Source organism: Malania oleifera, chromosome 3 (genome assembly GCF_029873635.1).
Source record: "Malania oleifera isolate guangnan ecotype guangnan chromosome 3, ASM2987363v1, whole genome shotgun sequence".
Taxonomy (NCBI): Eukaryota; Viridiplantae; Streptophyta; class Magnoliopsida; order Santalales; family Ximeniaceae; genus Malania; species Malania oleifera.
Window position 1 is genome coordinate 82,556,750 of NC_080419.1, and position 72,089 is coordinate 82,628,838.

At 34.6% G+C, this 72,089-nt stretch overlaps 1 protein-coding gene across 1 annotated transcript; it reads left to right on the forward strand.

Annotated features, from left to right (window-relative positions):
- The first annotated feature begins 4,251 nt into the window (after positions 1 to 4,251).
- LOC131150896 (beta-adaptin-like protein A) lies at positions 4,252 to 24,683 on the forward strand. Its single transcript, XM_058101961.1, has 11 exons — positions 4,252 to 4,497; positions 4,919 to 5,435; positions 5,864 to 5,988; positions 8,217 to 8,415; positions 10,189 to 10,417; positions 10,510 to 10,676; positions 10,905 to 11,114; positions 17,952 to 18,062; positions 18,244 to 18,420; positions 21,094 to 21,525; positions 24,002 to 24,683. The coding sequence occupies exons 1-11, from the start codon at positions 4,445 to 4,447 to the stop codon at positions 24,290 to 24,292; spliced, it is 2,511 nt and encodes an 836-aa protein (XP_057957944.1). The 5' UTR covers positions 4,252 to 4,444; the 3' UTR covers positions 24,293 to 24,683.
- The last annotated feature ends 47,406 nt before the right edge of the window (positions 24,684 to 72,089 follow it).

The following is a 72,089-nucleotide window of genomic DNA, read 5'->3' on the forward strand; positions in this document are numbered from 1 at the left end:
TCCTGCCTACGGGCTACAATACCCAATCATGTGGGGGGTAATACATGATATCAGTTAGTTATCCATCCTGGGAATGATTTCAGTATTATACAAATATAACATACAATTTATATGCATACAGAATTTAAGTATTATGCAAATATAGCATACGATTTATATGCACGTAGAAATTTCAGTATTATACAGATAGAGCAGACAATTTATACAATTTCAGTATTATACAGAAATAGCTAACGATTTATATGCATACAGAAATATCAGTATTATGCAGATATAACATATGATTTATATGCATACAAAAATTTATTATGACATAGTATGTCTATGTTGAAATATGAATTCTTCAGATTTATACATATTATATTTACTTGATTTATCAGATGTAGATAATTATGTACAATATATGTTTACAACACAACTCATGTGCCATACACTGATTGTGACGACCTGCTTAATTTTTCTCATCATTTTTCATTTTTTTTATAATACAATTAAATCAATATCACAAAACTCAGTAGATCATAATCCACCTGGATCCGTGGGTACCAGGGATACATCAGAAACACATCACAAAAGCCTATGCAGCAGGAAACATAAATCATAAACACCTCATTATACTATACATCACAATACCAGAGTTATTGCAATTACTGTATATATATGTACACAATACACAACCCAAAAGATATCTAGGGCCATCCCACAAAATACATCCAACCCTATGAAAACATCTACCCTTCTGGAAGGGCAGACCAACCGTACTAGATCAGCGGGATTTTACCCGCTCTCCTATTAGGGGCTCCTGAAATGTTTATAAAATTCAAGGTGAGACACCTCTCAGTAAGGGAAATAAACTAATACTAGTGTGTGACAACATGAGTATTCCGTGTTATACATATACCATATAGAATATATTCAGTAAACTATTATGTCAAATCTGGGAAAACATATATATCATCAAAACATGGCAAAACATATTGCATTTTCATAAACATATATCATCTCATATAATAATAATACAAAAACAATCCTGGTAGATTAGCTGACTGTTGTCATGTATTACCCCCACATGACTGGGTTGTGTGGCCCGAAGGCAGGACCTGACAATGGTTGGCTGACCACTGCCAAGTCAAAAGTACAGTCTATAAGTCTGATGGGTCTGCCAGACCTTGTCCGTACACCAGGGGCGCTCACACATTTCTTAAAAACCACATCGACCATCCAATCTCACACCACTCCATACAGCGGTGTTAACACAAATATCATGATCATGATGACCATGGACACATAGCAATGGTATCGTGCAAGTACTAGCCTAGACCAAACCAATCAGGTTCTGATATCATATAACATATACTGAAACTGTGATACATGGATATTTCATATCATTATTTATCAAATCAATCATATCATTTTGCATATATACGTATATCATGAAAATCATCGGCCCGTACGCCGGTATTTCACATTCTACCATAGCTCGGCCTGTACGTCGGCAAATCATATCCATAGCATAGCCCGTAAGCTAGCAAATCATATCCATAGCTCGGCTCGTACGCCAACAAATCATACATATAGCACAGCCTGTACGCTAGCAAAATCATTTCCATAGCTCGACCCGTACGCCGGCAAACATATATAAAAATCTCGGCCCGTACGCCGATTTTTCATTATAAAAATCCGTATCATAATCACATTCCCAAAAAACAGTATTTCATAACAATTTCTACTCATGACACACTAAACAAGTTTTTCATATATTTAACATACCATCATTTTCAGTAGTATTTTCCAAATATAAATCATATATAAATATATTTATTTCCTTGAAATAAAATGCTATAATATTATACATACTTTCCATAAAAATACTAGCTTAGTTTACTGATTCTTGAAAAGCCCCTAAATCAAACACTCCTGCACCCGTAGGGTTCCCCGTTCAACACCTTAAAAATAACATTCCCCATAACTAAAGTTTAGTATTTCTATGCGTACTACGCTTTCTACAACTGTCAAAAAGCCAAATATTGAGTAGAAAGCCTTACCCTAAATTTGGGATGGTTTCCAACTCAGCCCCACCGACGATCCGCTCTGGTAGACTTGTAGAGAATTTTCCTAGGTGCGTCGTGGTGGCTTCAGATCATCGAACCGGCAGAAAATCAGCCCGAGATCTTAAAGAGAAGGGTAGGGAACCGCAGGGTAAGAGAGAGAGAAGTTCTGCGCAGGAAATTGACTGAAAAATCACATTTAACCCTACTTATACTGCGGGATTCGTCGACGAGCCACGTCACCTCGTCAACGGGTCCTATAGAAAGTTCGTTGACGAGCTTCAACCCTCGTCAACAAATTTCAGGCTTCCAAAAATCCTCCCTCGGTATCTTCTCGTCGACGAGATCCTGAAAAACCCTCGTTGACGAAACCCCTGTGTTCGTCGACGAAGCCTGGAAAATTTCTCAGGATTATCCCATCCAAAATGCAATGTCATCGACTACCTCCTTCTGTTCCTGTTTCCATTTCCCTTTCTTTTTATTATTTAAATACCATTATACTTCGGGTCGTTACACTGATGCTAATCTATCCCACTTACTGAGAGGTGTCTCACCCCATAATTCAAACACTTTAGAAAACCCAAACAGACGAGCGGAGTGAGCTCCGAGATAGAGGAAGTTTAGTATTGCCCTAGCTGCGGGGTAAGTGTTTGAGTTGAAAGAGGGATTTTGTGTGAGTCCTTATAATATTTCTATGGATTTTTGGGGATGTATATGTATAATTATGAAGTTAGTAGGACTCTGGTATTGTGTATAAGGTTCAGGTATATCATATTTTCCCGCTGCACAGTTGATATGTATTTATGAACAGGTGTATCCCAGGTACCCCACTTTGGGTTCGGGTTGACTTTGTTTATAGTTCGAGGTATCAGAGTTTATTAAGTAAAATGGAAAAAATAAAATATTCGTGAAAATATAGCCAAAATTTTTGGGGCACTACACACTAGGAGATCTTTCACCCTTTGTTGCCAAAACCCAAAATTACCAATTCTGTCGAACTTCTTCACATCGAACTTAATCAAAGAGACCCCAACAATTGTAGAACCAATAGCTCTGATACCACTTGCTAATTCGTTTCCTATGCAAGCAACAAGTATCCGATTCATATACCAATTGTTATAGCCAACAACCTAGCTCTGATACCACTTGTTGATTCGATTCCCACCCAAGCAACAAGTATTCGATTCATATACCAGTTGTTGTAACCAACAAAAGCTCTAATACCACTTGTTGACATTCATTTAACTTAAACACGCGTAGCGGAAGCACACAATCAAACACGAAACAATCAACAACCACTAATGCAATCACTCAACGATGAAATATACTCATGAAGCAATCAAACAATAATAAGAAGAATAAAAAACACAACTAGAATGCACAAGATTTACGTGGTTTGACAATAGCCTACATCCACGAGAGCAGCAACCTCGGTTTCATTATGAAAAATGTCAAAGCTACAATCTTTGGGTTATAATATTGTTTAAGTATGAACCCAATGCACACAGAAGTGTTCTAGTATATCTAAACTACATTTGTGTCAATCCCTTAAGGAAATCCCTCCATTTTAGTACAATTAACAAGCCCCTGATTTGAAATTACGCAATTTGCGTCGACAGTAACCTTTTGCGTACTACATGAAATTATTGATGGTTAGGACCCAATTCGTCGACGATTTGCCCTTAATCCTGCAGACTCCTCTTATGCAATTGTCCCTCGCTTCACGTAACTTTTTCTGATACATGTGATCCGCTCTAAATATAAGTCATATCTCCAACACATAAGAACGCCACGATGGCAATTGTTCGGATCCCCTATAATGCTATAGTGGCATGCAAACATATCCTATGGTATCTACATAACTAAATCAATACTAGCCAATGTTTTATCCATGAAAAAAATAATAGACTAAAGACATCTATCACATTTACAAAAATTGTAATACCATAACACCTACTATTCACTATTCACTATTCATAAAACTTATAACTTAACATTATTATAATCAATTTTTAAAATTAGCATGAATTGTTGCTGATCTTACATGAAATCATATAGGAGAAGTGAAAGGAGTGATTACTAGAAAGATCAATGCAAGGTCAGCTTTTTTAAAAATAAATTCTGAAAACAAGAAAATTATTTTCTAAAAAATCTAAACAAGAAAATCTCAAATTTATATAATTTTTTTTTTCTGTGATTTTAGTTAATATGGGCACGCACCGCTAGCAGACAACACGTGAAGTCCGTGGCAGGCTTATCGCCAATTCTGAAGCTTCGTCTCTCACAGATCCGCGGTCCGACGGGCGACGACTCTTCGTCCTCGAATGATCTTCTCGGCGAGGACGATCCTACCGACAAGATACTCGAAGCCCTAAGACCCCACCCTCCCGGTGTCCATGGCTCCTCCTTCTCACTCTCAGCGCTCCTCCTCCCCTTCTCAGCCTTCCGGGTATGCTAATCCTCCCTCTAATCCTAAATATAGCCTTTAGTCTTTGTATGGTTAGTGAGAAAACTCGGGGGAAAGAAAATATAGTGTCAATTTGAAAATGTCCTTTTGAACTTCGTGTTTAGTAATCGGGGAAATTGGGAACTCAAATCGACTTAGTTTGGATCTGAAGCGAGGAGTTCATGGCGAAAAAATTTATTTTTGATATTTTCATCGTTTCTTGCATTCCCGAGCAACCGAACAAAAAGCGTTTATGTAGTTGAATCCCGAGTCATGAAGAATCAGTGGCTGAAAAATTTAGTTTATTTATCATCTCATACGTTTTCTGAACGTCCTATGATTTAATTATTCTGTTGTCCCAATAGTATTCGGTGTATTTCACTTGATGTTCTAATTGTGATTTTGTAATTTTGTATTTTATTAGGAAAGGTGAAGTCTCGGATCTGAAATTGCAGCTCCGGCAGCTTGCGGGCAGCCGAGCTCCGGGCACTGATGACTCAAAGAGGGAGCTTTTCAAGAAGGTGATCTCCTACATGACTGTTGGCATTGATGTGTCGTCACTGTTTGGTGAGATGGTCATGTGCTCCGCGACGTCAGATATTGTGCTGAAGAAAATGTGTTATTTATATGTTGGGAATTATGCCAAGGGCAATCCTGATCTTGCCCTTCTGACGATCAATTTTCTTCAGAAGGATTGCAAGGACGAGGACCCAATGATCAGGGGGCTTGCTTTGAGGAGTTTGTGTTCATTAAGAGTGGCGAACTTGGTGGAGTATCTGGTGGGTCCTCTGGGATCGGGGTTGAAAGATAGTAGTAGTTATGTGAGGACAGTGGCAGCAGTTGGGGTTTTGAAGTTGTATCATATATCAGCTGTGACATGTGTTGATGCAGATTTCCCGGCTATGCTTAAGCATTTACTGCTCAATGACCCAGATACTCAGGTAATGTTATTTGTTTGGTTTGTCGGTCAATATATCAGATGGTGAGCAGAAAAGCTGAGTAATAGGGGCATGAAGAAAAATACAAAGTTCTTACTTGTTAAAATGATAGTAAAATTGTTGAAAAAGCACAAAAAACTGGGAAGATCTTAGACCTTAGAGAGATATTCATTGTTGTTTCAAAGAAGAAAAAAACATTTGGGGAACTTCATGAAGTTGATTTTGGGATTTGGATTCAGAAGAGGCTTTTGTTTAATTGTTTATTGTCCATCTTAACATAAGTATGTTAAAGCTATGTTACAAACAAAATCAGTTACTTCTGTTTCCCTCTGCTAGATAAGTATGGTTGCATAATTATTTCCTTAGTCTCTCATTTTAGATGGTTTGAAAATGTTGCTTTGAACTGTGGATTGTATTTCATCATTTATCAGGTAGTTGCAAATTGTTTGTCTGCCTTACAAGAAATTTGGACTTTGGAAGCAAGTACCTCTGAGGAAGCATCTAGAGAGAGAGAAGCACTGCTTAGCAAGCCAGTAATATATTACCTTTTGAATCGGTACCATTTTGCTACGGGCTTTAATACATATTTTATCAATTATCTCTGGAAACCATGACTTTATGATGTATATTTCAGCATTTAATTGCATTGAACTACATGGTTAGGAGTTTATTGTGCTTTGCGCATAATAAATTCTCAGTTCATCATGATATTGAGACATTCTATTAACTAAGGAGTACACAAGCCATATTGAAAAAGAACAAAATTGAAGGAATAGTTTATACTTTATATCTGGAGTTCTAGCATCAGAATAACAACCCTAGTCATGGAGATGTGAAGCATGACACCTAGTGGACCCCGCCCCCCTCTGAAAAAGCAAAGTGAAAATCTTTAGAACACTGATACTAAAGTCAGCTGGTAAAAGACCATTTTTTGGCACCACATTCTTAAAATGGCTGGCCTCTAGCGAGCATGTAGTTCTCTCAATGCGTTTTCAAACTTAGTTTCTCTTTGAGTTCAACTCTTATGCTGTGAGGGCAGACATCTCTCAGAGAAAGAGTGAGCACTTAAGATGCCCCAGCTGGGTCTGCGTGAGCATGTGTACTCCAAATATTTCAAATGGCCAATGCAGTGGGCAGTATGTACTGAGTGATTCACTGAATCTGGTTTCTACAAGAAATGACATGCGTATCATAAAGATCTTGAATTTGGGAAGCTGAATAAGTAGGTAACTGCATACAAGCTCTTAACATTTGAGCTAAAAGCTTAAGTCAATATTTGCACTTATAAACTACATCATATTCTTATCGATGGTGGATGTGGGACATTGGTTCACCCACTTCACAGTTCACACATGGGCACCTGCTTGACTATTGGTTTCAAGGTGTTTCACATACTCCATTGATCTCTTTGATCAATTCTTACACCTTCAGAAAGGCAACCTACGGACAAAAGTTGAAAAATTTGCTCCAAATATTCATTCATTTTTTGTTTAAAAACATGCCACTTATGACACAGTTAGAATTTGGATGCAAATTATTTTAATATTTTTCATAAGCAAGTCTGATCTTGATATATTGTTTAATTGAGCACCAAAAAACAAAAAAAACAAAGATTTTCCATTTGCTGGAAATAAGTGGTTTCCTGTCTTTGCCCCAGAAAGCAAATTATGGTTCTGACAACTTTTAACTGATAAATCCTTAAAAAAATTGTGCAGGTTTGCCTTTTGGTAGAAACATATTTATACAGTGATATCTTTTTTTGAATAGAATCTGATGATAAATGCGACATATTTCCCTAGTTCTTCATTTGACAAGAGATGATTTCCCCTTTAAGAAAGAGAGATATTCAGTGGATGTTCGTATTAAAATATGAATAGAAAACCTGATTGAAAACATATGAATAGAAAATCTGATTGAAAACATGGTTGTTTATCATAAAATCAGATCCCAGAATGCCCACAAAATCATTTGTACATAGGCTTATATCTGCTGCTTCGGCCATTACATTAGAACCATTGGAATGCATTCTCATCATCTCATGTCTCTTTAGGTGCATTTTGTTTTGGTGGCTAAGGTTTACAAAGCTGGACATGACTGGACTGGGCTGATTGTTATCCTATCCCATGTTTGGATTGCCATCTATGGACAATAGGCTAATTGTTCAGAAGACCAAAATACCCTTAACAAAAAGCACAACATAACCAAAAGAAAAAAGGACAAAGAAAAAACAGAGGGCGTTCTAGTCCTTTTGGTTACCAAGATTGCTTAGCCACTGCTAGCCTGTGGGGGAGCTGGCTACCCTTATACCATGTATGTGGTATGAGGCCTCCCCTTGGCTAGTCCTATCCCACACTTAGTTGAACCAAAGGCTAATGGTGCGTAGTCTAGGCTAGCTAGCCACGCCAGCCACTAAAGCAAACACAACCTTTCTTCTGTAGTAGGTCCCCAAATTAGCTGTTTTCCTCATCTAGTTATTATTTGCTACGGAGAATAGTGAAATATTAGTTGGTGGAGGAATGCATTTTGTAAAGGGTGGGGGAGCTGAAATTAGCAGAAAGTAAAGGAGGCGCATTCATTCTTCATTCCACTGGAAAACAACATCAGATGTATAAAGCAGATGTTATTTTCAGCCCTTTTCTTTTGATATCAATGAAATACTTAATTCTATTTGATTTTCTCATGCGAATGGGCAGGAAATCATATTTTATAGGAATTTTTTGCTCCCTTGAAATCTTCTGTGAAAAAAGGACACAAATGCTAAATTTTGCTACAACTCTGATGCAGAATCAAGGAATTTAGTGAATGGGCACAGTGTCTTGTACTTGAGTGGGTGGCTAAATACGTACCGTCAGATAGCAATGAGATATTTGACATCATGAATCTTCTTGAAGATAGATTACAGCATGCAAATGGTGCTGTTGTCTTGGCAACCACCAAGGTGTTTCTTCAATTGACTTTATCCATGACTGATGTTCATCAGCAGGTGCTTTTCGAAAATTCTCTTTATTTAATTAGTCATGTTAAGACATCACTACTGTCATAGTTAAAATGCACATAGAGGGTTTTTTTCAAAAATGTATATTTTTAATATACTTCTGAAATTCGGGCAGTGGTGAAAATTTCTAGTTATTGTAATCATAATTTAATTGATATCTCTTCGTTGGTCTTTAAATTTTGCTCCTACACTGGCTGTCAACAACGTCTCTGATTTTATAATTCATTAGTATTTGAATGCTCGAGTTTCTCATTTTAAGCCTTGGCTAAAGAATATTTTGTTTATTGTGAGTTTTCAAGAATCCTAATCTACTGATTTGGAGAACTGGTCTTTTGATTAAAGGAACAACACTACTTGACTAAGACGCTGAAAGGACAAAAATGGTCATCTTTTTTTTTTTGCAGTAAACACCATAGTTTTTGGAAATGCAAGCATTTTTAAGTTTATTTTTTTTATCCTTTAGGAGTTGTAAATATGACTATTACTGGTTTGCTTGAGAGGGATGCACCAATTCTTCTTTATAAAAATATGTGAAAAAAGAAATCAATAAACTCAACCTCATTGAAAATAAGAAAAGGTGAAAAGAGAAATCAACTTCTTCTTCTTCTGTGAAAAAGGAAATCAATAAATTCAATCTCATTGAAATAAGAAAAGGTGAAAAAAGAAATCAATAAACTCAATCTCATTGAAAATAAGAAAAGGCATCCAAATATATATTTTTTTCCTCTTCATCTTCTTCTTCTTCTTAGGAAAGTGGAACCCTTAGGGACTATGCATTATCTGACTCTAGGACTGCTTAGACATACTTTTTCATACCTGCTTCTTCTTCTATTCTCTTCCGAAGCTGTGGAGAAAAACATGCATAACACATCTTTAGAGCATTTTCCTGAGCCAGCAAGAATTGCAAAGTGGAACCCGTAGGGACTATGCATTTTCTGACACTAGGACTGCTTGGGCATACTTCTTCTTCTTCTTCTTCTTCTTCTTCTTCTTTTATTTAGCTATTCTCCTCCAAAGTAATGAAGAAAAGCATGCATAGCTCTTCTTTAGAAACTTCCAAATTATTATAAATATTAATTTTGAGATGATCTTGCATATCAATAACACTTTAATGCAATTACTTTACACAGATTAATTAATTATTTTTTTTTAAAAAAAGGTCAAGAATGTAATTTAGCATAAAATGAAATGCTTGTATTAACTTCCCTCAAACACCTGCTTTTGTTGGTTTACTACCCTCATCACAAGTTGCCATGTGTCCAGGGAAAAGAAATTCAAAAACAGGAGCACACAGCTAGTCATTTAGAGTGATAATGTTTAGAAGTTTGAATTGTAGGAATATTACTTATTATTTAAGCAGTATAGACTATTGTTGGATTTAATCTCATTGCTCAGTTGCTTCACATAGGGTATAACATATATGATGTCTGTGTCTTGCATGGTAAAACAATCTTTCTGTTGGTATCAAAGGTAGGGTCTGATTTGTTGCATTACTTGTATTAGTTCAGATTTTGATGGGGATTTTAACTTTCCTTCTCTGTTTTTGGACATCCGTGTCATTTTATTTAGAAAATTTTCTGAAATATTGTAATTTTTGTTACTTGTTTGGACTTAGGGATATACTATCATGATTATATATTTATTTTTACCCTTTTTATTTGTTTCTCCCTGTGGTATCTTGTGTTTGTTAGACCAACAGTTCGTGACTTTGGTATTATTGATAGGATTGACATTTTCTCATCTTATTTTTTCCTTGTTTAGGTATATGAACGTATTAAAGCCCCTCTACTCACCCTAGCGAGATTGGGAAGCCCAGAGCAATCTTATGCAGTGTTAAGCCACCTGCATCTGTTGGTGATGCGTGCACCTGTTCTATTTTCCTCAGACTACAAACACTTCTATTGCCAATACAATGAGCCATTTTACGTTAAAAAGTTGAAACTTGAAATGTTGACTGCAGTGGCAAATGAGAGCAATACTTACGAAATTGGTAAGCAATACTTATCCTCTGGTCATGGGTGCTCTTCTTCCTTGTGAATTTTTCAACTAATTGATGTGTGATCTTTTTTGTATTTGTTTCAGTAACGGAATTGTGTGAATATGCTGCAAATGTTGATATTCCGATTGCAAGAGAGTCAATTCGGGCTGTTGGGAAAATAGCATTGCAGCAGTATGATGTGAATGCGATTGTTGATAGGCTCCTACAGTTTCTTGAGATGGAAAAGGACTACGTGACTGCTGAAACTCTGGTAAATATTTATCCTTGTGCCTTGTAGTCATAGGTACTTGACTTTCTCCATCTGACTCATTCTAATGAATTTGTGCTCAACTCTTTTTAAGAAGCACGTTTTAGATGCATAATAATAGTGGGGTTGCATGGTTTTACTTTTTCTTTGGTTGCCTTTTGCACAGGGTGTTACATTTTTTTATTTATTTACTATATTAAATTGATTCAAGAATTGAGTACCTTCATGCAGGTTCTTGTCAAAGATCTTCTCAGGAAATATCCTCAATGGAGTCATGATTGCATTGCAGTTGTTGGGAACATTAGCAGTAAAAATGTTCAAGAACCCAAGGCAAAGGCAGCTCTAATATGGATGTTGGGTGAATATTCTCAGGACATGCCTGATGCCCCTTATATTTTGGAAAATTTAATTGATAATTGGGATGACGAGCATTCTGCTGAGGTAACCTAGCTTTTGCTGCTGTGGAGTTCTGTTGCTTGAGATTCCCAATACACATGCATGCACACATATCCCGCCACCCACATGCATACAATCGTTTGGGTTTTTTGATTTACTTTGTGGCAACTTGAACCCAAATGTGAATGTGTTCCATTCAAATATTGATATGGGAAATGGTTGAATGGTCATGCTTTAACTTTCTATTTTGCTGGAATATTGATTCTGTAGCTTTCTAATGAATTAGCAGCTTTCTTTTGCCAACATCATTCAAAGTTGGCATGCTTTTGCATCTTCCTTACCGATATTACTAGCTAGGTTTCATATCCTTCCTTCTAGCATTATTTGCTATATTCATGTTGCTAGTATTAATCTACACGGTTTTTACTTTGTTGTTTTTTTTTTTTCCTTTTTGCCTGTTGGTGGATTTCTTGTCCTTTGTCTTGTCTATTCTTTCTTTCTTTCTTAAGAATATCCTTTTTTGCTTATAGAAAGTACATGTCCATCTTAATTAATAGTGAATTGTTTAGTCTATAGATTTATATTTGTGAAATAATATATGATTGCTTCCTTTGGTTACCCCGTTTTTTTTTTGTTTGGGTTAGAGATGATTCAATGTTATGAAAGTTGGATATTCTTCTTTGTATATCTTGAATAATTGGGTAAAATGGAAAACCTAATCACAACAATAGGACTCTCCCTTTATTTATAAATTATAACATATGTTAAACCAATCACCACAATACTCTTACTAACTAACACTTACTGACATATTGCTATCACATGCTAATAAAGCTAAATGAACAAAATAACCATTAGCACTCCCATTCAAGCTAGAGCATATATATCATATGCTCCTAGCTTGTTACCAATGAATTTAACATGAGCACCCCCCAAATAAATAAAAAAGCTGCAAATTAGACTTCATAAGTGGTGGTAATGAGCTTATGCACAAGTTTCTGTTGAAGAAAGTGGCAATTAGTGTCAATGAGTTTTGTCTACTTATGGAAGATCGAGTTGGAGCCAATATGAATGGTAGCTTGATTAGCACGCATCAACCCCATAGACTGAGAATGTGGAAAACCCAAATCTTCCAACATATTCTTCAACTGAACAAGTTCATAGGTAGTGTGAGCCATGACCCTATGCCTTGACTCAACACTTGACTTGACCATCATAGTTTGTTTCTTAATATTCTAAGAAACCAAATTACCAACACAAATATAGTACTCAGTTGTAGATCTTCTATTGTAATATGACCTGACCCAATCTGCATTAGTATATCCCTGAATATATAAGTGTGACCTCAATCCTGGTGTAAAAGACTCCTCCTAGGTGCACCTTTGAGATATCTCAATATGCAAATTACTACATCCTAGTGACTTGTTATATTTGGTTGTGTGACCATGGCATAATTCAACTTTCCAACAAGTCTTTGGTAATGTGTTAGGCTAAGCAACAAATCACCCATATTTGGCACTAGCTTCCTATTAGGATCCATAGATGTATTAATAGGTTTGGATTTCGACAGTCCAGTCTCATATGAAAGATCAAGAATATATTTCCTTTGCGACAATATGGTTCATGCATGAAATCTCGATACTTCTATACCCAAGAAGTACTTCAATGATCCCAAATTCTTGGTCTGAAGCGTAGTTTGTAGGAAATCTTTAGGCCCTATATACCTTGATCATTGTCACAAGTAATCACAATTCATCCGCATACACAATATATGGAAATATAGTAGAATCTTGTTGACTAGAGTCTTACGATAAAATGCAAAGTCTAATGCACATCATCGAAGGCCAAACTCAAGTACTACAATATTGAATTGACCAAACCATGCTTTGGGAGACTGTTATAAACCATACAATGATTTCTTAAGCTGACACACTATGACTGGTTCACCTTGAGCAACAAACCCAAGTGGTTGCTTAAGATAGACCTCCTCATGAAGATCACCATGTTGGAAAGCATTCTTCACATCTAATTGATTTAGAGGCCAATGACAGGTGGTGGCTAAGGAGATAAACAATTGTATTGAAGCAAGTTTGGCGACATCGTAGAATGTGTTTGAATTATCCAAACCATATGCTTGAGCAACAAGGCGGGCCTTCAATTGAGCGATGGAATTGTTTGGATTGACCTTTGCAGTGTATACTAGGGGTGTTCATAGTTCGGAGACCTGAATTGAAGTTCGAAAAATTGAGCCGATTAAGTTTGATGTTTTTGTAAAATCGAAACCGATCCAAACTCATTGGCTAATTGATAGTCCATTTTACCGAGGGTTTGTCTTAATTGTCCGAACTAAATCAATTCTCACAACATTTATTTATTTATTTTTAATAAAAAATATATCTTTTCATTGGGTTTTGATTTAGTCTGTCCAAGTACACTTTTTCTATATAAACCAATCACCCAAAAATATTATATGTACTATTTTCTAACTTTAGGATATACTATATCTATTGTTACATAATAATATATAATATAAGGGAAAAGCTTGGAGGGGTGGTAGAGGGCTTGTCTTTTGCTAGGGGGTACAATCACTCTTATTAGTGCTTCTTTAGCTAATATTCCTAATTATTTTCTATCTTTTCAAAATCCCCTCTAGGGTGGCTGGGAAGTTGGAGAACATTATGAGAGATTTCTTGTTGTCGGATATTGGTGAGAACAAGAGGGACCATTTAGTTTTTTGGTGTGTTGCTAAGAGGCCTAAATTAGAGGGATTTGGGGGCTTGGTAATGTGGTTTCTAAGAACATATCCTTAATATGGAAATGGTTATGGTGGTTTCCCTTAGAATATAATTCCCTATAGCACAAGGTAATAGATAATTAATTTGGAATACATAAGAATAGATGGGACCAAAAGCAGTGGTAATGCCACTCATGCGAGTCCTTGGAAGTTTATTTCCTAGGTTTCTAGTCTTTTCTTTCCACTCAACCCATTTTAAAGCAGATATTGGGGATTAAATTCAATTTTGGGGGAAAATTTGGGTTGTCAAGTCTTTGTTGGAGCTGTTGGTGCTGCATCTATTTTAACTTTCCACTCTCAAAATGCCCCAGTTTCAGCTTTTTATTCTTTTGAGAGGGGCTTTCTTTCTTAGGATTTTCATTTTTTCAAAAGTCTCAATGAAAGAAAGGTTGGTGAGTTAATTCTTCTATTGGGCGTGCTGGATTCTTCGTGCCAAATGGGGACACAAGGCTTTGGATTAGGGACTTCAGGGTCTTTCTCTTCAAAGTCTTTCTTTTCCAATCTCATAAAATCCACATATCCTAGCCCTTTCCTCTTGCATAAAGTTGTTTGGAAAGCAAAGATTCCTTTGAAAATCTAGGCCGTCATTTGGACTTTAATTCTTAGCAAGATCAACACAAATGGTATGCTACAGAAAAGGTGGCCTTACAAAGCCATTAGTGTAGATATTTGTATGCTGTGTAATGAGTCTAATGAGACTATTAGTCATTTGTTCATTCATTGTAAGGTAGCAAGATGCATGTGGAACAATTTGTTTTTGTACTTTGGTGAGGTTTGGGTGGCTCCAGCTACAATTTAGGATTTTTTGAAGGTGAAGTTCTGGGATTTTCGGAAGAAGGAGAGAGAGAGGGTATTTTGGGACTGCTGTTTTCACAATCTTGTGGGTTGCCTTGGTTGGAAAGGAATGCTAGAGTTTTTAAGTATCAAAATACTTCTCCAAGATTGCCTTGGGAGAAAGTTATTTTTCTTTCTTCTTTTTGGACTCATTCTTTTGGGGGTTTCAGGCTTATTTTGCTGTCTGATATTCATGAGGGTTGGAAGCCAGCTTCGATGTAATTTTTTTCTTTTGTGCTTTTTTTTTGGAGGGGATTTCTTATCCTCATTTTATTGTAATTATGTTTTCTTTCTAATAGACTCGTTTTATCATCTAAAAAAAGTAATATATATTGTAAATAAATGCATATATTGGTTAGGTTCATGTAATCATTAGTTCATGAACATTAAAAACCAAAAATTGTGGAAAAGATGAATTGAAAATCAAATAAATTGGATAACCGAATCTTTGATTTGATTCTGTCAGATTTTTAGATTGGTTTGGGTTTCAAATATCATTGAATGAGCCCAAGTGTACACCTAATGCCACTGACTTTTAGGAGGAAGAGGTACCAACTCCTAACCTATGGCACATGCATCTCTTCAATCATTACATTTCTCCACCCAGAATGGCATAGTGCTTCAGAAATAGACTTTGGAAGATCAACAGACGATAGAGTACTAGCAAAATAGTAATATGAGGTTGAGAAGAAATCACAACAAACAAAACTAGAGATTGGATGTTGGGTACAAGTGCTTCCACCTTTTCGAACAGTAATAGGAGGATCAACCACTTGGGAAATAGGATCATCTAACAAGGGAACTAAAGGCATAAAAGTGGAAGCTAGAGGTGACTCTCTTCCTTTGAGTCGTCTTGTACACTTACAATATTGGGATGATCCAAGCGACAAGAAGGAATCAAACTAGATGAAGATGTAGGAGGATTGGGTAGAGATAATAGGTTAGGATCTGGAAGGCTGGGCAGAGGAAGGGAATCATTATGATCAATAGAGCTCAAGGAAGTAGAATAGTATGGTGTAGAGTTGAAAAAGGTGACATTAGTAGAGACAAAGAATCGATGTAAAGTAGGGGTATAAGAATGATACCTTTTGAGTATAGGAATAGCTTAGAAAAATACATTTGATATCACAAGTATCCAACTTTTCCTTCATGGATTTACTTGATGGACAAAATACGTAAACTTGAATATATCAGGATTTAGGAGGAAGGGAGAATAAAGGAGCCTTAAGGGAGATAACTAAATATGAGATTTTACCACCAATGATATAGAAGGGCATTTTATTGATGAGAGAGCAAGTAGTGAGTTTGGGGACATTTATTTGATACACAATAGGGTTCAAGTGACTTTGAGGATATGTCTGTTTTTTTGTCATTTTATTGATGAGAGAGCAACTAGTGAGTTTGGGGACATTTATTTGATACAATATGGTTCAAGTGACTTTTAGAATATGTCTGTTTTTTTTTGTCATTTTATTGATGAGAGAGCAAGTAGTGAGTTTGGGGACATTCATTTTATACAATATGGTTCAAGTGACTTTGAGAATGTCTGTTTATCTTTATTTTTTATTTTTTATTTTTTTTTGTAACTCCATTTTGTTATGGAGTGTGGGCACAAGATGATCGATGGACCATACCAGAGTTAGTCACATAAGTAGTGGATTGAGAATTGAAGTAATCCATAGCAGTATGACTGTGAAGTATTTGGACTAGCATATCAAGCTGGGTCCATATTTGAGAATAGAAGGCACAAAAGATACTAAACAACTTAAAACAATCTTTCATTAAATACAACCAAGTCATTTTGGAGTAGTCATAGAAAAATGTAACAAAGTACTGAAACCCCAACTTTGACATGACATGATTAAGACCCTAAAGATTGGAATGGACTAACATGAAAGGGCTAACTGCCTTTTTATTGACTTGGGAAGAGCTGTTTTAACTTGCCTAATGATGGATGACTAAGGCGACAATGGATTTGATGTATTGTAGCAGCGGCACTGCATCAATAGGAGGAGAGAGTGACTGAGAGTAGTATAGTCCCCCACTTCATGTTCTGTGCATATCGTCTTTCTCATCATTAGATCTTGAATAACAATAGAATCAGGAGAGAAGGTCTCAAAGCAATTTAGTAATTTTGCTAACAAACATGAGATTGAGGGGGATTTAAGAATGTAAAAAATGGAAGAAAGAGAGATGGAGGGAGTAGGAGTTACTATTCCTATTTCCTTAATTGCAGTAGTGGACCCAGCAGCAAGGATAACTTGAGGTAGTTTTTTAGAATACTGGAGGGTAGAAAAGAAGTTGGTGACACTTGTCCTATGTTCATTAGCTGTAGAGTTGATAACCCAGGACTAGTGAAAGGGAGATACCAGATGACATATAGTTGGTATGATTACCTTTCAAAGCAAAAGATGCAATGTGATGAGATGCTTGTTGGATGCCAAATACTGTAGGGACCTTGAATACTCCTCTGATATAGTTATATTATGTTGTTTGCACGTACAAGTGACTGACAAGGGAAACACACTCTTGGGATTTGGGGACTCCATCCCAACACACACAATCTTGATACAGCAGAAAATCAAAAACACACAGCAAACAACATGATTTTGGACTTTCAATTGGAAAAGGGGGGGGGGAGGGTTGCATGTTGGCAATGTCTATGGGTGGCTATGGTGTTGGTTTTGCAAAATTTATAGGGGTTTTTGTGTTCTTGAGCTGGTGGTGTCATCTAGGAAATTTCCAGAGCGGATTTAGGGTTTTAGGCTTTGATTTTGACAATGGCTGTGGTAATTAGGGTTTAGGTCTCAGAATCATGCTTCAATACCATGTTGAATAATTGGATTAAATGGAAGACCTAATCACAGCGATAGGTCTCCCCCTCTATTTTTGAAATATGTCAAGTGCATACTAATGACCATATTACCCTCTGAGCCTATGTATACCAACTGAAAGTTGGCATTCCAATGGCCTAATCACGACTTTCAGTTGATTGCAGGATGTTCATTATAGAGCCTTGTTCTACTACAGGCTTTTGCAAGACAATGTATCTGTGGCAGAACGTGTGGTGGCCATAATAATAATAATGCTATTGTCTCATCAGATGAATAGTGAAAATGAGCCAAACTTAAAGCCAAACCCTCTTCCTTTTTGTGTTGGAACTAGAATTCATGCTAGACAGTCTGGAATTGTCAAATTAAAATTAAAATTTTGTGTTGTTTATGACTTTCTTAGAGGAATGTAATCATGTGCAGGTTCGTTTACACCTTCTTACAGCAATACTGAAATGCTTCTTAAGAAGGCCTCCTGAGAGTCAAAAGGCACTGGGAGCTGCATTGGTGGCAGGTCTGGCCGATTTCCACCAGGTATTGGTCGATCTTATTATTTATTTATTTATTAATTTTTTTTGGTTGAGTAATGTCTAATTATATTTTGTAAGTGATGTCTAGTGAAAGAGCCTACCCCTTCCATCTGCCTGATTTCAACCCTTTTGACTGCGGAGTAGTTTGTGTAAGAATGTTCTATTAAACTTTCAGTTGATTGCAGGATGTTCATGATAGAGCCTTGTTCTACTACAGGCTTTTGCAATACAATATATCTGTGGCAGAATGTGTGGTGAACCCTCCAAAGCAAGCTGTTTCAGTCTTTGCTGATACTCAGAGCAGTGAAATCAAAGATCGTATATTTGACGAATTCAACAGCCTCTCTGTTGTGTACCAGCAGGTATCTCAATTTGTCTTCTGTGACAAGTGTTTTTAGATTAACATAATTCTATGAGAAAAACATAATAAGGATATTCAGGCACTGGAGGGTTTAAACCTTGATTTTCAGTTTACAGTATCCCGAATATGCAGTATGCTATTTACACGACAACATAAGCTGAATTAATCTCAATAAAATTCATTCCACTTAAAAATAAACATATATTATACTGATAATAGTGAATTCTTGTTTGTGCCCCCGAAATTTCCATTCCATCAAAGTTAGACATACCTTGTCTCGAATCTCTGCATGAGCATAGGGCCATTTTCATTTGCTTGCCTAGCTAAAATATATTAAAATGATAAAAGAATTTGTTTCTTGGTCTTATGGGGAAGTGATTATGGCATTTTCCACTGGAAGCTATTTCTATTTATGTGTGAGGTGATCAAGAGTAAATTTGGTTTGTAGGTGAATGGGTGGGATGCGAATATTGGCATTAGAGTTCACCCATGAAAGCCTGTTGTAATTCACTTCAGAGATCTCATTCCTGTTATTTTCTTTTATGAAGCACAGAAGGGGAATGGTTCTCTGGTTTGGTTTTGGGAGGATTTAGGGTTAGGGGTGCAACCCTTTTCTGTTGCTTTTCCTTCTCTTTTTCACCGTATGACTATTAATAATGCTTGACTCATAATGGAGGATGTGTTTCTTGAGATTTTTGTTTTCGCAGAAACCTAAATGATGTGGAGGCAGGTGAATTCTCTTTATAACTCACTGTCACCGGCCTTCAAGGAGGGATTCTTAGATCTGGATTTTGGATGGTTCTAGGATGTTTTCTTGTAAATATTTTTATTCCCAACAGATTTGTTATTCTTCCTCTCTGCCAAGTTTGTTCCTCCACAGTAAAAGGCCTTCGTTTGACTAACCATCCTCAATAGTGTCACCACTAGCAATCTACTACACATTTTAAAAGACCTCAAAAGGCTACATCTATTGTTCAGTGGCTTGGAGCTCATGCAGCAAGTTGTTTGGCTTCTTTGGTGAGTGTTGGGTGTGCTCGAGCTCAGATTTTTGTTGACTTTTATAGATTTTGGACAGTGTAAAGATCCATGCTGGCTGTGGAGAGGAATGCTTGTATTTGTAATAGTTGCCTTATGCGCGTTCACATTTGTTTGGGACAAAATTGTTTTCCTTGCCTCTCTGGGTTTATTCATCTGGTTGCTTTGATGGGATTTGCAGATGGTTTTATTAGTGTGATTATGTTGTTATATCCATCTCCTTCTCTTTCTTTTCTTTCGTTTTTCTGAGGAGGACAGGGATACCTTATCCCCTTCTTTGTAGTCAAGACTCTCTTTTCTCTTTAGATTTTCTATTTCTTTAAGAAGACTTGTTTCTCTTGTGGCTATTCATGTTTATTTGCTTAAACATAGTACAGCTCTTTTGTAATATTAGTTTCAAAACCAGTGTTTGTTATTATTATTATGTGAACAGTTTTCCTTTTTACTCGTTTTATAGCTTGTTTACTTAATATCTTTTTGAGATGGTCTTAGAATTTCAGGATAGACACACACCTTCTCTGGGAAATTCACCAATAATTTCGCTTTTAAATTTTTCAAAATTTCTTGTTGACTACCTTATGCATCTTGATACATCAGTCTCTCTCTTCTGTAATATATAGATAGATTTGGATTCAAAGACATTGTTCTTTATGAGATAATTTATTAGTTAAAGAACAATTTTATTTTTAGTTCATCTGTATGTTCATAAAACTGTGTAAAACACAATGTTATTTTGGTCCTTTCTGCCTTCTTGTCAACTTCTTGCAGGCCAGAAAGGAGGCTCTTCTTTGAAGGCTTTTGACATTATCAGACCATGTCATTTATTGCTTGAACATTTCATTTATTGCTGGTTTAGTGTCCTGCTCTGCCAAACTAGCAGGTCCTTCTCATGGTTCGTGTTCTTTATTAGCTAGAATGAATGAGCTGTTCACATCTTTCTGTCACCCACCCATGTATGCACGTGGACTGCCTTCCTCCCATTGCAACACGCTGCCACAACCACATTGTGCGCATTGTGGGCACATCATTCACACATTACCATTGTGCAATGTGCTGTCATTACCATAACCATCCCATTCTGGATGCAAGATCAAAATTATGATTGCCACTGTCTCTAAAAGCATTGTTTTCTGTGTCACCCATCACCACCAGCATACAGCTGCAGTTGCATTTGCTTCTACCCACAGCCATGATCTTCTTCGTCTTCTCGACTTCTAAGCACAGTTTGGAATTAATCATCTTTTCTTCTGCCTTCTTTTGCTTTTCTATTTTGTTTTTCTTCTCCCATTGGAGCTTGTGAGCTCCATAGCATCTGCTGAAAGTCTCTTGGACAAACTCTACAGTGTGCTCGTGAGTTAAGAGAGACTTTAAGCAGATGCATTGGTGCTTATGCATGGGGGCACTTGCATTCTTTTAGTTGGGCTAGATTGCAGTGTTTGGGCTCTCTCTCTCTCTCTCTCTCTCTCTCTCTCTCTCTCTCTCTCTCTCTCTCTCTCTCTCTCTCTCTGTGCTTAGTGCATTATGTTGACATATCTGATACCTGGTTCCACATTTATTCAGTGCCATGCTTATGAATTATGATAGTAGTAGAACTTGTTTGAAGGTAGAATTCTAAATCAAGGAGTACAAAATCTTGCAGCCTTCTTACATGTTCACTGATAAGGAGCATCGAGGTCCATTTGAGTTTTCAGATGAACTTGGGAATATGTCTATTGGGGCAGAATCAGCAGATAACAGGGTTCCAGCCCAGAGAGTTGAGGCAAATGACAAGGATCTGCTTCTAAGCACTACAGAGAAGGAAGAAAGCCGGGGGCCCAGCAGCAATGGTTCTCAATACAGTGCTCCACTGTCTGATGGTTCTACCATGTCAGTGGCTGCTTCCCGGACACATTCGGAGTTAGCAACATCAAAACCCTTAAGCTTTGCTATTGATGATCTACTTGGTCTAGGTCTGACAGAAGCACCAGCGCCCACTCCTTCACCGCCGTCTCTGAAATTGAATGCAAAAGCTGCACTAGACCCAGGCACTTTCCAGCAAAAATGGCGGCAACTTCCAATATGTTTGTCACAGGTTTAATTCGTAATTCATAACATTTATTGGGTTATTCTTTACATGTGCATGTTTCCTGTTTCTAATATTTAACTTAGTTTATGATCACTTTCTTGTAGTTTAGCTATCCTTTGGGGTTTCAAACATCAAAGAAATCACATTGTTTGATGTGTAACGTTTGTGTCATGCCTGATGCATATTGCTTCTGAATTTGAAGATTATGATGTACAGAGATGTGGTGCATTTCACCAGTGCTCAGTGATTTTCTGCTCTTGTTATATAGCCATATGTTTTGTTCTACTTCCAAAAATGTTTTTTCCTCGTTATCCTTCCTTTTTCTTATTACTAGTTTGCACTTTTGCATCTAATGCTTATTTCCTATTTTGACTCACTCGGCATTTTACTCTCTTGACACCCTATATCTGGACAATATCTCCGGACTCTCCACCCAGCCACTCAGGAGTAAACCTTACAAAAGTCCAGGGTGTGGCTGAATTTAGAAATGTCATTTAAGTAGGGTTTTGATGATTTCTGTTAAATAGAAAATTAGGCCTATTAATTACTGAGAAGGCAACAATTGCTACTTTTCTTTGAACAACTATTTTCTGTTCTTTATTTGAAGAAAGAAATCCAAACTGCCTGTCATAGGAGATGAGATGGGATATTGTGAACTAATATGGATAGTGACTATTCATTATAAACCAACTTTCTTTATTACTTTTTGAACTCCTGAGCTGGAGCTTTTCATGTGGTATGCTATGATATGAAAATTTCTTATGGTTTGTTGAATCTTGTTCTAGAAAAATAGATTTTTAGTGGTGCTTGTTTGTGAATTCTAAAACACGGATCCGCTCTGAATGATGTTTGTCCCTGTTTATTTTATTGGATCTGATACTTATCAGATATGGCTGGATAAATTCAAATGTATGCAATTTCAAATTCACAGCCTCAAATTTGCCATCCCAAACAATGGAAAAGATGATGGTTGCTTACAATTGCACACGTTTATAGTACCATGCCTCCTTTGTGCATGTGTCTACTTTTGAAGGACTTAGGTATTTACCTGTCTTTGCCTTCTTGTTTGTATGTCTATTGCTATTCATGTGGCATAGTCTTTGAGCTATAGTTTTAGATTATTGTTGCTGTCAATGCTGTTCTGGGACGATATCTAATTCACATCCGTATTGCCGCATGCAGTCCACTGCTGTACAGTAGTAGCGGTTATGGTTCACTGCAGGCTGATCTGGCCTGTCGCAAGCCATTATGCCCGGAGACTGGCATGTGCTTTACACCATTCTTTGCAATAATTTTTTCCCTTTAAAAGAAAAATTCGAGCGTTTAAAATCTGAAACAGTGTATGTAAACTATGTATCATATTTACTATCAATAGTCTCAAATTAAACTCATCAAAGATGAACAAACTCCCTTTTACGGGAGAGTAAAAAGCATATTTTAGAAGTATTTTTGTTCTACTAGTTAGAAATTATTTATTGTAACATGCATCTACATCTTTCAATTGCTAAGAACTAATGCTAAAGTTAAATTTGGAGGCGTGTGGCCTCCTGTCCTTGCCGCATGCTACTAATCCTTTCATTAAATGTTTATGCTTTTATGTGATTACGTTATAAATTATGAAAAATAAATATGTTCATTGTTTATGATTTTCTAAAATAGTGTATGGTAACAGTTGAAAGGTTTTTCTCTCTTTATTGACAATAGACCCAAAACTACATTCAACATTTTACAATATGATATGTTCCATTGTTTATGTTTCATTATATGATGATTTGTTATTTTAGATTAGAGTTATGCTGAATAAAATAGTGAATGGTAACAGACAGCGACATGGCTTGTCTTTCTTGACCAAGAAAGGAAGTAGGGAACCAAAATAACACTCAACATGTGTAGTATATGTTATATGTAACTATTGATAAGTTTTTAAGAAGTTTGCTAATGCTGTAAACAAATTCATGGACATTGCACACCTAATATTTGAAATGATTGCGCCGCCATACTGCAACCATTTCTGCTGAATGGGCCGCCTGTAAAAAGTCCTGTTGGGAGGAGCTAGGTAAGCTCACAAGACATGTTAATATCTTTGTCTGGTTGATTTGTGTACTGTATTGCTCCTTGCCAAAGTTCCTTTATTCCATTCCTCTTTTTCAATGAAATGAGTAGTAGCTATCTTCAAAAAAATAAAAAATAAAAATAGTAGTAGCTATCTTCAAACAAACTTTGTTTTTTTCCCTGGGAAGCCAAACTCGTGCATCTTTTGGGGGTGGGGGAGGGTTGGTGGGGAGGGAATTGGTTAATTATATCAATTATTTTGATGATCCTTCATGTACTTGTAGTTGAAATACTTGATGGGCGATTCTGTATCTACCAGTTCGCGTGTATTTTTAAGATCCACTTCTAAATGTTATGATGCATATTTAGCATCTGTAGTAGTATAATTTTTCTGCATATCTGAGGGGCCAACTTAAATCATATGGTGCAGGAATTCTCTTTGAGTCCTAAAGGAGTTGCTGCATTGACAACACCACAAGTCCTTCTCAGGCACATGCAAGGACATTCCATCCACTGCATTGCATCCGGCGGTCAAGCCCCAAATTTCAAGTTCTTTTTCTTTGCACAGAAAGCAGAGGGATCATCTGCCTTTCTTGTAGAATGTATAATCAACACATCATCAGCTAAAGCACAAATAAAGGTCAAAGCTGATGATCAGGATACATCTCAGGCCTTCTCAGCTCTTTTCGAATCAGCCTTGTCCAAATTGGAGGTGGCTTAAATAAATACGTCTGTCTCTTCTTGTCGAGTGCTTGGGCTGGTATGTATTTTCTTCTGTTTCTTCGATGTAATTCCATTTTTCTTGGTAAAAATGAAAAAAAAAAGGAAAAAGAAAAAAAGGAAGTGAGAATCCTTTTTGTAGCTCTAGGTTATTCTTCTCAATTGCTGTCACTGTATGTTTTATTGTAAAAGCACGGGTTTTTTTTTTTTTTTTTTTTAAATTTTATTTTTTCAGTTGTGCAATTAGGTTTGTCTTTTATTTCGGCACATTAAAATTAACATTGATGAGTGATCGCGGTGTTCAGTTTGTTGTAACGGTAATGTGGAGGTTATAAATTTTCTCTTCTGTGTATTTTTAAAATATATATTTCTCTAATCAAGTTACAAGCAAATACCCATTGTTTTACAATCGAACGATAAATAGGGCATGAAATGTGTGCCAGTAATTTTAAATGGCTGTCTCTGTCATTTCTGGTTTGTGTTTTTTATGTTTTCATTTCTGTGTTAAAAACCAACTATGGCATGTTCATTTATGTTGGTTAGTTTTCTATATTTGTTATCTTTAAAAATAATTAAAAATCAGATTTTATGATTGTCAATTATTTGGGAAATCTATTGCTATAATATTTTGTTCAGAGCTTGTGGGGTTAAATTATTTATTTTATACATAAATTTTAATTAAAATCAAAAATAAAATAATCTTGTGAGTTTAAAAATAATTTAAAAAAATATCCATAAAATTTTTCAAAAAATTTGAAAAGTCATTTGTAAATATGATTATTTTTTTTATTGTTATATACAGTAAGATTGTTTTTGTATCACTAAAAATAAATTTTAAAAAACAATAGTTAAAAAAATAATTATAATAAAATTGTATTTTCATCATAGTATCTTCTCATAAGTTTATTCATTTAATTATGTATTTTGATTATTATTTGATTCGAGGCCAAAAATGAATATTTGTCCATTTGGGTTTTCAATTTATTTTAGTTTTAAAAAAATTTAAAATATTATTAGTTTCTAATTTTAATTTTTTTTATATACTTGAAAAAGCCATTAGATTATGTTGGGTCACAGCACTAGGAATTTGGACATTACAAGTTTCTTGGATGGTTGACTCCCCGCTCGAACAAGTTTGATGATATATGAACACATTATTAATCCTATTAACGACTATGAGACGTGGCAAAAGAGTGGGAAGGAATCAATGCAACCACTAAAGGCGGTTGGGTATAAACAAGGGATGTAGAAATCAAGAAAGAGAGACGTTGAGGTGACAGAGGAATCTAACCCCACCGAGGATAGTAGAAAAGGTGTTAAGATTCTATGGTGTTAGGAAGACCCCAACAAAAGATTCTATGGTTGGAATTCAAAACCGACTGGACATTATGTAACAAAATGAAGGGGAAAACGTAAAGGCAAGGCATGGGAGACCATAGTTGTAGTAGGGTAAAAGGGCAAGTACAAGGCTAATGAGAAGCAATAGCAGCAATAAGAACAGGAGAGAAGGGCAAACACATGGTGTGGGAGGCAGCAATAGGGTGGCATGACAACAAAAGGGGAATCTATGGTTTTAAAAAACAACTTTAGTAAACATGACCATATCGTTGTCGACTTGAACAAAATATTGCTGACTTACACAAACAAAAATGGCTAACTTACATTATGGCTACATCATTGCCAACTCGCACAAAATTCATCCCTACTATTCTTACAACGTAAATACATGACTACATAGTTGCCACCCTACACAAAATATCATCTTCATTTCTAAGTTAATTTTTTTTTTTTTTACACACAATAAAAGAGTCATATCATTGCTTCCAAAAGTATGTCATCACAACAACAAAAAGACACCACAATCACAAAACATTTCCATCACCATTACAACAAAAGCACCACCATTACATTACATTACATTATAATTCCATAACTGAAAAATTTCAATGCCCTTTCATAACCTTTACTCTTATTGCTACCTATGCTAGGAGCACCATCCTAAAATTCTTAAACTTGGATACCATCCTTATCCACCAAACCATTACATGTGATATAAATACAAAAATCATGATCAACACTCACAAGATCTTCACTTTGAACTTCTACATTGCTAATTTCTTCTCAAGCCTCCTCACTTCTTGGAGTAAGTCTAGAGTGACCTCCTTTACTCTTCCTTCCGAAGCCATATCATACATGTTCGCCCAAAGGCAACCCAAGAGGGGGGTGAATTGGGTTTAATAAAATTAAAATGTGCTTGATATAAATTTTAAATTAATTAAACAATCAAGAAAAACATACAATATCAAAGCAAATTAAAGAGAGAAAGGAAAGAAAAATTGCAAACTCCTTTATTGTGATGACCTCAAAAATATATATATGAGTAGAGCATAATAATAATAATAATAATAATAATAATAATAATAATAATAATAATAATAAAATGATAAATATGGTCATTAGATTAGTATCAATACGAATGTGTTTCTCTGTAAGGATCATTGATTCCATATTTGATGTCTAAGAAATACCTTGTCTAAGCGAGTGCTCAGAGATCATTGCGGTTCAGTCGCTCCCTCAAGGTCGTTTTGATCAAAGTGGAATTTCCTACGATAAGTAGAGTAGACACAGTTGGTGCACATAAATAGGAACATAAACATAAAGATATACGTAAGTAAGATATAAATGAATGTATTATTTTATACAAAATAATTGTGCAAATACGCATATAGAAATAAACAACAAAATAAAAGTAGGATATACCTATACAAATAAATAATAATAATAATAATAAATAAATAAAAATCCACACACACACACACACACATATATATATATATATATATATATATAATATATTTTTTAAAAACTCACCCACTCACAAGCAGCCCCCCTTGAGAATTCAATTTGAAACAAAATGCTCATTACAACACTTACACTGAGAAAATAATATTCTCACTAACAATAAAAAAAATTAAAAGTATTTTGATAAGATATAATCATAACTAGACTTTTGAATTCTTCCTCCCCTCACAGACACACCCATCATGCATGCATGATTTTATTTAATAATATAATATAATATATATATATATATATATATATATATATATATATATATATTAAAGTCTGACCATTCTACTCCACTCAGCACCACTACCATCCATCCTTACCATTCTATACACATATAAAATAATAAATAATCAGGGCCGGCTCTTCATAATATGGGGCCCTAGGCGAATGATTTAATCAAGGACCCTTAATATTTTGTTTAATTTTTATTTTTATTTAAAATTAATTTTTCTAACTTTTTGAGATGCGAAATCACTAATTAAAGTTTTATATTCAAGATTTTCAAGTATTTCTTTTTCTATTGATAACATAGCCAATCCATTTAATCTTTCTTGTGACATAGTTGATCGCAAATAATTTTTTTATAAGTTTAAGTTTTGAAAAACTTCTTTCTGCATAAGCTACTGTCACAGGTATCGTTAATAAAATTCTATAAGTAATAAATGCATTTGGGAAACAATCTACCCTTTTTATTAAGTTTAATGTTTCAATTGGTGTATTCATTTCTTCCAAACTTTCTTTTAAAATTCTCAATTCTAAAAATAAATCAATTGGTGTACTTGTTTCTTTCAAACTTTCTTTTAAAATTCTCAACTCTGAAAATAAATCAAAACCATTAATATCTGAATGTGTTCCACAATTTAAAATATTCTCAAGTGTCAAACATTTTTGTTTCAAATTATTCTCATCTAATGATTTTAATATTTTTAAATCATATAAAAAACCAAAAATATTCTCATATGTTTGAAATTGTTCAAATCTACTCTCAAATGAAATAATAGCTTGATCTATTATGTATAAGAAAAAATTAATTCTAAAAGATTCTTCAGCTAAGTATGTTGTATCATCATTAGCATTCTCATCAAATTGTTTTTTCCTATTAATTACACTTTTTTACGAAATATAGGTTTAATATTTATTTCAAGTGCAATCTCTTTTGCTGAAATCATAGAAGATATAAATCCACTCTCCCTATAATTTTTTAGAAAAACAATAAGACCTTTTAATTGATTAATGGCGACATCAATACACATATCTTTTGATTGTAAATTTTTACTAACATAATTAATAGCAAATAGTATGTCATACCAAATAATAATTCTTAGTAAGAATTCAAAATTTTCCATTTTATAAGTTGCTATACAATAAGATTTACTCTTTGTTTTTGGATCATCACTAGTTTTTTCTAATTAAAGTAAAGCATCTCTAATTTGAGAAGCTTGAAACCTTATTGCCTTAACACTCTCTATTCGATTTTCCCAACATGTTTGTGATAATGATTTTACAGTTAAATTTGGTACATATTCGGTTAAAATTTTCCATCGTTTCGTAGAAGAAGAAAATAATGTATATATTCGTTGTACTACTCCAAAAAAAGTTATAGCTTTAGAACAACAATTAGGCATATCACAAAGTACTAGATTAAGACTATGACAACCACACGGATTATAAAATGCTCTAAGATTTATATCTAATAGTCTCTTTTGTACATTTTGTTGTTTTCCTTTCATATTAGATCCATTATCATATCCTTGCCATCTTATATTCTCAGTACCAAGTTCAAATTTTTGTATGACATTTATTAATTCATTAAAGAGTCCTTCTCTCGACGTATCATCTACTTTTAGAAATTCTATAAAATGTTCTTCTATTTTAATTGGACTTGTAGAAATATTCAAATATTATATTATTAAAGACATTTGTTCTCGATGACTTACATCCGGAGTGCAATCGAGTATGATTGAATAATATTTTGTTTCATTGATTTGCTTCATAATTTCTTTTTAATATTAAGAGTAAATAAATTTATCAATTCATTTTGCATATTATGACCAAGATAATGATTATGAATTTCACCATGTTGAAAACGTCCAATATGTTCTTTCATTATTGGATCAAATTCTGCTATCATTTTAATTAAATTTAAAAAAATTTTATTATTCTCTTGAAAAATTCGTTCATTTTTCCCACGAAATGCCAAATTATTTTTAGTAAGAGTTTTCACAACAGAAATAATTCTCAACAATACTTTTTTCTAGTGTTCTTTTTCTTTGTTAGTTTGTTATTCTATATTTTTATCAATTGTTGGATTTTTTAACCATGTTAACTCTAAATCAGCCCATTTACTCATATTGAAAATATGTTCTTCACTAATTTCGTGACTTTTAAATTTAGTACTAATATTTTTCCAATCTTTACATCCTTCATTAGCTAGTTGTTAGTTATTTAATTTTAGGCCAAATAACTTATAACAAAAACAAAATACTCTTATCTAAATCTTTAGAATATATAAGCAATTTTCTATTATGTTTCTCTCCATTTGATAATTTTTGAATATAATAATATTTGAAAAATGTCTTGAATTTTCATCTTTTGGAAAAATTAAATCATTATCCCTAATAGGACCTTTTTCAACTAGTAAATTTCATAATTTGGTATCTATGTTTTCCCAATATTTTGGATCATAAATATTATGATCATTATTTATTTATTTTTCTTCTATATTGTTAAAATGTCTTTCAAAAGAAATATCATTAGTGAACATTTCCTATATATCAATGTTATCTTTATTATTATTATTATTATTATTATTATTATTAGATTCTAATTCCATCTTTGGAATTGATTGCTCGTTTCTTGGCGGATTTTCATCTTACTCATTTATATTTTGCTTAGAACTAAAAATAAATTTATCAAGAGCTCCCTTTTGAGATGACACTAATTCTTCTATTTTTTTTTTCTTTGTTTTTCATATCCGGATTCATATTTTCTCGTTAACATAATTAAATTTCAAATTAACACTATAAATTGACAAATTATGTAAACAAATAAAAATAAATTTAATAAATCTATAGAAATAGTAGATTGAAATAATATAACCTAATTATTATTATTATTGCAAATCGATCAGCGAGCGAGACTTTAGAGATATTGGATTCTTGTCGGATACAATGCTCTAACCTCAAAACTTTCAAAATCTAAGAAAAAATAGAAAAAAATAATTAAATTGTATTTATTTTATATTTTAAAATATAATTTCATTTATTTGTTAGTTGGGAAGTCAATTATGGGAATAAAGCAAAATAAATAATATTAATATTATTTAATTAAAAAAATTTTGGGGCCCAAAAGCTATATTATTATATTAAGAAAAATTTATAGGGCCCCAAAAATTTGGGGGCCCTAGGCGGGCGCCTCAATTGCCTAAAGGTAGAGCTGCCCCTATAAATAATCATATAAGTAAGCCCCTCCCAATAATTATGCCGACACTCAATAATAATATAATTTCACCATGCTATCATCATCAACCACTAGAGCTACCAGCCTAACCTACCAATCCCCAAGTCATTATGTTATATAATAATATATATGTATGTATATAATTTACGCCCTCATTAATTCATTAAAATATATAATGTAAGGTGCAGCCACCTAAACATGTAAACAATGATAAAATAAAAAGGAGTTGACACTTGTTTATATAATAATATATAATGCAATTGATTGAAAGGAGCCATCATCATCATTCATATTTCTCACTCACTCACATGTTCACATGCTACGTTTAATAATGAAAATTATATCATCTTCTCCCACGACTATATAAGGAGGAGATTGTGAGGAATGAAAGTGTGGAAAGAAAAGAAAGAAAGTAGAAGAATAAAGAAAAAGTAAGAAAAATTTGAGTGACGTTAGGAGAATTTTAGTTATACATAAAATTCTCATTTCTCCACTCTTTACAATCTCACTTTTATAGAGTTAAAAATTTAGTGTGATCGTTTCACAAGATTAATTAAGGTAAGTAATCTTGATTATGACAACCTTTTATTAAATTTATACCCAAGTATATTTGTGAGTAAGTTTAATTATGTTTTAAGAAATATTTTAATTTTTCTCGGCTAATATCTAGCATTATGACATTATATTAAAAATAAAATTTTCTAACACGAAAATCATGTGCCATGAGCTTGTTTTTATCACGTTGCATGTTTTATGAAAAAATGAGCAAAGATGAGATTTTTATAATGTTATTTTTATTACATAATTGAGCAAGTATAAGATTTTTATGATATTATATTTATTACGTGTTTTATAATGAATAATGATGAGATTTTATGAGAAATTATGGAAATTTTATAACATTATTTTATTGCATAAATTAAAATGTATGTTTTAATAACCATGATGACTTGACGATTATGATGCTTGGTATCGTCGCTTATGGCTACAGATGATCATGAGTGCACCCACCCACACTGGTTACATAGTGATTTTATATGGAAGTAGATTTCTCCTGAGTGCACACCTGAGTCGGACAAGGACTTAATAGGGAAAATTACACTTACACATTACAGTTTGATTTAATTTAGTCAGCCAACCAATTAAGTTCAGTCTTTGGACCGCACATTATAGGGATAAACATGATTTATAGTTAACAGACCAAAGAGAGTTTTTTATACATATTTATATATTTACGTGAATATGGTCATTTAATAAGCCTAAAATAAAAATTTAAATAAAAAAGTATGCATATTAATATATATATATATATATATATTTATTTATACAGGGTCATAATTAAAGGGGTGTACACAATGATTTACAGTAAAGGAAAGGATATACATATATATATGTGAACATGGTCCCATTTAGTAGGGCTAAATGATGATTTACAAGAAAAGTATAAAGAGAAGTAATATATAGATATATGCATGTGAATATTTGGATGAAAATAATTTATAAATATTTTACAGTTGTTCAAATACGGTTTTTAACGGTTACAATATTAAATATTAATTATTTGTTATGAATTTTGATACTGTAAAACTCATATTAGCTACACACTAATAATAATCACTCTTACTTACTAAGCGTCGTCTCACTCCAATTATTATTATATATTACAGATACCTTAAGGAGCATACCAGAAATCAAAGTGACGTAGCAGAAGTGTGGGTGAGATTAGAAAAAGCTATTTAGAATAGATGTTGATGTTTTGAAATTTTTATGGATGTTAATTTTGATATTATAATTATTGTTTTAATAAAGTAATTTGGTGCTCTAGTAATGTATTTAAGTTTTATTTCGCGGTTATTATTTATAGAAAGTAACATCTTGGACCCCTACTGGGTTTGGGGCATTGCAATTTGGTATTATAGCATAGGATATAGGTCCTGTAGACTTTAGCAAATAACTTTTACTAGAACTTCGGCATAAATCATGATGTGGGTAAAACTGGGTAGTTTAGGTGTCTTCTTTTAACCTATTATATTGTTATGCGTTAACAATAGATTTATGATTTTTAAAATAACATTTGGTTATTGTTTAAGAATGAACTGTGAAGATAGTAACATGAATATAAGAGGAACTGAAATTAACGTGGAGGCTTCCAATGATAGGTAACAATCCTATATTGTATAAGAAAAATAATAGTATTATTGTGGAGACACATTAATTAGTTTTAAAATATATTATTTATGTAATAACCCAAGAAATTAATCAGGGCCTCGTTAGGGGATTCGTCGACGAGGGTACATGAGGATCTTGTCGACGGGGGCACGTCTCATTGACGAGAAGATACAGAGAGGGGGTTTGTCGCAGTCTAAAATTCGTCGATGAGGGGTGCAGGTTTGTCAACGAACTTCTTTAGGGACTCATCAACGAGATGATGTGTCTCGTCGATGAACTTGGGGCTATAAATAGCTAAAATCTGAATTTTTGGCAGAAACTGGCGCAGGAATTTTCTCTCTCTCTCTAAACGTCCCTCTCCCCTTCTCTCTTCCATCTCGACTCCATTCCTCGCTGGATCAACAATCTGAGGTCACCATGACGCTCCTGGGAAAGTTCTCTGCAAATCTACTGGAGTGGATCGTTGGTGGGAGTGATTCGAATTCCATCCCAATTTCAGGGTAAGACATTTTATTTAGTATTTTCCTTTCCCATAGTTATATAAAATGTTGTACATAGAAAAATCGTGATATTTTATTTTGGGAGATATTATTTTCAGTGTGTTGAGTGGGGAACCCTGCAGGTGTGTGACCAGAAATTAAAAAGGGGCTTTTCAGAAACTAGATAAGGGAAATATGCTATATTAGGAGTTTTAACAATGTTATTAGAGATTTTATGTATAGATATACCAGTTCATTATCCAATTTTTACAGAATAAGAGTTTTTAATGTTTGTGTGGCCTGAGTAGATATTTATTTGATATAAAACTTATATAACTTTTTCTAGCATATCATGTTATACAGTATATACTGATATAGACTGATATACATAGACATTTATTCATATAAGTATATTGCAGTTTTTATTCAGATCAATATATACAGTATTTACAAAATGCCATGTTTCCTAATACCATAACACTCAAATTATACAGACAAATTATACAGTCAGATATATTGATATAGCATCCAAATGCTACAGTTATATTATTCAGTATTGACAGTACAAAATTATAGTGTTATGGTTATTTTGGAAATATGATGAAAAAGGTAGAAAGATTATAGTATTATATATATGGTATCAGATCCCCGTGAAAATATTACAGACAGATACAAATTATAGAGCACGGTACCGTTGCTAACACAGATAGAGTGCAACCACATATCTCAGATAGTGTGTGGGTATCGTCAAACCGCACTCGGAGTGGATGTAGCTCCCCAGTTCACTGGGTTGAGGGGGCCAGTTTGACGAGGTAGCAGTCCAGTTTTGCACCTAGGAGAGGATGTAGTTTGGCCGGGCTGAGGTAGTGTAGAGTATAGTGACTTACCTAGAGGTCAACCAGCGTTAAGTACCTCCTATAGGCTGCACAACCCTGTCATGAGAGGTCAAATCATGACATACAGATTTTCAGGGAAAAAGCACAGTTATGTATATGTATACAATTTACAGCATTTGATAAATATAGTACGTTATTAGAAGTATGAAAAGTAGAAAATAAGATGACACAGTTATATGTTTAAAACTACAATTAAATACATGATACACTTTGTATAGCTTTACCATTTATACAGTTTCAGATGTTATTTAAATAGTATGCAACTTTGTCACCACACACTAGTAATAGCATATTTCCACCTACTGAGCATCGTCTCACCCTATTACTTTAACATTTTTCAGGTGAGCCAGCTAAACGAGCAGATCATCCTCGCAGATAGAGTGATTCCTTGATTGCCCTGTCTATAGGGTAAGTTTGTTAAGAGTGTTGTATTTTGGGGTAGATGATACTGGAGAGATAGAGATGTAAAATATAACTATTGTTAGAATTAGTGTACTCCCAAGAAGTGGGGTGAATTGAAATTTTAAAATTTATCTCCTAGATTAAATGAAATACTCGTATAATACAACCTAGGGTCTTTCTATGCAATTCCAAATGAGCCAATAATATAATGTGCGGAAATTTAAATCAAGCGCATCATTCACACCATAACATACATGTGCAGTATATATGAAGTATAGAAATATAACCAAGGCACACGATATGTTATTGGGGTTCGGCCAATTGTGCCTACGTCCCTGCCTCTAGCTCGCAAACTCGATGATTCCACTAAAGGCTCATTTAACGAATGGAGTGGCACCAATTACAACCAGGTCAATTAGAATAAGGCTGAACTTAACCTTTACAACCAGGTCAATTAGCGGGGTGGACCTCAACCTACACCTTAACAAGATGGTGCACCTAACTTTCCTAACCGGGGCTAAACCAATCCTGGACTATTTCAAAGGGCTAGTCTCCCTCTTCAACCCATGCCTGGAAATACAACAGTATGTTCACAATCAATGAAATGGTACAATGATAGTGCTTTTGTGTAATGCAAATATGTACCCAGATACGCTCAATCACATACACCGCAAAATGATTTAATATGTAAGCTTAGTGTGGTTTAATATATCAACTCTCAAATATATTTTCTATTATTGTAATCAGTACATGAGAGTGCAAACCAGTATGATCTCTGTACCACAATATGTATTCAATCTAAATGCTCAAACAAAGATATCAATCAACTCTCAAATATTTCAATTAGCAGAATATCGCAATCATATAAGGCTTAAGCAACGTATAAATTTGGTTTGCAAAAAGTGGATCAATCTTTGTGTTCAACGGAACATATAACTCAAGGAATATTACAACAAAGATTTTCACCTCATAAAAAAATATCTCTTCAAATATTTTTCAAGATAAAACACAATAGATATTTAAAAATGATTTTGAAAAGATTTTGCAACCAAAATGAAATACGAGCTTCTCAAGATGTTGCAATGAATATGCAATCTTAGAAGATCAAATGAAAGTCATATTAGGAGAGACTTATTAGCAAAGTCCCCTAAGAATACTTAAGTTTGGTTTTCTAGAAAAATTATGTCAAGCAATCACAAACCAAACAAGAGCAAACCCTTTTAAAGCAAACAATCACTCAAAACAAACTTACGAAGGATTTAGGCAATAGTAGAAGGTAAGTGTGAGTGAATGGAGCTTAGAGATGTGTGTTATGGATTTTGAAAATTTCAGAGAATTTCTCCTAATTAAAATTTTTAATCACCTACTAATTATTCCAAATGAGGGGTGTTTATAAACTTCCCCTGAAATATAACCGTTAAGGACATGGTTGGAATAATTAGAAAATTTTTAATGATATTTAATTACTTTACACTCGTTTAACCGAGTTAACGACGATAAAAAAATAAGTCCAATCCAAGAGCATCGGTCGACCAGGACAAGTTCGATCGACCCAAGTTCTTAGGGTTCGGTCGAACGGACTAAAAATGAACTAGGGTCCTCGGTCGACCGGACATGTAAGTCCGAAGGTGATTTTCAATATTTGTGAGGTTCGGTCTACCAGGCTGATTTTGAACTAAGTCTGTCGGTTGACCAGGTTGGTGCAATATATTTCATTCATGGTTGACTAGAAGGTCAATTAAGTTGACCTCAGGGATGTTCGGTCGACCGGGGCCAATTGAACTAATGGAGTTTGGTCGATCGGGCTGTGGTCAACTGGTTGACCTGGTCCAGGTTCGGTTGACCGGAGGGAAAATACACATGAAAGGTCGGTCGACCGAAGGTGCACATATTGTGCATTTTGATCTTGTTTCATCTAACAAAACACCCTATTCAAAAGTATAACACATACAAGTGAGTGTGTGAGTGTCCTAGGGTCTTTTCTAAGTCCTGTTTCAGTTATGTTTCGATTTTAGCTTACCCATTAGACCATGCATGTGATGTGTGTGAGATTATTACAAACCAAAAGCCCTAATTACTATTACAGACCCTTTACATAAATGAAATATATTACTACATAAAAAATTGGGTCTTCACTTTTCACTTTCTTCTATGTGCATTAAGATCTGTCAATTTTAGTTCATACACATAACCTTAAACACCCATTAAAAATAATGAGTATTTGTCATTATCAAAACCGGCGTGACCTATAAGGTCAACAACTATGGTTTGGAAATATTGAATTTTGGTATTGTATGTGTATATATAGTTGTATGATTTATGTTTTCCGCTGCATAGGTGTACTTATTATATACAGGAATACCTTAGTGCCCATATGAGGCTTGAGATGCTATGGCAAGGGTATCGGAGTAGTCATTATGTTTTTATTTAAAAAAAAATGTGTGTAGTTGTTGACCCTATGTGTCATACCCTATTTTGATTATGACAAATACTCAGGTATTTAATGACTGCCGAGTTGATGTGCAGGTTTATCTTGGCAGTATCCTATGATGGCACTTGGAGACCTGGAGGAAAACGAAGACTTTGAAGACCCTAGATATAATTTATTTGTTGTAATTTATATTCGAGTCTATAATATTTAAGTCGGAAAGGTCTGTAATAGTAAGTAGGGATTGGTTTGTAATAAGCTCACATACATCACATGTATGATTTATTACGTAAGCTCAAACAAACCATGAATGAGAAAATGACCATAGAAAGACCTTAGGGTTTTTCCTTCGGTCGACCGAAACTGGACTTTTTTGGTGTCTTCAAATTGGACCCCAAGTGCCCCTAGGACACTTACACTTTCACATATATTTGTTAGGCACTTGAATAGGGCTTGTTTGCTTCAATATGGGACCGAAATGCACACACGATGCACTTTCGGTTGACCAGCCAAGGCAGTTCATTTTGGCCTGGTCGACCGAGACACCCTGGGTCAAAGTTTGACCACCCGGTCGACCAGCAAAGGTAGTTCAAAAGGCCCTAGTTGACCGAAATCGGTCTGGGTCAACTGTTGACCAAGGCCCTGGTCGATCGAGCCCTTACAATTCATTTGACCTCGGTCGACCGAACCACTTGGGAGTCAACATTTTGACCTCCCAATCGACCGATCACTTTTGTACTCCAACTACCTGGTCGACCGGAGGGTCCTAGGGAGAATTCCCAGCGGTTTGGTCAACCGAACCATCCAGTTCAAAATGACCTGGTCGACTGAACCTAGAAAATTTGGAAAATCGCCTTACCCCGATCGACCGACCACTCAGTTCAAAATACCCCTGGTCGACCGTACCACTTGAGTCATGGTCGACCGAAACATTTCTGGTCCACCAGACCTCTCGGGTTGCCCTAATTTTTTTACCGCAGTTAATATTTTTAAACAGGGTTAAAATGTTTAAACATCATTAAAATTTCTTAATAATACCCAATAGGTCTCCAACGGTCATATTTTCTCTCATGTCTATATATATGAGCTCATTTGAGAAAATTAAAATAGATTAGCAGATTGGATTAGGGTGAAATCTCTGAAAATCATAAAACCCATAATACTCATCTTTGAGCCTCCAACACTTATTCTTACCAGATCTTCCACTCAAACATTTTTGTAAGTGTGATTTAAGTGTTGTTGCTTTCTAGGATTGCTCTCCCAAGTGCGGTAATTGCTTTTGACGATTTTGATTGAAAGCTAACCCAAGTATTCTTAGGGGACTTTGTTAATAAGTCTCTCCTAAGAAGACTTATATTAAACTTCCAAGTATTGGACATTCATTGCAATACCTTGTGAAGTTTTGTATTTGGTGTGGATTGCAAAAACCATTTCAAAATACTTTCAAATATCCAGTGTGCTTTGTCTTGACAAATTTTTAAAGAGTTATTTGTTTGTGTGAGATAAATCTTTGTTGCAATATTCATTGATTTATATCTATAGTTGAATACAAAGATTAAACTCTTTTTGCAAACCAAACTTATACATTGCTAGAGCTTCATATACATATATGTATTGAGAAAACTTGTTGATTGAAATATATGAAGTTTGGATAGTATCTTTTTTTGAGCACTTAGATTGAATATCTTGTGATACAAAGATCATTTAGGTTTGCACTCTCACGCACTCATTACAACGATAGTAAATCTATTTGAGAGTTGACATCTTAGACCACATTAAGCTTATATATTGAATCATATTGTGGTGTATGTTATTGTGCGCATTTGGGTACATATATGCTTTACACGAAAGCACAATCACTGTACCATCTGATTATATACACATTTGTTGTATATCCAGGCACAGGCCTGAAGAGGGAGACTAGCACTGGAATAGTCCCGGATTGGCTTAGACACGGTTAGGAAAGCTAGGTGCGTTGTCCTGTTAAGGCGTGTAGGTTGAGGTCAGCCCGCTAATTGACCTGGTTAAGGTTGAGGTCAGCCCTGTGTTAATTTGATCAGGTTGTAAACGGTGCCGCTCCACCCTTAAGTGAGCTATTAGTGGAATCCTCTAGCTTGCGAGCTAGAGGAGGGGACGTATGCATAGTTGGTCGAACCCCGATAACATATCGTGTGTTCATTTACATTTCCGCACTTTATATTTACCGCACATGTATGTTATAGGTGAATGATGCATATGACTTAATTTCCACATTATATTTATCTACGCATTTGGAAATTGAATAGACTAACCGTAGGTTGTGTATATACTATTGTTGGATAGATTAACCTAGGAGAAAAAGTTTTAAATTCCAATTCACCCCCCCTCTTGGGAATACACCAATTCTAACAGTAGTTTTTGAGGTCGTTACATTTTGGTATCAGAGCCTAGGTTGCTAGATTCTGTAGATTCTAGAGTACAGCGAAAAACAATACCAGAATTTGGAAATGGAATATTAAGAAGAGTGGTGTAGGGTATCGGTGAAAGTGATGTTGGGAAATTAGGATGAGAATTTAGGGTTTTGTTCTGCGGTTTGGAGGTAGAGTTTCGGGGTGGTTTCTGTGATTTTCCTAGGGTGATGATTCCAGTAAAACCATAGTAAACTATCGATGATTTCTATTTTCATGCAGTAGGGCTCGACCTTAAATTAGTAATGAGAGAGTAGAGGTATTTTAGCTAGTATAGTATTGTAGGATTCGAATACTCATACAATTTGGTAATATTGCAGGATGGACCCAGGAGGTAATAGCGCTCATGCTAGTGGAGATGACAGAGCTGGTCCTACGATTGCCAGAGGTGGGGATTCAGATGCTATACTTTGTAGTGTGGCTCAGCAAGTTATGGCTGAGATTGCTCGGAGCTCTAGGGAGCAGGGAGGTCCATCACCGGCTCAGGGGTGTACGATAGATAAATTTATGAAGATGAACTCACCGACATTTTCAAGAGCGGCTGACCCTGTAGTTGCGGAGAACTAGATGCAGGAGGTAGAGAAGATTTTGACAGTACTTAACTGCACTGATGAGCAGAGGGTCCTATACGCTATGTATAGACTGGTAGGGGAGGCCGAGAGATGGTGGACGACCACTAGATTGTTAGAGGAACAGAGGACAATTCTAGTGTCGATGACCTGGGCCCGAGTTAGGGATGTATTCTTTGATAGATATTATCCTTCCTCAGTCAGAGAGGCTCAAGTACAAGAGTTTCTGAATCTGTCCTAGGGATTGTTGACAGTCTAGTAGTACGTGGTGAAATTTATCAAGTTATCACATTTTTGTCCCTATATTGTTCCAAATGAAATCAAGAAGGCTAGGATGTTTGAGAGGAATCTGAGGTGAGATATTTACAGGCAGGTGGCAATATTAAGGATACAGGATTTCTTAGAGTTTGTTGATAGGGCTATTATAGTAGAGGAGAGTCTACCAAGAGAGACTGAGGCACCGAACCCGAAGAAGAGGGCCATACCCTCGAGTTTTCAGATGGGGTCCAGCTGAGGCCCTTGGAGAGGAGGTAAATTTGGCGGGGGTTAGAGACAGATGGTAGAGCATGGTGGATTTCATGGTGGACAGCCTCCCACCACTTGTCCTAGATGTGGCCGGAGACATCCAGGTGAGTGCCGATTGGGAGAGAATGTTTGTTATCGTTGCGGAAGGCCCGGCCATATGACTCAATCATGTCAGATGTTGTTGAGTTATGCACCGGATCCTAGACCATTTCAGGGTGGATTCCAAGTGCCCTGCGGAGGTCAGTAGAGGAACATTGAGCCGATGAGGGTCTTTGCGTTGACGTCAGTTGACGCTGAGATGATCGGAGATGTGGTCACAGGTATCCTTATTGCTTTACCATATAAAGTTATTGTTTTTTTTGATACAGGTGCCACCCATTCCTTTATATCAACGGGGTATGTCAGAATAACTGGGGTAGAGACACAACAATTAGATGTAGAGCTGTCTGTGGGTACGCCGACGAGATCTGTGGTAAGATGCAGGAAGGTGCTTTGGAATTTTCGAGTATATATTTAGGAGAGAATACTACTTGCTGATCTCGTGGTCCTAGATATGAAGGGGTTTGATGTGATATTGGGGATGGATTGGATAGCAACTCATCATGCCAACATAGTTTGCCATAAAAAAGAAGTGATTTTCAAACCCCCCGCGTAAGCAAGAATATAGATTCGTGGGTTCACGCGTGTGTGCCTCACCACAGCTTGTGTCAGTGATTCAGGTGAGGAGACTATTATAGGGTGGTTTCTAGAGGTATGTTGCATACATAAAGGAATCGCTGAAGGAAGAACTAAAACAAACTGATATATCAGTAGTATGTGAATTTCCAAATGTTTTTCCAGATGAATTGCTTAGCTTACCACCAGACCAAGAGATTGAATTTACTGTAGATCTGTTGCTGGGTTTTGCACTAGTATCTAAAACACCATATCCTATGACCCTGGTTGAACTAAAAGAATTAAAAGATCAGCTATAGGAGTTACTGGACAAAGGATTCATCAGGCCTAGTGTGTCGCCCTGGGGAGCACCAGTTCTGTTCATGAAGAAGAAAGACTAGTCCATGAGATTGTGTATCGATTATAGGGAGATAAATAAATTAACAGTCAAGAATAAATATCCTCTCCCTAGGATTGATGATTTGTTTGATCAGCTCTAGGGGACCCAAGCTTACTCTAAAATTGCCTTGTGGTTAGGTTATCATCAGGTGAAAGTTCGAGCAAAAGACATTTCAAAAACAGCATTTCGAACGAGATATGGGAATTACGAGTTCCTATTGATGCCATTTGGGTTGACTAACGAACTAGCAGTATTTATGGATTTAATGAATCAGGTGTTCCACCAGTATTTGGATTAGTTTGTGGTTGTGTTCATTGATGATATGCTGGTCTACTCGAGGAGTTTTGAGGAGCACGAGCATCATTTGAGGTTGGTGTTGCAGATATTGAGGGAAAGGAAATTGTATGCAAAATTCAAGAAATGTGAATTCTAGTTAAGGCAGGTTTCTTTTATTGGCCACGTGATCTTTAAGACGGGTGTATCTATTGATCCGAGTAAGATAGAGGCAGTGGTGAGTTGGGAAAGGCCAGGAAATGTCCAATAGGTCAGGAGTTTTCTACGATTGGCAGGCTATTATCAATGCTTCGTGGATGACTTCTCCAGGTTATTGGGTCCATTAACACGACGTACGAAAAAAAATGTGAAATTTGATTAGACCGATGATTGTGAGCAGAGTTTTCAGGAGTTAAAGCGACAGTTAGTTTCAACTCTAGTACTAGCTTTTCCATCAGGGGAGGATGAGTTTGTAATATATAGTGATGCGTCGTTGAAGGGCCTTGGATGTGTATTGATGTAGCACGGCAGGGTTATTGAGTATGCTTCTAGACAGCTTAAAGAATATGAGAAAAACTATCTTGTGCATGATTTGGAGTTAGCTGCAGTGGTGTACGCTCTCAAGATCTGGAGGCATTATCTATATGGTGGGAAGTGCGAAATCTTCACGGATCATAAAAGTTTAAAATATTTCTTTACCCAGAAAGAACTGAATATGAGGCAAAGAAGGTGGTTAGAGCTTATTAAAGACTATAACTGCACTATTAGTTACCACCCACGAAAAGCAAATGTGGTAGATGCTCTGAGCAGGAAATCAGTGGGACTCGTATGGCAGCTATAGAGATTCAGCACCCAATCCTAATGGATCTAGAGAGACTTGGCATGGAGTTGGTAGAGGATGATCCACAGGCATTTATCGCTAGCCTGGTTGTGCAGCCGATGCTATATGAAAAGATTAAGGTCGCTCAGGGTAATGACGCAGAATTAATAGAGGTAATGGCTAAAGTGCAGGATGGTCAGGGAGAGGAGTTCAACATCTTTGATGACGGAGCTCTGAGATTTTGCACTAGACTGTGTGTACCTACAGATGATGATATTAAAAGAATGATTTTAAAGGTCACATATCATTATACACAGTTCATCTTGACAGTACTAAAATGTACAAGGATTTGCGAGAGTATTTATGGTGGAGTGGAATGAAAACGGAAATAACCGAATTCGTACAACAGTGTTTGATGTACCAGCAAGTTAATGCTGAGCACTAGAGACCAACAGGGTAGTTGCAGCCACTATTCATCCCAGAGTGGAAATGAGATCACATCTCTATGGATTTCATTACTGGGTTACCACCAGTATGACAGGGATTGAATGCAATCTAGATGGTTGTTAATCGTCTAACGAAGACCACTTATTTCATCCCGATTAAAGTCGGTTACTCCATGGACAGGTTGGAAGAAATATATGTTCATGAAATAGTTCGCATCCATGGTGTACCAGTATCCATAGTTTTAGACCGAGATCCTCAATTTACTTCACGTTTTTGGAAATTTTTTCAGGAAGCTATGGGTACACAACTAGCATTTAGCACTGTTTTCCACCCCCAAACAGATGGTTAGACTGAGAGAACAATTTAGACATTTGAGGATATGCTTCGGGCGTGTGTGTTGGATTTTGAGGGTAGTTATCTTATAATAACAGCTATCAGGCTAGCGTTGTCATGGCACCTTACGAAGCACTGTATGGTACAAGGTGTCATTCTCCTCTTTTCTAGGATGAAGTAGGCGAGAGGTGAGTCTTGGGTCCAGAGATAGTGCAGTAGGCGTATGATAAGGTCCGACTGATTAAAGAAAGAATTAGTGCTGTGCAAAGTCGGCAGAAAAGCTACGCAGACACACGCCGCCGAGAATTAGACTTTGAAGTGGGGGATTGGGTATTCTTGAAGGTGGCTCCTATGAGAGGGGTTATGAGATTTGGGAAGAAGGGCAAGCTGAGCCCTAGGTTTATTGGCCCTTTTGAGATACTAGATAAAGTGGGGTTAGTAGCCTATAGGCTGGCTCTGCCACCAGCTTTGGCCAAGATACCTGACGTATTCCATGTTTTCATGCTGAGGAAATATGTCCTAAACCCATATCATATAATCAACTATGCAGAGATAGAACTTAAAGATTCACTAGCCTATGAGGAAGCACTGATCCAGATCTTAGACCGGAAGACACAAGAATTGCCCACCAAGGAAATTCAGCTAGTGAAAGTTTTGTGGAGAAACCATGCTATAGAAGAAGCTTCATGGGAGCTTGAAGATGAAATTAGACAGAAATACCCAAATTTGTTTAGTGGGATATAGTAATAGTTTGTAAGTTCAAGAATAATAGTTTTATATTGTTTAATGTAAGATAATGAAGGTATAGTTAAATTTTCTTTAAACTTTAGGATAGGTAGTATTTTGGTTTCGGGAGAATTTTCTTTTATAGTTGTAATCTCCCAAGACCTTGAATGTAACCATGGTATTCCTCCGCCATAAGTGAGGGTAAGCAATAAAATAAGTAGACCATTTGCCCCTAGGGAATGGTAGATTGTATGGATGGTGTTCAACGTAGATAGTAAATTTCAAGGATGGAATTTTATAAGGAGGGGAGAATGTAATAACCCAAGAAATTAATCAGGGCCTCTCGACGAACACGGGGGATTCGTTGACGAGGGTACATGAGGATCTCGTCGACGGGGGCATGTCTCGTTGACAAGAAGATACAGAGAAGGGGTTTCTGAAATTTGTGATTGAGGGGTTCAGGTTCATCGATGAACTTCTTTAGGGACTCTTCGACGAGATGACGTGTCTCGTCGACGAACCCGGGGCTATAAATAGCTAAAATCCAGATTTTTGGCAGAAACTGACGTAGGAATTTTCTCTCTCTCTCTCTCTAAACGTCCCTCTTCCGTTCTCTCTTCGATCCTGACTCCATTCCTCATTGGACCAACGATCTGAGGCCACCACGACACTCCTAGGAAAGTTCTCTGCAAATCTATCGGAGTGGATCGTTGGTGGGAGATTTTTGAATTCCATCCCAATTTCAGGGTAAGACATTTTATTCAGTATTTTCCTTTCCCATAGTTATATAAAATGTTGTACATAGAAAAATAGTGATATTTTATTCTGGGAGATATTGTCTTCAGGGTGTTGAGTGGGGAACCCTGCGAGTGTGAGACTAGAAGTAGAAAAGGGGCTTTTCAGAACTAGGTAAGGGAAATATGCTATGTTAGGAGTTTTAACGATGTTATTAGAGATTTTAGGTATATATATACCAGTTCATTATCTAGTTTTATAGAATACGAGCTTTTAATGTTTGTGTGGTCTGAGTAGATATTTATTTGATATAGAACTTATATAGCTTTTTCTAGCATATCATGTTATATAGTATATACAGATATAGACTGATATACACAAACATTTATTCAGATAAGTAAATTACAGTTTTTATTCAGATTAATATATACAATATCTACAAAATTACATGTTTCCTAATACCATAATGCTCAAATTATATAGACAAATTGTATAGTCAAATATACAGATATAGCATCCAGATGCTACAATTATATTATTCAGATATTACAGTATTTATAGTACAAAATTATAGTGTTATGGTTATTTTGGAAACATGATGAAAATAATACAAAGATTATGGTATAATATATATGGTATCAGATCCCTGTGAAAATATTACAGACAGATACATATTACAGAGCACAGTACCATTGCTAACATATATAGAGTGCTACCACATATCTCAGATAGTGTGTGGGTACCGTCAAACTGTGCTCGGAGTGGATGCAGCTCACCAGTTCGCTGGGTTGAGGAGACCGGTTTGACAAGGTAGCAATCCAGTTCCGTGCTTAGGAGAGGATGCAGTTTGACCGAACTGAGGTAGTGTAGAGTATAGTGACTTACCTGGTAGGCCAACCAGCCGTTAAGTCCCGCCTACGGGCCACACAACCCTGTCATGAGGGGTCAAATCATGACATACATATTTTCAGGAAAAAAGCACAGTTATGTATATGTATACAGTTTACAACATTTGATAAATATAGTTCGATATTAGAAGTATGAAAAGTAGAAAATCAGATGACACAGTTATATTTTTAAAACTACGATTAAATACATGATATACTTTGTAAAGATTTACCATTTATACAGTTTCAGATGTTATTTAAATAATACTCAACTTAGTTGCCACACACTAGTAATAACATATTTCCACTTACTAAGCGTCGTCTCACCCTATTACTTTAACATTTTTTAGGTGAGTCAGCTAGACAAGAAGATTAGGCTTGCAAATAGAGTGATTCCTTGATTGCCCTGTCTATAGGGTAAGTTTGTTAAGAGTGTTGTATTTTGGGGTAGATGATACTAGAGAGAGAGATATAAAATATAACTATGGTATGGAAATATCGAATTCTGGTATTGTATGTGTATATATGGTTGTATGATTTATGTTTTCCGCTGCATAGGTGTACTTATTATATATAGGAATACCTCAGTGCCCATCTGAGGCCTGAGAAGCTATAACAAGGGTATTAGAGTAGTTATTATGTTTTATTTTAAAAAAAATGTGTGTAATTTTTGAGGTCGTTACAATTTAGGTTTGTAGAAACACGTACACATAATGTTCCATAATTAAGTTTTAATTCAGGTGCAATAACAATTTAGAACTTCTTATTCATAATTTAATCTAATATATAAATATATGATAATATCTATAGAAAAGCACTGATAACATCAAAATATATATATATATATATATAAAATATATATAATATCATATAATATTTTTTAAGTAGCATGCACTTCATATACACCCAACTGCATGCTTATCAAAAACAAAATTAAAAGTCCACAATTTCGACTGTCAGTGCTTGTAAACTATACATTATCATAAAATAATATAATATATATATTGTAATATTATTATTATATATATATATTAAAAAAACAAAAGTCAATAAAAGGGGCGGGAGTTGTGGGGTCGGCTTCAAGGGGTACAGGATTAATCACGTGGATCGTAAAACGGACACGTGGAAACCTGGTGTGTAATCCAAAAATAAAATAAAATAATAGTAGAATATAAAAAAATAAAAAATAAAAATGAAGGTTATAAATAAATGTGATATTATTGAGTAGCAATGATTTAAAAACTTATATATTCATTAATCATGTATATAATTCCAATAAAGGTATGCGTGCTTGCATTGGCAACAAGTCAATTTTGACTGAACTATAGTCATCATCATTCAATTATTGTAGACTTCTTCTTTCAAAATAGTTAAGGAAATTAACCAGCTCTGACTAGGGTTGTCCATAGTAATATATATTAGAGTAGAACTCCTGACTCACTTTTAAAAATGAGTAGCACTAAGGATATTCTAAGTATAGGAGTTACGTCGTGTAATAATTTGCCCAAATAGGTTAGATCATCTCCACGGGGAATGCAGATTAGTTCTAAACTAGCACAAAATAGGTAAAGAAAATAAGAAAACAAATTTTACTGAACATGGTTCAGATTCGAAATCTTGGGATTTTTAAAAGTTTGTGATGGAATTGAAATGACGTAAAACCTAAACTAAAAATTTAACACGCATGAACCAACCAAACAACTCACTAATTAAACAAAGATAAACTAAAATTAAACCTCCACAATGACATAAGATTAAACACCCACTCAACACAATGATGACTTGAATGTAATATAAGGATCATGCAACATTTCAACTAAATAAAAAAAATAGCTAAACTAAACAATAAGTAAAGCTTAACTAAATAAATAAACTAGACCTAACAATAGATAAACTCAAACAACTCTTAAATAAGGATAACTAGATTTAGACTAATTAAAGCTCCAACAAGACATTTAACATGACATTAATGAAAACAAAACAACTAAACAACCTCAAGGGAAAGAGAGAGAATGAGGGAGGGACTTAAACAAATATATAGTTTCAACATTAACTTTAAATAAAGGCAAGGTGAACTTAAGAACAAAAATACTCAACAAATATTAATTCCTACAATGACTTCAAAATAATAAAAAAAAAAAAAGACAAATTGAATTTAACAATATAAATAATCTAGGAAGAATATAAATTCAACAATTACTCTAAAGAAATATTGAACTTAACAATTTAAATAATCCAAACAAGTGCTTAAATTCAAGAGAGAGAGAGAGTAAAGGCAAATAATATAAATAATCCGAACAAAGTTTAAAATCAACAATGACATTAAATGGTTAAAGACCACTGAATTTAATATACTACATCAACAATTATTAAAATAACATCGAGAGAGAGAGAGAGAGAGAGAGAGAGAATGGAGGCTGGCCGTGAGCTCCACAACACAGCAGCGTAGCTGCTGTCCTCTGCTCCTTGCCGCCGCACAAACCTAAGAGAGCCCCCCTTTTCTATTTTCCCAAGAAGCCTAGCTAAAAACCCTACCAACTAGCCCTCCCTTTTTGACTTTTCTCCCTTTTCTTTTTCATTTTTTATTTTTCCTTTCCAGCCCTCTGCCCCTTGCCTTGTGTGTCCAGCATGCCCTTAAGTTGCATGGTTGGGTCACATCAATGGACCTGACCCACATCTTTTTATTTCTTCAATTTATTGTTTTGTTTGCTCCATTCTAAGTTTCTGTCCCTCAGTGAACAAGTTCGATTTCGACCATCCTAAATCTAGTATCTCTCAAACCTCAAAACACAAAATTCGTAGATAATTTCCTCATATTTCCCCAAAATTTTGAATCGTCTTGATTGGAGCTCGAATGCGAAAGTTACGCCTAAAATACAAAGTAGTATCGATTTTTGCTTCAAATAATTGCCCTGTGATAAAAACTCCAAAAATTCATAAATTACTCAATAAAACCCAAATGTTATAAACATGACACCATGTTAATTTATTGAGAGTAATTAGGTATTTAAAAATATAAGCCTTAATGCATTAATTGAAGCACCTAATTACGCATTTTAAGCGCGTAATCATACCCCCCAACTAATGTTTTGCTAGTTCCTAGAAAATAACGTGAATACATTCAAACCAAGAGAGAAGCAACTAAAATTTCATTGCTTATGAAAATTACATGCCATGAAATATTCTTAATGAGTTTAGGAATACAAGACACAGATTAATCCAAGTTATGTCTCAACTGAAAGATTTATACACCATTTAGTAAAATAATTAAGATAATAGAGTGTAACAAAGCTCACGTGTACAAGAGAGGATCAGAATTCCAAGATTGACCACCAGAAAACATTAACGGTTTCAAACACAATCAATTAGTTTAAGATAACCGCACAGTCTTACTCTAATTCAAAACCATTGTACTAACGACTTTCACACTATTACACTTTAAAAAGCACCCACTTTCCTGATTAGTTAGGACCCCGGTAGTAGGTCACACTACTACAACGTACCCACTTTTTAATTTAGTTAGGACCCCGGTAATAGGTAGCCCTTTCCACTACACAATTGTTCCCCTCTTTTTATTCCCCTTTTTTTGTTGTTTTTTTCTTTTTCTTCTTTTTGCAACTAATCCTTGACTTGTTTCTTATTTTCGTTTGCTTCAAACTTTTTTTTTCTCTTTCTTTCTATGCCATTAGGATATGGTTCATTAGAGTCCCAAACAACAGAAGTGTATATCAACCAGAAATGGTCTAAGGTAGTCTTTCTAAGTCTTCTAACCTCTGTAGTGTGTGTAGCAAGATTTTCAACATCCTTCTCTTGGTTACAACTAAATGAAATGGATAAAACACTCTTTTGATTCAAACTTTGATTGCACTACATCCTACATGTTCCATATCCTTAAAAAAAAATTGGCATGTAACATTTACAAATAAGGAATTTAGCATGCTCTGAGCTCAATAACAGTATTTCCCAAAAGGTGGACCTAACTAACATGCAAACATCACATGCAATTTTCACATTGAAATTTTATCACATGGAAGCACACTATTGCACAAGCAAATTCTCTCCCCCCAACTAAAATAAAACATTGTCCTCAATGTGAAAGCATAGCGGAGATGGAAAAGATATGCATGGGGGAAACAAACCAACAAAAAAAAAAAAAAAAACTGAACAATAGAGAGTCATAACCAACAAATATAATATAAAAAAAGAAAGAAAGATGCAAATAAGAACAAATAAAACAAAAAGAAAAAGAAAAACAGTAAGAGAGAAAGATCAGAGGACTCCTCTGGGGTCTCGCAGAAGCAAGACTTCCTTATGTGGATCGAATGGAGTCATGAAAAGCTTGAGACGCTGTCCATTGATTGTAAAGCTGTTGCCATTCTTTAGATCTATAATTTCTACCACACCATGGGAATTAAATTTTTCAATGATGTACGGGCCACCCAATTGGGACTTCAGCTTCCTAGGAAACAGATGCAATCTGGAGTCATAGAGAAGCACTTGCTGAGTAGGGAAAAGTTGTTTGTCTTTGATTTTCCTGTCATGCAGCAACTTCATCCGCTCCTTTGCTAAGTGGGCATTGTCGTAGGCTTCCCTCCTAGATTCTTTAAGCTCACATACCTCCAATTTTCTTAAAACTTTGGCATCGTCAAGTGAAAAGTTAATTTGTTTTATAGCCCATAAAGCGTGATGCTGAATCTCAACAGGTAAATGAAATACCTTACCGTAGACTAACCTGTAGGGAGACATCCCTAAATTCGTCTTAAATGCAGTTTGGTAGGCCCATAGTGCATCAACAAATTTTTTTGACCAGTCTTTTCTATTAGGACGCACCATTTTCTCAAGTATGATTTTGATCTCTCTATTGGCTAACTCATCTTGACCATCAGTCTGAGGGTGATATGGAGTAGAGACGTTATGGGTCACTCCATACTTTTGCTTGAGTTTTTCAAATGATTTGTTACAAAAGTGCAACCATCCATCACTAATGATCGCCTTGGGCATGCCAAAACGTGCAAATAACTCCTTGAGAAAACGGATAACAACCCTGTGGTCATTTGTTCTACAAGGTATAGTTTCCACCCATTTTGAGACATAATCCACAACAACTAAAATGTAACAATGCCCAAAAAAGTTTGGTAATGGTCCCATAAAATCAATTCCCCAACAGTAAAAAAATTAAGAGTAAAATTGGGAGACATAGGCATTTCATTCTTTGTTGTGATTTTCCCTAATTTCTCACAACCCTCACAGGTTTTACAAAAATTCTCAACATCTTTGAACATAGTAGGCCAGTAGAATCCACTTTATAGAATTTTCGAAACAGTTTTCTTTACAGAAAAGTGGCCTCCACACGCTTCACTATGACAAAAATGCATCACAGAAGTAAATTCATCATCGGGCACACATTTGCGTACCAATTGATTAGAACAATATTTAAATAGATATGGATTATCAAAATAGTGGTGTCGTACCTTTGCAAGGAACTTACGATTATCCTGAGTTACTCAATGGTCTGGCATTCGGTCGGTGACAAGGTAGTTCACAATATCAGCAAAGCAAGGGGTGCGCGACACTGCAAAAAGACGCTTATCAGGAAAATCATCATTTAAAGGAGAAAGGGATACATATATATCAGGTAGCTGCAAACGAGAAAGATGGTCAACTACAACATTTTCTACCCCCTTTTTATCTCGAATGATGATTTCAAACTCCTGAAGAAGCAAAATCCATCTGATCAACCTGGGCTTAACATCTTTTTTGGTCAACAAATATTTCAATGCAGAATGATCAGTAAAAATAATAACAAGAGATCCAATGACATACGAGCGAAATTTTTCCAAGGCAAACACAACAACCAACAACTCCTTCTCAGTGGTGGTATAATTTTTCTGAGCATCATTGAAGGTACAACTTGCATAATAGATGACAAAAGGCTTGTTATCAACTCTTTGACCAAGAACGACCCCAAGAGCTAAATCACCAGCATTGGTCATAATCTCAAATGGCAAGTTCCATAGTGGGGGTAGTATAATGGGTGTCATGGTCAAATATTTTTTTTGGTGTCTCAAAAGCCCGTTGGCATGCATCAATCCATAAAAATTTAGTCTTAGTTTGCAATAAAGAACACAGTGGTTTAGCAATACTACTGAAATTTTGAATGAAATGCCTATAGAAGCCAACATGGCCAAGGAAAGAATGGATATCCCCCACTGTCTTAGGGATAGGTAATTGGAAAATCAACTTTACCTTGGCTCTATCGACCTCTATACCATGCTCAAAAACTAAATGGCCAAGTACCAAACCACTACTTACCATAAACTAACACTTTTCCCAATTCAACAACAAGTTTTTTCCTTCACATATTTTTAGGATAAAATTCAAGTTTTTCAAACAAGTATAAAAAGACTTACCAAACAAAGAAAAATCATCCATGAAAATTTCACACATCTCATCTAACATGTCATAGAAAATACTCATCATGTAGCACTGGAAAGCAACAGGTGCATTGCATAATCCGAATGGCATCCTGTGAAAGGTGTAAATGCCAAAGGGGCAAGTGAAGGTGGTCTTCTCTTGATCCTCTAGTGCTACGACAATTTGATAATACCCAAAAAAACCATCCAGAAAACAATAGAAAGCATTACTAGTTACTTTTTCGAGTATCTGATCTAAGAAGAGTAAGGGGAAGTGATCTTTTCGGCTAATCGAATTTAAGAATGCTAATAGAGAGTTGATCCCATCAAGAACTGGTCTTGCATCTCCCTCCAGAAAGATGTTGTGAGTACAGATTGCAGGATCAATCCCCTTGATGTCTACAATAGTCCAGCATATTGCTTCTCGATGCTGCCTCAATGCCTGCAATTACTCAGCTTCGTGCTTCAAAGTAAGATGAGAAGAAATTACCACAGGGAATGTGCCCTCATCTGAGCCCAAAAAAACATATTTCGAGTCCTCGGGTAGTGGCTTCAACTCAAATGTAGGGACTTCTTCTTTTGATGACTTCATGACTTCTAGTAAGTCAAAAGCTTCAAAAATTGGCTTATGCCAACTACTCATATAACCTGCATCTAACAACTGAGGAGAACCATCTATCTTTGTGCACTACCCCTCATATTCTGTCAACTCTCGAGACAAAGGAACTGTCTCATAAAAAACATCAGGCTGCTTGGGAGAGTCATTCTCAAATGCATTGTCAGAACCAAACACTGATAACAAATCTGAAATATCCAAATCATCTATCACATCAAATGCACGTATCTTAGAGTCATCACAACCACTAGGAATCTTGCAAGCATTGAACACGTTCATATCCAATGTCATATTCCTGAATGTGAGCTTTAACACTCCACTTCAGCAATTGATCAACGCATTGGAGGTAGCAAGGAATGGGTGTCCAAGTATGACAGGTGCCTGGGAAATGGTGGAGATAGGTTGCTGCATATCCAAAACAACAAAGTCCACCGAGTAGTAAAATTTGTCGACTTAAACCAATACATCCTCAATAACACCCCCTAGTACCTTCACTGATTTGTCAGCCAACTGTAGCACAATGAAGGTCTTCTTTAACTCACCTAACCCTAGCTTCTCATATATCGAGAATGGTAGCAAGTTCACACTACTCCCCAAATCAAGTAGAGCACTCCCAATGCGAGATTCACCAATCATAATGGAGATGGTGGGAGAACAAGGATCCCTAAGTTTCTGGGGAGTTTCACTCAATATCAATGCACTAACTTGCTCTGTCAAGAAGTCCTTCTTCTGTACATGAAAATTCCTCCTCACTGTGCACAAGTCCTTTAAAAATTTAGCATACAAAGGAACATGCTAAATGGCATCCAGAAGTGGGATATTGATATTCACTTGCTTGAAGATCTCCTGAATCTTAGTAGGGTATTTGTTCTTATGACTAGTTGTCAACCTCTAAGGATAGGGTACCACAGGTCGGTACTCCTTACTAGTCTCAACCTCCACATCAACTGACTTCTTCAATTCTAGACTTACTTCCTTTGGCTTCTCTTGGGCCTCATCTGCCTCAACTGCAACTTTCAGTGTTGGGGCAACTATTTGCCTCTCAATTGATATCTCAGGTTGGGGGACTACCTTTCCACTTCTTAAAGTAATGACAACCTTTGCCATCTCAATAGAATCCCCTGAAACATTATGCACTGGCTGCTGTTGTTGCCGATATAGCTGAGGATTAGGCTGAGGCTGCGCTGGAAGTTTCCCCTTCTCTAAAGTACTCAACTGTGTACTGATCTTATTAATGGTGCCTCACAGTTCATTGTTAGTTGTGACTTGAATTTACATGAACTACTAAAAAGTATTCTCAAGAGACCTTTTTGGTGGAATGGCTGCAACATTAGACGGAAACTCTGGAGGTGAGAAGTGCTGAGAAATTGGATGTGGCTGATACGAGTGCTGAAACTGTGGTGCAAAAGACTAGGGAGGCTACTGAAACTGTGAAGAAGAATGACCAGCTTGATCATTCCTCCATGAAAAATTTGGGTGATTCTTCCATCCCGGATTGTAAGTGTTTGAGAAGGGCTGATTGGGAGCTCTGTTAACCCAATTTGCTGACTGAATTTGATCAGACCTGCTCTCCTGTACTACCGTCATGATCGGACAATTCTGGGCCTTATGGCTAAAGTCAACACATAGAGAGCACACCTCAACTGATTTCGCCGCTTTCACCTTCTCTAACTCCATAACCTCTACCCTCCTAGCTAATGCAGCAATATGAGCCTGGATATCAGTTTCCTCCTTTACCTCATATTTACCTCCACCACCAATTGCCCTGAGAGGTTGCACTTCCATTGGTGCCCGATTAGATCGTGTATTCCACTATTGTGCACTTTCAGTTAAGTAATCAAAGAATGCTAGTGTCTCATCTGGTTCCTTGCTAAAGAACTCCCCATTACACATAGTCTGAACAAATTGCTTATAATCAGGAGTGAGGGCAGTGTAGAAATAATTTACCAGCCTCCAAGACTCAAACCTATGATGTGGATAGATATTTATCAGCTCTTTGAACCTTTCCCAACAAGCCTGGAAAGTCTCATCACTTCTCTGCATAAACTGATTGATTTGCTCCTATAGCATCTAGGTTCTCTAAAAAGGAAAAAAATTATGTAAGAACTCACGTTGCATGTCAGTCCAATCAAAAATAAAGTTAAGTCTTAGAGAATTAAACCAGATCTTCACTTTATCCTTCAAGGAAAAATGAACTAAACGAAACTTAATGTATTCATCAGTTCCTGCTCTAGTAATGAAGGAAGTACATGCCAACTCAAAATCGGTAAGATGCTGATAAGGACTTTCAGAATCCATCCCATGGAACTAAGGTATTACTGATAACATACCATGCTTAATGGTGAATTCGGTGCATTATTTGGTAAAGCAATACATGATGGTGTAGTGGTGCGTGTAGGCTGCAAAAAGTCTTTCAAAGTGCGTAGTGCAGGTAGAGGAGCTGGTGGATGTTCGGCCATATTTTCCTCTAATTTCTCTTCAAAAAGATCACTCAAATCAATTTTAGTGTCCTCACTTACTACAGAAACAGGAAACCTACTACCTGTATTAGGTGATAGTTTGTATAGCTTATGTGAAATGTCTCTAACCCAAGACATCAAACATCAATCCAAACAGCAGACAGTCATCAACATAGCAACAAACAAGCATGAACATTTTTTTTTTTTTGCTTTTTTTTTTTGAAAATATTATATTTTTTTGTGTTTTTAAATTATAAGAGAAATCAAAATAAATGGTAAAAATACTAGATTGAAACTAATTCTGGCACTCCCCGACAATAGCGCCAAAAACTTGACTCACTTCTAAAAATGAGTAGCATTAGGGCTATCCCAAGTATAGGAGCTACGTCGTGTAATAATTAGCCCAAATAGGTCAGATCATCTCCATGGGGAATGTAGATTAGTTCTAAACTAGCGCGAAATAGGCAAAGAAAATAAGAAAACAAATTTTACTGAACATGGTTCAGATTCGAAATCTTGGGATTTTTGAAAGTTTGTGATGGAATTGAAATGACGTAAAACCCAAACTAAAAATTTAACACGCATAAACCAACCAAACAACTCACTAATTAAACAAAGATAAACTAAAATGAAACCTCAACAATGACTTAAGATTAAGCACCCACTCAACACAATGATGACTTGAATGAAATATAAGGATCATGCAACATTACAACTAAATAAAAAAAATAGCTAAACTAAACAATAAGTAAAGCATAACTAAATAAATAAACTAGACCTAACAATAGATAAACTCAAACAACTCTTAAATAAGGATAACTAGATTTAGACTAATTAAAGCTCCAACAAGACATTTAAAATGACATTAACTAAAACAAAACAACTAAACAACCTCAAGGGAAAGAGAGAGAATGAGGGAGGGACTTAAACAAATATTTAGTTTCAACATTAACTTTAAATAAAGGCAAGGTGAACTCAATAACAAAAATACTCAACTAATATTAATTCCTACAACGACTTCTAAATAAAAAATAAAATAAAAAAGACAAACTGAATTTAACAATATAAGTAACCCAGGAAGAATGTAAATTCAACAATTTCTCTAAAGAAATACTGAACTTAACAATTTAAATAATCCAAACAAGTGCTTAAATGAGAGAGAGAGAGAGAGAGAGAGAGAGAGAGAGAGAGAGAGAGAGAGAGAGAGAGAGAGAGAGAGTAAAAGCAAATAATATAAAAAATCCAAACAAAGTTTAATATCAACAATGACATTAAATGAAATAAAGACCACTGAATTTAATATACTACACCAATAATTATTAAAATAACATCAAGAGAGAGAGAGAGAGAGAGAGAGAGAGAATGAGAGAAAGAATGGAGGCTAGCCGTGAGCTCCACAACACAGCAGCGTAGCTGCTATTCTCTGCTCCTTGCTGCCGCACAAACCTAAGAGGAACCCCTTTTTCTATTTTCCTAAGAACCCTAGCTAAAAACCCTGCTAACTAGCCCTCCCTTTTTGACTTTTCTCCCTTTTCTTTTTCCCTTTTTCTTTTTCCTTTTGCCCCTTGCCTTGTGCGCCCAACATGCCCTTAAGTTGCATGGTCGGGTCACATCAATGGACCCGACCCAGATCTTTTTATTTCTTCAATCTCTTGTTTTGTTTGCTCCATTTCAAGTTTTTGTTCCCCAGAGAACAAGTCCAATTTCGACCATCCTAAATCTCGTATCTCTCAACCCTCAAAACAAAAAATTCGTATATAATTTCCTAATATTTCCCCAGAATTTTGAATCGTCTCGGTCGGACCTTGAACGTGAAAGTTACGCCTAAAATACAAAGTAGTGTTGATTTTTGCTTCAAATAATTGCCTTGTGAGAAAAATACCAAAAATTCATAAATTACTCAATAAAGGCCAAATGTTATAAAAATGACACAATGTTAATTTATTGAGAGTAATTAGGCATTAATTAAAAATAGAATCCTTAATGCATGAATTGAAACACCTAATTACGTAATTTAAGAGCGTAATCAACTCCTTATACAAATATGTACATAGGTGGCTCAAAGTAACTTAATAAAATAAATAAATAAAAAAATACTGTAATGGTAAAAAGTAGCCTCATGGGTGGAAATCATCGGCTGCATCTCACTTACCCCTGAAGCAAGTCCAGGGCATGAGACCACTGGGGCGAAGTGAGGGTGTCAAGACTCTAACCGCAACCTCATGGATGCACGGCCGGCTCCCTACCACTAGGCCACCAACCCAGGTGGTGACCTAAAGGTGAGGTTAATTATAGTTAATACATTAATGAAGTGGTAGGAGCATGAACAAAGTCTCGATTCCTTCTTACATCTCTATATACAAAAGAGGCGTTTCGTGTCAAAAAGGGGTGGAAATCACTGCGCAGGCATTGAATTTTGTGACACGCGTCGCTCTCTCTTGATTCTCGCGGCACACGTCACTCTCTCTCAATTTTTGCAATACGCATCGCTTGCTCGATTTTTGTGACACGCATTGCTCTCTCTGAATTTCCATGGCATGAGTCGCACTCTCTCGATTTTCATGGCACACATCGTTCTCTCTCGATTTTCATGACATGCGTCACTGTCTTTGATTTTTGTAGCACGTTCTCTCGGCTTCTACAGCACGCGGTAGTCACCTACTGCCATAACTTAGGTAACAACAAAAGGCCATTCTCTATAAAAAAAGATCAGCCCTCCTCGATCTTTAAACATCACACCTTCGCTTATCAGCCTTCTTCTATCTTGGACAACCGCATCTCAGTTCACAGAGGTTCACTCTTCCCAACTTTCCTTTTGGTTGTTTCCTTACTCACCTCATTCAACTGAAATGTTGCCCAATTAGTAAACTCCCTAAATTGCTAAAAGCAACAGTACTAGATCACCAATCCAAAGGTGGAAACCCAGAGAGGAACAACTGGAGATTCTAGAGGAGGCTTTTGCAACTACAAAGGGGAACTCCCTTTTGTTGAGCTGGCTTCCTTGCTCGCAGCATGACTCCGACAGTATGGCCCGATCGAGCCAAAGAATGTACTCTTTTGGTTTGAAAATCGTAGGCATAGGTAGGGATTAGTTGAGGAGGCCCCCACTTCAACTACCACCCCACCAATCATCGATCTTACTTCTTCCGACACTGCCACCCCGACTAGTGCCCCTACTACTACCTTGACTACTTGTGCCAGTATCCTCATCCCCATCAGCAATACTCTGGCTATAAAGCTCACCACTATCATTACTCTAATGAGCTCTAACACTTACAATGTCAGCACCGTAGTCACCACAACCGATTTTTGAAAATTCTGGCCTATTCACCCACTTCTAGTAGCTCCAATACGCGTTAGAACACATGTACTGGCATCTGATGGCTTGTTACGAGCATCCCCTTCAGACGCCACAAGGAGAAAAGGGTAGCCCTTCCTCCTTTATTGAGCAAATGAGCATTCTTTCCCTTTTTCTAACCCAAGCAGCGACGTTGCAAGAGTCTAACACCACCGAAAAAAATCCCAGGAAAATAACGGTGACATTGCCAGGTGGTCAATAAATGTTGACGGTGAGTTAAGGTTCTAAGTTAAGCACACACGTGTTCATTAAAGATAGGAGAGAAGGGCCGAATTTTTTTGTAATTTATTTCTATAGGATATATATAAATATATACATATATATAAAAAAATTGTTCAATTTTTTTTTTCATATTTTCCGAGTTCTTCTACTTTCAACCCCTATTAAACCAACGATTTTCACTTCAATCCCAAGACAAAATGTTCCGCCAAATTGACCATCAACCTATCATAAGCTTAGCCAAACCTCCCACCTAATTACCCCTTTCAAACCAAGTGCGCTACCTATTATACAACACTTATTTTAAATTAGCAAATTTCAATGTCGAAATTTTAATGAGGGGAGAATGGGATAACCCGAAAAATATATATACGAGTAGAGTATAATAAAAAAAATAATAATAATAATAATAATAAAATATGGTCATTAAGTTAGTATAAAAAAGAATGTGTTTCTCTGTTAGGATCCTTGATTCTATATTTGATGTCTAAGAAAGACCTTATCTAAGTGAGTGTTCAAAGACCATTGTGGTTCAGTCGTTCTCTCAAGGTCGGCTTGCTCAAAGTGGAATTGCCTATGATAAAAAGAGTAGACACAGTTGGTGCACATATATAGGAACATATACAAATATATATATATATATATATATGTGGATTTTTATTTATTTATTATTATTATTTATTTGTACAGATATATCCTATGTTTATTTTGTTGTTTATTTCCATATGCGTATTTGCACAATTATTTTATATAAAATAATTGTGCAAATACGCATATGGAAATAAACAACAAAATAAACATAGGATATATCTGTACAAATAAATAATAATAATAAATAAATAAAAATCCACATACATACACATACGTGTGTGTATATATATATATATATATATATATATATATATAATATTTTTTTTAAAATACTCACCCACTCACAAGTAGTCGCCCCCCTAAGAATTCAATTTGAAACAAAATACCCATTACAATACTTACACCGAGAAAGTAAGATTCTCACTAACAAAAAAAATTAAAAGTATCTTGATAAGATATAAATCATATCCAAGCTTTTGAATTCAATTTTGAATTCTTCCTCCCTTGACAAACACACCCATCTTGCACGCATGATTTTATTTAATAATAATAATAATAATATATATATATATATATATATATATATATATTAAAACTTGACCATTCCACTCCGCTCAGCACCACTAACATGCATACTTTCTATTTTATATGCATATAAAATAATAAATAATCATATAAGCAAGCCCCTCCCAATAACTTGGCCGATACTCAATAATAATATAATCCCACCATGCTATTATCATCAACTACTAGAGCTGCTAACTTAGCCTACCCGACCCCAAATCATTATGTTATATAATAATATATATTAAAGCTTGACCATTCCACTCCACTCAGCACCACTACTATGCATACTCACCATTTTATATGCATATAAAATAATAAATAATTATATAAACAAGCCCCTCCCAATAATTTGGCTGATACTCAATAATAATATAATCCCACCATGCTATTATCATCAACCACTAGAGTTGCTAACTTAGCCTACCTGACCCCAAATCATTATGTTATATAATAATATATATATGTATGTATATAATTTACGCCACACCCTCATTAATTCATCAAAATATATAATGCAAGATGCTGCCACCCAAACATGTAAACAATGATAAAATAAGGAGGAGCCGACACTTGTTTATATAATAATATATAATGCAATTGATTGAAAGCAGCTGTCATCATCATTCATGTTCCCCACTCACCCACATCTTCACATGTTACGTTGAATAATGAAAATTATATCCTCTTCTTCAACGGCTATATAAGGAGGAGATTGTGAGAAATGAAAGTGTGGAAAGAAAAGAAAGAAACAGAAGAATGAATAAAAAGTGAGAAAAATTTGAGTGGCGTTAGAAGAATTTTAGTTATACATAAAATTCTCATTTCTCACTCTTTACAATCTCACTTTTATAGAGTTAAAAATTTAGTGTAATCGTTTCACAGGATTAATTAAAGTAACTAAGTTTGATTATGTCAGTTTTTTATTAAATTTATAATTGAGTATATTTATGAGTAAGTTTAATTATGTTTTAAGGAATATTTTAATTTTTCTCAGGTAATATCAAGTATTATGATATTATATTAAAAAAAATTTTTCTAACACGAAAATCGTGTGACATGCGCTTGTTTTTATCACGTTGCATGTTTTATGAAATATGAACAAAGATGAGATTTTCACAACGTTATTTTTATTACATAATTGAGCAAGTATAAGATTTTTATGATATTATATTTATTACGTGTTTTATAATGAATAATGATGAGATTTTATGAGAAATTATTAGATTTTTATAATATTATTTTATTGCATAAATTATAATGTATGTTTTAAGAACTTTGATGACTTGACAATTACGATGCTCGGTACCGTAGCTTACGGTTACAGATGATCATAAGTGCACCCGCACTGGTTACAGAGTGATTTTATATGATAGTGAATTTCTCATAAGTGCACACCTAGGTCGGACCAGGACTTAATAGGGAAAATCATACTTACAGATTACAGTTTGATTTAGTTTGGTCAGCCAACCAGTTAAGTCCAGTCTTCAGACTGCACAGCCCAGTTATGTGGGTAAACATGACTTACAGTTAACAAACTAAATGAAATTTTTTATATGTATTTATATATTTATATGAATAGGGTCATTTAATAACCCTAAAATAAAAATTTAAAATGGTGTATACGATGATTTATAGTAAAAGAAAGGATATACATATTTATAAATGTGAATAGGGCCTCGTTTAGTAGGGTTAAATGATGATTTACAAGAAAAGTATAAAGGGAAGTATATATAGATATATGCATACGGTTATTTGGATGAAAATAATTTATAAATGTTTTACAGTTGATCAAATACGGTTTTTAATATTTATAGTATTAAATATTAATTATTTGTTATGAATTTTGATATTGTAAAACTCATATTAACTACACACTGATAATGATCTCTCTTACTTACTGAGCGTCGTCTCACCCCATTTATTATTATACATTACAGATACCTTGAGGAACATACCGGAAATCTTAGTGATTCTTCCACTTTCAATCCCTATTAAACCAATGATTTTCACTTCAGTCACCAGATAAAATATTCCGCAAAATTGCTCAATCTATCATAAAACTTAACTAAACTTCCCACCAAATTACACCTTTCAAACCAAGAGTGTAAATACACATATGAAAATAAACAACAAAATAAACGTAGGATATACCTGTACAAATAAATAATAATAATAATAATAAATAAAAATTTACATACATATATTGTACAAATAAACAATAATAAATAAATAAAAATCCACATACATATACATATGTATATATATATACATAAAATATTTTTTTAAACACTCACAAGCAGTTGACCCCCTTGAAAATTCGATTTGAAACAAAATGTCCATTACAACATTTACACTGAGAAAGTAAGATTCCCACTAACAATGAAAAAAATTAAAAGTATCTTAATAAGATATAAATCATATCTAGACTTTTGAATTCTTCCTCCTTGACAAACACACCCATCATACATGCATGATTTTAGTTAATAATATAATATATATATATATATATATATATATATTAAAGTTTGACCATTCCACTCCACTCAGTACGACTACTATGCATACTTACCATTCTATACATATATAAAATAATAAATAATCATATTAGCAAGCCTCTCCCAATAATTCTGCTGACACTCAATAATAATATAATCCCACCATGCTATCATCATCAACCACTGGAGCTGCCAACCTAGCTTACCAAACCCCCAAATCATTATGCTATATAATAATAATATATATGTATATAATTTACCCCACACCCTTATTAATTCATTAAAATATATAATGCAAGATGTTGCCACCCAAACATGTAAACAATGATAAAATATGAAGGAGCCGACACTTGTTTATATAATAATATATAATGCAATTGATCGAAAGCAACCATCATCATCATTCATGTTCCCCACTTACCTACATCTTCACATGCTACGTTGAATATTGAAAATTATATCTTCTTCTCTTACGACTATGTAAGGAAGAGATTGTGAGGTATATATATTAAAGTCTGACCATTCCACTCCACTTAGTACCACTACTATGCATGCTTATCATTCTATACACATAAAATAATAAATAATCATATAAGCAAGCCCCTCCTAATAATTTTTCCGACACTCAATGATAATATAATCCCATCATGCTATCATCATCAACTACTAGAGCTGCCAACCTAGCCTACCAGACCCCCAAATCATTATGTTATATAATAATAATATATATGTATATAATTTTACCCCATGCCCTTATTAATTCATTAAAGTATATAATGCAAGATGCTACGACCCAAACATGTAAACAATGATAAAATAAGGAGCTGACACTTGTTTATATAATAATATATAATGTAATTGATTGAAAGCAACCATCATCATCATTCATGTTCCCCACTCACCTACATCTTCACATGCTACGTTGAATAATGAAAATTATATCCTCTTCTCCCACGTCTATATAAGGAGGAGATTGTGAGGAATGAAAGTGCAGAAAGAAAAGAAAGAAAGTAGAAGAATGAAGAAAAAGTGAGAAAAATTTGAGTGCCGTTAAGAGAATTTTAGTTATACATAAAATTCTCATTTCTCCACTCATTACAATCTCACTTTTATAGAGTTAAAAATTTAGTGTGATCGTTTCATAGGATTAATTAAGGTAAGTAAGCTTAATTATGTCAGTTTTTTATTAAATTTATACCCGAATATATTTGTGAGTAAGTTTAACTATGTTTTAAGAAATATTTTAATTTTTCTCGAGTAATATCCAGTATTATGATATTATACTAAAAATAAATTCTTCTAGCATGAAAATGGTGTGGCATGGATTTTTTTTTTTTTTTTTATCACATTACGTGTTTTATGAAAATATGAACAAAGATGAGATTTTCATAATGTTATTTTTATTGCATAGTTGAGCAACTATAAGAGTTTTATGATATTATATTTATTACATGTTTTATAATGAATAATGATGGGATTTTATGAGAAATTATGGGATTTTTATAATATTATTTTATTGCATAAATTATAATGTATGTTTTAAGAACCCTGATGATTCGATGATTACGATGTTCAGTACCGTAGCTTATGGTTACTCATGATCATGAGTGCACCCACACTGTTTATAAAGTGGTTTTATATGGTAATGGATCTCTCTTAAGTGTACACCTAGGTCGGACCAGGACTTAATAGGAAAAATCGCACTTACAGATTACTATTTGATTTAGTTTGATCTGCCAACTAGTTAAGTACAGTTTTCGGACCGCGCAACCCAGTCATGGGGGTAAACATGATTTACAGTTAATAGGTCAAAGGGAGTTTTTTATGCATGTTTATATTTATATATATATATATATATATATATATATATTTATACAAGGTCATATTTAAGGGGGTGTATATGATGATTTGCAGTAAAGGAAAGAATATACATATTTATATATGTGAACAAGGCACCATTTAGTAGGGCTAAATGATGATTTACAAAAAAAGTATAAAGCGAAGCATATATAGATATATGCATACGATTATTTAGATGAAAATAATTTATAAATGTTTTGTAGTTGTTCAAATGTGGTTTTTAACAGTTATAGTATTAAATAATAATAATTTGTTATGAATTTTGATACTGTGAAACTCATATTAGTTACACATTGATAATAATCTCTCTTACTTACTGAGTATCGTCTCACCCCAATTGTTATCATACATTACAGATATCTTGAGGAGCATACCGAAAATCAGAGAGGCGTAGCGGAAGCGTGAGTGAGATTAGAAAGAGCTATTTAGAATAGATGTTGATATTTTGAAATTTTTAATGTTAATTTTGATATTATAATTACTGTTATAATAAAGTAATTTAGTACTCCGATAATGTATTTGAGGTTTTATTCTGCGACTATTATTTATAGAAAGTAACATCCTGTACCCCTACCAGGTTCAGGGCGTTATATTTATAGTGCTTCCACTATCCTCGCTTACGTCCACTCTCTTAAGACCAACCATTTTGAGGTTTCACTATTCCCTTGTTTTGATGGAGACAAAGGAACAAATTACATCCCTAAAATGGAGAAAAAAAAAACCAAATAAATGTTCTTTATAGAGACAAGGAAACTAAAATAACAATGCTTCCAAAAACAAATTCCTCGTAAGGAAGATTTTATAATATGAAACTCACACAAGAAACTCTCAATGAATAATCAAAATAAAGCTTAGGATTTTTCTCTCCAAGAGTGAGCAAATGAAAGCACAAAGAGAGATTAAAATAGAATGAAAGCAAAAACATTTAAAATTTTAGTGTAGATACATTCTCTAACATTCTCAAGGTTTAAAAGGACATATATATATATATATATATATATATATATATATATATATATATATATATAGAGTTTGGATAAACACTAGTCGTTTTATACTCACTAGAGCGTTTTTGGATTTTAGTCTAGTGGACCACTTACAGAATTTGATCAACCACTTACTACCCATTAGAGAGAAGAAGTGATCGTTGCAGGCAAAACTTGTTAGATAAGTCGACCAGCCCTTGAAGTCAATCAACCACCTTTGGCCTTTGCCGAAGGCTGGTTGACTGCCCCTAGCAAAGAGGCTGGGCTTGGTTTAGTTTTGTTCCTATTTTTCCAATTTTGGTCCAATTGTGCTATATCTTATATTTTCTCATGATTTTACATGATAAAGTACATTACATGTAGTAACCTGAACCCAATAGGATTCCTATAGCTCTGATACCAATTGTAGTGACCTGAATTTTATACAATGGAAGATTTCAAATATATTTATATTAGAATACTAAAAATCTTAATTATAACAATATCTTCAATATCAACTTTAATCACATTCTTAGAAAATCTAAAATATACAAGAATAACAAATTTAATATCTAATCTAAATTACGCTTTCTAACCCTACCTAAGCTTCCGCTACGCTACTCTGATTTCAGTTAGGCTCCTCAGGGTATCTAAAATATATAAAAATAATTAGGTGAGACACCTCTCAGTAAGTAAGGACTAGATTATTATTAGTGTATGACTAAGATGAGCTTTAGTGTAGAAATAATTTAAAAATAATTTTAAATAACTTTACTATACTAGAATATGCATTTATAAACTTTGAATCACATATTTAAATAAATACACGTACTTTTCTCCAAAATAACATATAGGCACATTTAATGGCCAAAGTCACATAAATACACAAATATGTATAAAAGAACAACTTCTGGCCGATGCATGTTATGTTTAACCCTCGTGACGGGTTGTGCGGTCCGAAGACCAGACTTAGCATTGGTTGACCAACCAAAGTTAAGTCAAAAGTTTATGTTTGTAAGATCAGTTTGTCTACCACATCCTAGTCCGCAAACAGGTGGGTACAACCCTACTCATGCCAAATTGACTATCCACTACCAACACTTCCACAGCAGTGTGACTGCACTAATATTCCTCTATAACTACGGTACCTAGCAATCACCATATTCGGCCCATCAAGGTTCTTAAAACATATAATTGTAATTTATGCAACAACATAGTATAATATCCTTATCATTTTCTCAACATATAATTTGAATTAAAATTTCATCATTGTTCCCAATAAAACACATGATAAATATAACACCGTAAAAATCCCAACATACTTAATTATGCAATAAAATAAATTAAATTCATGCCACATGATTTGCGTGTTAATTATAGTTTAATAAATTACCAGAGAAAATATATAATAATATTCTCAGGTATATTTTATTAAAAATGCGGGTATGATCACCTTTACATATTTAATTTAACTCAAACATATTTAAAAAAAAATACAACAAAATCAAATCTACGTACTTCAGTTTTACTCACATAAATATTTAAATAAAATCAGTATCACCAAATTCATATACTCAAATTTATTTGGGTATAATTAAAATAAAAATATGATCAAATTCCCACGGTTTAATTTGACCCAGACATATATTCCAATATATTTCTAAAAACCTGATTTGATCAAATTCCTACAGTTTAATTTAGCCCAGGCATACGTATATAATTAAAATAAAATAAATAATTAAAATTAGGCATATTTTAAAATAAAACTTGACATAATCTAACTCACTTACTGAGAGGTGTCTCACCCCAATTTTTATTAAACATTTCAGATACCTTGAGAAGCATAGCTGAAATTAGAGTAGCATAACGGAAGCATGAGTGGGATTAGGAGTAGTTTAGATTAAATATTAAAATGTTATTTTTATATATTTTAAAATTTCTAAGGAAAAATTAAATTTGATATTAGAGATATTGTTGTAATAAAAAGTTTTCAGTACTTTGGTATAAATATATTTGAGGTCTTCCGCCGTATAAAATTTAGGTCACTACAGTTGGTATCAGAGCTATAGGAACCCTATCGGGTTTGGGCTACTACAGTTGGTATCAGAGTTATACAACCCTATTGGGTTCAGGTTATTACAGTTGGTATCAGAGCACCATGATATACATTTTATAGACTTTAGGAATGATTTTTACTAGAGTATAGGTATGAATTAGGATATGGGTAGGCTAGGATGGTTTTAAACCTAGGGTTACGTTAGATTTCAATTAGGGTTATATCTACAAAAATTTCGAGAACAAAATTTTTATAAGGAAGGGAGAATGTAACAACCCCAAATATAAATGGAAGTGTAAAAAAAATTAAATAATTGATTAAATTATTATTAATAGCAATTAAATAATATAATAATATATTAATATAATATAATATATATATATATATATATATATATTTATGTTAAAGGATCCTGAAGCTTTAGGGGAAACTTCAGGAAGTAAATTCAATCTCCACTTTCTCTCACGTTCTCTCCCTCTCTCTGTATCTCTCTCTTCACTCTCTCTTTCTCTCTCTTAATTTTTTTGCATTTCTTGGCTAAATTGAAAAACAAACATCATTCCCGGATCCCAGCTCTACTTTCTAAGGATTTAACTAGAAAGATTTCATCATCCGCACGCCGTAGGCACCACTCTAGGATTAGGGTAAGTGGACTAGATTATGTTAGATTTTCATTTTAAAAATATATTCATGATTTAAATTTATTATATGAATTCGATTATTTCCATATGCGTGAATTAAATTAAACTATAGGGAATTGGTCATATTTTTATTTTAATTATATCCGATTAAATTTGAGTATATGAATTTGGTGATACTAGTTTTATTTAAATATTTATGTAAGTAAAACTGAAGTACGTAGATTTGATTTTGTCATATTTTATTTAAATGTATTTGAGTTAAATTAAATGTGTGAAGGTGATCATACCCACATTTTTATTAAAATATACTTGAGTAAATTATTATATATTTTCTTTGGTAATTTATTAAATTATAATTAACATACAAATCGTGTGACATGAGTTTATATTATTTTATTGTATAAATGAGCAAGTTTGGGGATTTTTGTGGAGTATATGTATTACGTGTGATACTGTGAATTTTATGGTAATATATGTATTACGTGGTTGGTTGTGAATAATGATAAGATTTGTTTACAAATTGTATATTGGGAAAGATGATGGGAATTATTATATTTAGAAAATGATGAGATTATTATATGTTTCTATTGTATAAATTATATTTATATGTTTTAAGAACCTTGATGGTTCGAATGTGGTGAATGCTCGGTACAGTAACTAGAGATGGGTAATAGTGCAGCCACACTGTTGTGGAAGTGTTGGCAGTGGATAGTTGATTTGGACCAGGATGTGGTAGGCAAATCGATCGTACAAACATATGATATTTGACTTAGTTTGGTTGGTTGATCGGCCAATCAGTTAAGTCCAGTCTTTGGACTACACAACCCGGTCATGGGGGTTAAACATGACAGACATAGGCCAAAGGGAGTCTTTTATACATATTTATATATTTAAGTGATTAGGATTATTTATTAGGCCTAAGTTATGATTTAAAGGAAAGTAAGTTTAATTTTATACAATTGATTTACAATTATACAAATGGAGTTTTATTAAAATAAAATTATGATTAAATTATTTTTACGCTGAAACTCATTTTAGTCACACATTGAGAGGTATCTCACCCCAATTTTTATTAAACATTTTAGATACTTTGAGGAGCATACCCAAAATTAGAGTAGCGTAGCGGAAGCATGGGTGAGATTAGAAGTAGTTTAGATTAAATATTAAATTGTTATTTTTTTTATATTTTGGAATTTCCAAGGTTGAATTAAATTTGATATTGGAGATATTGTTGTAATAAAAGGTTTTTAGTACTCTGGTATAAATATATTTGAGGTCTTTCGTTGTATAAAATTTGGGTCACTAGAGTTGGTATCAGAACTATAGGAACCCTATTAGGTTCGGGCTACTACATTACAAATGAGAGAATAATAGTACAAATAAATCAATTTAAAACTTCAAATTCTTCTCTTAAATCTTCAACTTCTTTTTAACTTTAATAGCTTAAATCATATAGAAAATAACTTAAGCACAAAACCATTAGTATTCAATAGTTTGTTATCATCAAGACTAGATTAGTGAAATCTTGGGTTAACAATATCTTGTTTTTTTTAAGATGACAAACTATTTACAAAAATCCATTAGTACTTAATAGTTTGTTATTATCGAAATTAGGTTAATGTAACTTTGGGGCTAACAATAGCAACTAAAGTATTTACATGATCTGTTGGGAAATCTTTCCTCTATTGGGCAACATATATTTCTTAATCAATCATATATTGGCTATTTAATAAGGGTTAAGATTATGTGATCCATTTTATTTGGCAAACCCATAAATTACTTAAATTGATATGGATTAAAATGGATAGATACCATTTTTAGGGGATTATGGGAACCCTATATAAAGACCTATTTGGTTATGGTCCCCAATATACCAAATCACACAGTCTCTCTTCTCCCCATCTGGAAGAGAAATGAGAATCCCATAAAGGAAACTAATGCAATTTAGTTGAGGAAGATCACAAACCACCTCCTCGCGCTAGCATTCATCCGGTCTTGATGGGTCATCATCGTAGGACGTCTTAATGATCTAACATGATGTAGATCCTAGGATTTTCGGGATACTGTTCTAAGATGTTTGCATCTAGAATAATTTATGTTTTCGGTATGATTTTATTTTTAACAAGTGGTATCAGAGCCGTCATCCTTGTTAGATTATTAGGATTTGTGAATATTCTATTTGTATGGTGTTCGAATTATTTTCTTGAATGAAATATTTATGTTTTATGGATCAAGGATTAAGTTTGAAGCATGTTCTATGTTATATATAAAAAGAAAGGATCAAAATATGATGCCCTGATTTTTCTACCCTTTTTTTTATAATTCAATAATAAACAATAATAATCAATCATCTATCAAATATCTCTGATACCGTATATCAACATGACCCAACCCGAAGTGGGGTACCGAGTGATCTATCCATCACTTATATAAATACCAAGCAGCGGAAACAAACATGTATACATCTAATCCCAAACACAAAACCAAAGTGCTAGCATCGTCAAAACACATTAGTATCTCCTTCTCTAAATCTAGACTTTAATACAATACCAAGAGTTCCCAAAATACCACTACTCACATGACAGATCTCACCAATACTTACCCTTTACGCTCAGCCAACCAGACTTGCCCTGGAGCTTTCTAGACTTGATTCCTGGTATTCCTTGAAATGTTAAATTTATAGGAGTGTGACACCTCTTAGTAAGACAGAATAAATTATTTACAGTATGTGTCAACATGAGTTTTGGTGTATTATAACACATTCATTTAAATAATTATATCAATTGAGAAAAACATACATATGTGTACTCATAATCATATATATATATATATATATATATATATATATATGTATAAACATAGTTTCACAAGCTTTTATTTGTCATATTCAAGTTCTAACTCATGAGTATCCACTGGTATATAACACTACGTGTTTGTAACTCATGGTTGTTCTTTATATCCATGATATACAATTATCGCATCTATAATTAGGAACCATCCTGAGGACATTCATATCACATTGTCATGTATTCACCCCACATGATGGGGTTTTGTAGCCCGAAGACAGGACCTAACCGTGGTTGGCCTACCAGATTATATCAAAACTATACGTGTTTGTAGTACGATTGACCTACCTAATCCTAGTCCGGACCCCAAGGGGTAACTCTACTCTTCACAGGCCCAATCAACTGTCACTGCCACACTCTATCTAAGACGTGTGGTTGCACTAACACATATGCTGGCAACGGTACCATGCTCTTTGTACATATCTGGTCCGTCAGGGTTCTCATTTCCACATTTCATCATGTCTGTGTAATTCTCATCATATCTGTATCAAATATGTATGTATATATCACATATCGTCATTTCTATGTAAAACATATATGCATGTCACATTTCATCCTTTCTGTGTAAAACATGTCTGTATATCTCATTTCATCATTTTTGTAAAACATATTGACATATCACATTTCATCATTTCTAAGTAAAACATATTTGTGTATAAATATCATATCATCATATCTATATAAAACATAACTGGGTTTCTCATATCTTCATATATGTATAAAACACATAAGTATATCACATATTATCATATATCAGTGCAAATAAGATATTTCAGTATAAATCCCTTTCCCAGTACAAAACTATTATTTCACATTCTTCATGCCGCATAATTTTTGTCTAATAATCATAATATAATATTCACAAGGAAATATCCATATCATAGTTTTCCAAAAACATAAACAATATTCTCATTTTCACATACTTTAAATCAACCAGTTAATTTCCCAAAAATATCTATTATAATTTATTCCCCTTACTTGTTTACTGAAAAGGTGTCTGCTAAGATCCCTAAACCAAAGCCCACGACGTTCAGAGCTCAAAACCTTGAAATCATATTTTCCCAGTTCAATCAGCTCAATCCCAGAATTATAACCATTTAAACATCCCTAGGTTTACACACTCCAATTAACTGGTTAAATTCTAACAAAAACTCGGGTATGATCCACTTCCCATATTTAGATTTAATTTCTAACATATTTAAAAATACCAATA

Bases quoted from the DNA above. Each gene is read 5' to 3' on its own strand.
- LOC131150896 (XM_058101961.1), top strand. From the start codon at position 4,445: ATGGCTCCTCCTTCTCACTCTCAGCGCTCCTCCTCCCCTTCTCAGCCT. The intron at 8,416-10,188 runs GTGCTTTTCGAA...TTCCTTGTTTAG, and splicing joins TGACTGATGTTCATCAGCAG to GTATATGAACGTATTAAAGC. The intron at 11,115-17,951 runs GTAACCTAGCTT...AATCATGTGCAG, and splicing joins ATGACGAGCATTCTGCTGAG to GTTCGTTTACACCTTCTTAC.